The sequence below is a fragment of the Alnus glutinosa genome, chromosome 4 (genome assembly GCF_958979055.1).
Source record: "Alnus glutinosa chromosome 4, dhAlnGlut1.1, whole genome shotgun sequence".
Taxonomy (NCBI): domain Eukaryota; kingdom Viridiplantae; phylum Streptophyta; class Magnoliopsida; order Fagales; family Betulaceae; genus Alnus; species Alnus glutinosa.
The window spans coordinates 4,019,069-4,089,643 of NC_084889.1; the positions used below are offsets into that span (position 1 = coordinate 4,019,069).

Below are 70,575 nucleotides of genomic sequence, written 5' to 3' on the forward strand. Positions count from 1 at the left end.
TTGTTCTTCTTTTTTCTTTGTGGGGGGGGGGGGGGGGTGGTTAATGGTATACGCAAGAATAAGTTCACTAGAAGCCGTCTCTTCAGTCCATTTAGTTAGCCCAAGTAGACCCATTTTTTATAAGCTCTACGGGTTGATTAAATCCTGTCAGAATGACCCCAACACTAAATTTCAATAAGATATTTTGTGCGTGACCATCTTTGTTATTTGTAGGTTTTTTCCGTTTAGGATTTGATGTGCGATCAACTGATTTTTAAGTTAAAATAGGTGATTAACCAAAGGAAGGAGATAGAGATAGAGACCATATGTCACATGATCCTGGTCAAGTTAAGTAATTTTATTAGTATATTAAGTGTCTTTAAAAAAAATGATGTAACTTTTAAAATTCTCATTGAACTTTTAAAAAATGAGGTGGCTATTAAACCTGCTTCCTCCTTAAAATCTAATTCTTAACTCTTAAGTATGCTTGTAATTAGAAAGAAAAAAAAAAAAAAAAAAAATTTATGTTTGTAAAGAAAATAAGGAAGACGACGGTTAATGCTATAATCACTTCACGTAAAGTAGGTGAGGTTTTCATAGAAGCACCCATGTTATTTTAAAGCCATTATCTCCAAGCATCAATTTATATACAGACGTGAGACATGCATATAGCTAGCGCGCGTTATGCTGAATATTCCTTGATTATTTCCTTTAATTATTTTCTTTTATAGCAATTACTGTATGGATTAGCTTAATTACTTCATTTATGACCCTGTGGTGCTTTGGATTAAATAAGTGACTGAGAATATTAAAAAGAAAAAAAAATAATAATATAAAGAAAGTAAACAAGAAAAGAGGAAGTCATGTGTTGACATGCATAATCATCTGAGTTAGACAATGTCACTAAGTTTTCATCACTTTTTTTTTTCTTTTTTTTCTTTTTTTAAAAAAAAAAATCTTCAGAAAAAATCCCATATTTAATAGCGCTTACCAGAAAAAAAAAAAAAAAAAAAAAAATCGTTTTAGAAAGCGTTCCCATCAACTCACTTTTGCACTTATTCATTTGATACCCCGATAATAATTAGAGACGTGTGTTACTCCAGCTTGCGTCTTGTGTCCACAACTGCATGACACATGCCAAACCCGCTCTCAAAATGCAAAATAACCCTTAATTGAACAAGGGATGTTTTAGCTTTCCGCCACGTCCTAAAGCGATTGAATTAAACTCTCTTGCATAATTAAGAAAGTGGAACAAATAATTTATATATATATATACACCATTATGCGACCTAACCCAACCAATAGCTATATGGATGAAGAACTTTTAGCAACTTAATTTAAAACCTTATAATAAAAGATAGTGGAGTAGGACTCTTAAACAATTATTTATAAATTGTTTATTGCTTTCTAGGCCCTATGTTTTAGGGCCAGAAAGGAAGAGCTAGAGTCTTCCAAACTTTGGAGCATGCAAGCAATGCGGTCCGAATCTGACGCACTAGGCGAGAAATTAAAATGAATGCAATAGGTAAATTGACAGGAGTTGGGGGTAGAGTTTTGGATAATCAAATTGCTTCTCAATTTCATTATGCCTAAAACCGAATTCCTTTTTCAAGAATCTTCTTGAAAATTAATATGCTCTTAATTGGATGTGAAATAGTAGCAAGTCGGTGCTTAATGGGGGTTGCATATCTGCAAAGGTAGCCAAAGATTTGCCACTTCTACGTACGTCTACACTAAACAAGTAGTATATTTATTTATTTATTTTCAGGTTGAGGTTGAGGTGGATTGGCAAATCATAGTAGAAAAGGACTCAAGTGATGCCTGTTAAAAGATTTAGAATTACTTCCTGTCATGTTTACTTAAGAAGATCAAAAAACCGAATAACAAAAGGATGAATTAATATCTTAGAAGAGAGGTTTCTTCTAACGTACGTACTTATGCTTACTAATGCCTTATAGATGGAATAAACATGCTCTGTATTTATAAGTTAAATCATAAACTTTCAATTAAAACTTGTTCTTGATTATTTCTCTCATCTAGAAATAAAATAAACAAATAATTCTTTATTTAAAATAAACTACCGAACCCATTTTATTTATATCTAATTAAACGTATGTGGCATGTGGGCCACATTTTAATAATTAAGAGATTCCTGATAAGGTCATCGATCTATTCTTGGAGGTGGTTGACATTGTTGTTAATCAAGTTGGGGAAGAAAAGCTGACATTCCTCTATCAGGCTATCCATGGAGGTAGATCTAATTCAACTAGAACTAGTAGCACAAAAATGATGCCGACATTAGATTTGGGGGAATCATAATCTCTAGAAATGGGTCTGCATCTGGATAAACATAACCTATAATAATTCTCTGTCACCTAAATTTGTGTAGCCCATTAATTGATCGTTAAATTTCCTCGTCAACGAACTGCATGCATGTTATGTACTTTTATCCGCATTGGGTCACAAAATATTTCTTCAATTCAGTCACTCTATTAAATTGATATATGTTCTTAGCACTTGTATTCATGACTCAGGCTATATGCTCTCTTTAATTACGATTCTCACATGTGTTTTTAATAGGATTAACATAGCATGTGGCATCTAAAAATAGACAGATATCAATTTAATACACTAATTTTTTTATTTTTTATTTTTTTAAAAAAACAATTTGAAGAAAAATTGTCCATCATGTACAATTTGGGTAGATGCTGTAGATCAGATACGCATCATGTGTGATAACCATCCGTTAGATGCGACTTTCTTTTTATGATGCCAATATAAGATTGGGGAGGCAGCAACCCCATTAATTAAGGCTATGAATCTTTTGCTTTAAATCAAAATGAGGTACCCTTATTACATCGTTAGATTCATATGATCGATCAGGTAGATAACAGCTTTGAGACGACCTAGAAAGAGAATAGATTCATGTCTCATTATACTGATATATATGCTTGGCTCACAACGCCAAGAATGTTCCAAGGAGTGACATGATCGAGATGAATCATGAATCCTTCCCACCATCTCAACTACATCCATTTACATACAAATTATGTTATTTTTGTTGAGTATAATTAAAAAAAAAAAACTACGATTAATTTTATTACAAATCATTCTGATGACTACTTTTCTAATTTTTATTGTAATAACAAAAAGGAAAAAAAAAAAAAAAAAAAAAAAAAAAAAAAAAAAAAAAAAAACTCTAAAAGGAAAGAGGTGATTAAGGGATTTTTCAAGCCAAGCCATTCTTCCTTTTCATATCATTTCCATTTTTTATCAATATAAATTTTTTAATAGTTATTGCTGATACAACAGTTCACGTGGCATTTGTTATCATATTAGTCACTAAAATGTGAACCGTCACGACTCACTTGGCTGTTCACACTTTACATAGCACTTCATTTACAAATTATGTGGTGGTCTACGTGGCATTTACTACATCAACCATTAGAATATGTACTACTGACACGTGAGTTTGTAAGAAAATTATAATAAAAGCTATATTACTCCTAACATTTTCCTATTGCTATTTTCAATTCATCAAGTCTGACCAACAAACTTAATGCTATATTATGGTTTCACATGCTGTTTCACTTTCACTTGGTAGTGATATATATATATATATATATATGGTAATCAATAGAATCTAGTTAAATTTGACTAAACTCAATGTCCAAGTTTAGTTCAAAATTATAAACATATTTATATTAAGACTTACAATTACAATAATTTAACTTTATATATATATATATATCATATTAAGAAAATAATTCATTTTTATCTTTTAAAATACTTTAGATCGATATTTTCATTACAAAATTAAAATGATACTATAAAAAAACGATAAAATGAAGTTATACGAGTTTATAAGAGTTTATCTCATTTAATAAGCAAACCTAAATTTCTGCTCAAGCTCACCAAATTTAATAAACGAACGAAACTCGAGTCAAGCTCGAATTGTTTACAAACAGCTAGCTCATTTCATTTTACAACCCTACGAGCAATTATGTTGATTACCATCAATTTTCCAATATACAAACGAGAGTTCAGTTCCCCCTTTACCAAGGATCAAACAAAATTTCACAAAATGTCCTCTTTCAAATATAATTAATATTAATCATGCATGCAACTTGACTGATTTTCTCTTTCACTTTTTGGCTTTTCTAATATGCATGCTGCGATCATTCAGTTGAATATTTGACTGCAATAAGCTCGATCTAGGGGAAAACCCATTTTCCATAGCAGGAAGAATAGCTGTAAAGCTACTGCATAGAAAGCCAAATAGAGAATGAATTTGCAAAATGGTTGGACGGGAATGGCGATGGCCAGCCCTTTATCTTTTCTTTCTTCAGTTGCAGAACTTTTTCGAAATATTAGTGGATACGTAGGGCTAACTTCTTATATTATAACGTTACAATGTGGAACTGAAGCTCCATTAGCCCATGTGTGAGGAAAAGATGCCTTTATTGACTACTGAGAAATATTGCAAAAGCTTTAACCAAAATATCTCCTTTCATTAATATCAAAACAGCACCTGGTTATTAATTGGCTTTTTTTTTTTTTTTTTTCTGTAATTCAACACTAAAAAGCATAATAGACAAGGAAGCCATGACAGACAGCTCCTAGTGGCTGATTCATTTAACATAAAGGCATCCCACCTAGTGGAATCTACCTTGAATCTTTGACTGGAAGAAGCTGATCAGTAAAATGACATCACGGACTCAATCATGGAGAGTTTGCCAAAGGTAACGACAATGGACGAATGATAATGGTGGAGAAGAAAGCTAGCAATATTTCTAGGTGGAAAGAGTCTGACAAATATGTACCACACAACTTTTCATGGCTGAAAGGGGGAGCTTAAAGAAGATAAAATGAAACTCTAGGAGTTCAAAATGATGAAGCAATCACTAGCCGTTACGTCTTTAAATTTTTTTATACATGTTGGGTTACGGTACTAGCTCTTTCTTCTTCAATCAATAATTCAATTTTCAGGATTGAGTTGGATGTTACAAGAATTTTGTCAAAAGTGTGTTAAGATCACGTTTTGATACCTTAATTAGCTCACCTTATACTTAAGTGTACGTTTGGTTTAACGACTTTAAAACGTCCGATTTAAAAAGTAATAATTTCAAAACGCTGTCAAACTTTAGAGAAAATCACGATTTGGCCTTTCTCCTTGTTTGAAAATATAGACTTTTCCATGTTTTCAAACAGCTATTTGTTTCAAAAGTATTCTTAAACGGGACACTTTTTACAATTTTTTTTAAAATGTACGTTTAGCCTGCGAAATCAACTTGAAAGCAACAATCGAAAAATAGAGTTGTCTAATTATTTGTTTTGATCTCGAACCATCTCATAAACTTGTAGGACATAGGGTTCATGTTTAGAGTATCTTAACTGGCCATACCATGTCAACTATAGAGTTCAGCCCTGACTTTTTGTAGTCCAGAATGGGTCCCCTGCCTTAAAACTAGGAGTTTTTGGGAAAGGCCTGGCCCAATTAACAAAGATACGACCCGAACAAGGGAAGCATGGAGGACCACAAACAAAAAGAGCTTTGGACTTTGGTGATAAAAGTCCATAAAACCATTAATTATAATTTTCTTCTTACTGGGCCTACTGTGCTCAAACAGTGTTGGTGATAAAAGTCCTGGTCGGTAAATGACATGCCAATTTTTAGGACCATTTTGCCCATGACTGAGTAAATGGAGTAATGCTACAAGTCCTTACATCATTCTTGTGTCTCTTAAAAAATGAAGTGTTTTTTAAAATTACTATTGATCTTGTAATTGATTACTATTTAATTTTGATTAAATGATGATTTTAAAAGCCACTTCATTTGTAGATGACGAGTGACACGTGTTTTTTGTCCATTTTTTTTGACTTTTTTTTTCGGCTAGAAAAACAAACTATATGATAGATAACACGAGGATTTGGTGTAATTTAAAATGAAAATGCTTAAAGTAATATATGAGTATCAGGTAAATTGACACGCCAGTTTGTAAATATAACGTAAACTGTCACATAAGAGTTCACTATTAAACATAATAAGTGTAACGTGTATTGCTATGGCTTTAACCCTTACAACACTCTAATTAAAAATGCATGTAGTAAATTTTTTCCAACGTTTAATTTCTCTGTTCGACTAAAACAATAACTAAAAAAAGAAAAACGAAAAAGAAAGTGCGCGTGCAAACATCCAATTGATTGTTCTTCTCTTGCGTACGTGAATCACCCTTTGTGGACTCAATCATGACAACCGACGCCTAGGTGGAAGTGGCGGTGGATACGAAGGCCGTGAGTATTTAGGAGAGGATGGAGGACTAGGCGGCGGGGGTGAGTAGAAGTAGAACCATGCTGGTGGCCGGGGAGGTCGCGGAACTACATGGGGCATAAAATGCGGAGGTGGCGGCTTAAACTCTGACACAAGTGGTGGTGGGTGTGGTGGTGCCGGCGGTCGTCTTGGTGGAATCGACGGCTGTAAATGGCGAGGAGAGTATGGAGGAGTACTAGGAGGTGGGGGCGAGTAGAAGTAGAACCATTCTGGTGAGAGTGGCTGCGGTGGACTCCTTTGGTGGCGGTGGCGATTGCCATTGTGTGGGGATTGAGGAGGAGAGATGTGGTGACATGGGCTGGGGCTGGGGCTGGGGTATGAATAGAGAAACTTGCATGAGTTGAAGAGAAACAGAAGTAGAAGTAACACAGTACTCATTGTATTTGGTAGTTGGGGCAATCGCTTTGAAAGCCAATTTATAGGCTAAGTGTATAAGAGGATGGAACTGAAGTGAGTTTATAGGGAAGTGTACAAGGCAGAAAGAAAGCAGAGACAGAGCCACATGGCACGTACAGTGTTTGGGTGTTTTGTCAACGGGAAGACAAACTTGTAGAAAAGGTTTCCAATTTTTTTAAAGATTCCTTCGAATCCAACCACCTCCAACTTTTTTGGTCCGCCTGTCTGGTTTCTTTCCTTTTGGCCTGGCGGGAATTAAGGCCATGTTCTGTCGGTCTATTTCTTTTTTATTGAGATAAAGGCTAATTTGTTTTTAAAAAAATTATTTTTAAAAATATTAGGGTGATTAGTTTTCTGGTGACCCTTGTCTTAATCAAAGTGACTGATTAGATCAGACTAGTCACACAACCAACCTTATGACGGTCAAAGTTTCTGCGCAATCATCTTAATGTTGTTAGAATAGCGTATGGCCGCCCCTCTACTCTATTGAAGATGGTCACACCAACATTTTTTTAAAAAAATTTAAATGGTTTTTAATAAGTAATGGTTTACACCAATTGCAATTTCTCAAAATAAACAAATGTAATATATATTTAAAAAAAAAAAAAAAAAAAAACCTACAAATACAACACACTCCCTGTAACACGTACTTAATTAGCATCGGATGTTCTACATTGACTTTATCAAATAAAGTTAGCATAAAGATGGATATACATACGGATGTGCTACTATCTTGTTTTTGTCGTTATACGAATGTCGTAGTAGCATTCTTTTTTCGTCGTTATAACAAAGCCATGTTAGCACCGAATGGTGATTGGAACGGGAGAATGTATGTTTGGGTAGGTACTACAATTTTTAATATATTTCTTTTATTATAAATTTATGACGATCTATAATTGATGAAATGATTAAGAGTAGATGGTTGATAAGTCGGCTATTAATTAACTAAATATTTGACAAGTTTAATTTTTTGCTTAATCATTTCGATCACCAATTATAAACTATCATATCAGTTTATAAAAAAACTTGTAGTACCCTTAAAAATAATCCAAATCTAAAGTCGTTATAAATTTTAACAGCGTTCAAACAATGAGTATAAAATCCAATTGTAACAATCTCAATTCTATGCTAGGGTAAACTATTGACTTAGCCCAAATAGATAGGCTTAGAGACCGTGGAGACCCATTTTGAGATATATTTATTCTAGTGAATGTATCAAAAAATAAATGAGCAATGTTCACACACACACACACTCTAATTCTCATACTTTTTAAAGTGGCTTTTAAAATCATCATTGGATCAAAATCAAATAGTGATTTATTCCAAATTTAATAATAATTTTAAAAGTTACATGGGAGTGGGAGCCTAATACCTAATCTATCTTCTTGCCCACTGGGAACCCCACAAGAGGAGCCTAGATGAAGAGAACCACAAGCACTCCCTTAAGTCCGATTGAGCCATAGCCTATCCCAACTCCATTAGGACATCAGCAAGATTCAAGACGACTAATACTAATCACGTTTGAAAATTCTCATTGTATGAGTCAAACCCTCACCCTACTACTTGCCCATCCACAAGAGAATTACCTTGAAGCCCCGCAACCACCACCACTAAAGATTAACCTAATCTATCATGAGTCCAACCCAAATAATGTAATCTATCCTTAGCCCCCACTCAAGATTGTGTGACTCACCAAAATAATGTTAGATCGATGGCAACTCATTATTTAAGGTATGGTTAATGCCTTAATGGATTGGTAGCTAAAAGCCTAAAAGCTGAAACCAAATTATAGGCCGAGAGGATGCATGGTCCCATTTACGGTGTTTTTTGTCAAGAAAAATAAAATAAAATAAAATTCTGGAAAAAAGGTGTTCTAATTTCAAAAGATGACACTGCTCTCTCCCACTGCAACAAACTCAACCTCCAACTTTTTGGGCGTGCAGTACTGCAGCGTGCTTTTAAACTCAATTTTCTATTTTCTTTTCTTTTTGCTTGGCGGGAATTAATTCAAAATAACTCTTTGGGGTATAAAAATTGGCTGAAAACCATTTTTCATGGTAAGCAAAAATGATAAATAGCCATAAAACCTGATTTTACATTTTCTTTAGTACTTGGCTTTTTTAGGGTCTAATTTAACTCTAATCTATGAAGTTAGCATAGGAGGTGCGGGCTAAGTTGTCTTCTAAATCAGATTGGAATAATTTTCTCTAATTTAGTCTATTAAAATAACAAATATTTTAAACACATATCAGTTCAACGGGCATTGAAATTGTATTCACATTAGACCCGTAATGGAGCATCTACTCTTCCCCTTGTAAGAAAGTCATCTTTAGCACAAAATGAAGATTGGAGAGTGGCTTATGCTTTTCTGATAGTAATGCACCATGCTGCAATAAATTTTCAACTGAAAGTTTAAATTTTATTTTGTTACATTTAACCGTACATGACCTCATCACATTATTTAAAAAAAATAAATGACGTGAATATACCGTTAAATGCAATAAAATAATAGAGACGAGTTTGTTTTTTTTTTCTGTTTTGAGCGATAAAAAAGGGGAAATTATTATTATTAGAAGATGATGGATCCATCGGAACTTGCTTTCAATTTAGGCTATTTAGCCCTTTGACCGGTGGGAACAACGACCCTGTAATGAGGAATTTGACCTTACTTTTCTTACCCGTTTCTGTTTTTATATTTCTATTATTTTACCCATTGGGATGTAGAAGAGGCATGGGTCCGTCCGATAGATCAATAAAACTTAAATAAGCGGGTCCCATTTTTATGCTAAAAAATCTCCCAATATTGACTTTCAGGATGGTATTGAATAAGATGGATCTTATCTTACCCTACAACGCAAAGCAAGCAAGTGCAGCATCACGTTAAATTCTGTCCGGTATGCGTCCCTTCTCAACAACCCATCCAAACTTGCCAGGACAATAATAATATAATCAGTCACATGGATAAAGTTTTTCTTTAAATTAAATTAAAAAAAGTATAAAGTATATTAAATTAATATTTATCTTTAAAGTATGTAATTCTAACAACAGCTTAAAATTCCTCCAATTCAATTTAAAAATAACTTTGTTTTTCAATTTTATTTTATTTTATTTTACTTTTTAACTTAAACTTCAAATTTAAATATAACATTGTTCTTCAATTATTAACTTACGATTAGATGTAGTATACAAAATCGCTATTCCATTAGAAAAATAAATAATTTTTATTAAAAAAATTAAAATAAAATAGTCATTCCCTTATATGCGATAGAAATGGTTATTCATAAACTTTAATACCAAAACTTCTATTCCGCATTCTTTCACTTTTTTGATAAAAGCGATTCTTTTTTTTTAAAAAAAAAAAAAGTGTCGTTCCACGTACCAAACATAACCTAATTAACATGCATATAATCCCCAGTAGACAATACCTAAAGAGATTTTGAGGGCATAGTAGCAACAATGTGGAAATCATGAGATATGGACATGGCTCAATCGCATTGAGCCATAAATTCCATTAATCGCACAGGGAAAACAGAAAACGAGACCATGTGTTGGGATCCGGATTTTCAGCAATTTGTTGTAGCACCACGTGGATAGAAACTCCCAGCAATTTTACTGCTCAAGTTGCTAACAATTCAAACAACTGTGAGAGCACCCCTGCATAGAGCTCACCTGCCCAAGTAGCTAATGAAATCTCATGGGGCTCCTAATGGTGGAAGAAATTCAAATTCACCACCACTTCGAATCACCAATTAAAGGATGCAAATTAATAACAAATATATACATTTTAAAACCCCACTTCCTCAAGTCAGGAATACATTCAACCAAGTTTGGAAAGAAAGCCACAAGGGACTTTCTTTAGAGAGGTCTGGTCACGAGCTTACATATATCTACATAACTACACTACCAAAAAGTAAGAACCTCTATAAAGTAATACTAACCTAGTAACCGAAGACGATAGACATAAACAAGCCACAGATAAATATGTTACAGACATCATTGCAGAGGGAAGTGGACATTTTAGGTACCAGTATCGGTTAGCATAGACAACCAAGTTCAATGATCTCTCCATTTCTCTCCAGATCATTTGCACACAGTCTTCAATCTCTTTGCAGCCTGAACAAACCCCAAAATGACCTGCAACTCGTCCATTTGCTTCACCAACAGAAAAAAAAAAAAAAAAAAAAAAAAAAAAAAAAAAAAAAAAAAAAAAGGATTTTTCATTTTTCATAACAGAATAATGCTATCTAGTGTTAAAAAGCTGCTGACCCTAACAATGTAAGTGCAACACCTAGTAAACCAATATGTTAGTACACAAAAAAGGGAGCGGCAACCAGTTTTGCAAGTACCTGCGACATGAAATGCCTCTGAACAACATCAACCAGTTGCTCTTTTGATGGGTTGGGGATAGCATCCACCTAGCAATCCAATATGTTAGTACACCGGGAAAAAAAAAAAAAAAAGGTGACTGAATAGTGGCAAAAGATCAATAATTAACTTTCTCCTGTAGTCCTATTAGACAAACTCACAAGGTTAAAGTGTCGCCAATATCTCCACAAAGCAGCCATCTCCAGTTTGCTTAAGTCAACCTTCTGCAAAGAAGATGTTTTAGTAGAGAACTAAACAGTAAATAAGTTTAATAATAAACCCCAAAAACATTTTTCACCTTTTACCGCATGAAAGCTAGATAGCCTTAAGAGAGTAGGAAAGGGTAAACATAAAACAGTAAAGGTTACATACCAAGGACCCACGAGGAGTAGAAACAGACCCCTTAGACTGCGAGTCACAAGAGAGAGATCTGCTCATAGTCCTATGAGATGACACGGATGATTTGTGCATTCTATGCCTCGATCTGTGGGACTTTTGGGTGTCATCAGATCCTGGGAAATCAGAAATAGCAGTACCACAATCAAAAAGTGTTGAGGGTCCAATAAAAAGATAAAGAAATAAGACAACAAAGCTTTAGGAAATAGTAAAAGTAAAAGTCGAAGACAGAATGGATCCTATGTACCAACCTCAAATCACTTTCCTCTAGAAAACATTCTGTTCCAAACCCAAAATTACAGAGGCCCAAGCAAATAATCAAGTAGAACATAAAAGATCAGGGTTCCCCCCTACCCAAGGTCACAGGCATGATGGATTCAACATGGGCAGTGGCATTCACTACTTGGTTATTACAACCAGTAAAATATAGCTTCACATGATCATGAATCTATATTCAGACTGCCATTCAAAAGAAATTATCCTTCAGATTCCAGATCAACACATGAAGAAGAAAATCATGGTTTTGCAAAACCCATGTTCTCATAATCTCTGTAGCTTTCCAAACAATTCTCAAGTGTCGTGTTACAAAATTTGGTGACAACAGCACACTTATCACATAGAATTCATTAACGAAACTCACCCATATCTGAACCATTCCATGGAATATGCTCAAATTCAAGGTCATCATCTTCCTCGTTACCAGTAGGAGCTTCAATCACACTCAGGGCATTCCTCTGAAGCTTTACTTCTATGCCATTTGTGAGAACCTGCAAATTGCACAATCAAGTACCATTGTCAAGGCTTAGAACATAAAACAAAGAAAAGCACCATTGTCAAGACCAAAATAAATGCCTCATGTCATAATGTATGACAAGAACAAAAAAGAAACCCAGAAAACTTGCAGTGCACAGGAAGAAAATAAAAGGTGCAAGAAAGGATCAAATCCAATTCAAATCAAATTATTAAAAATAAATAAATAAATAGAAGAAGAAGCATTTGAATTACAGATTTTTTTTTTTTTTTTTTAAGATATTTGAATTACAGAATTAATAAGGCTTAAAAGCACTCCGTGAATTTCATCCATAGAAAAATTATGTACCTTTTAATACTTAATTAAAGCCATTTAAACTAAAAGCTGAAATCTAAATCCTTCTCTGCAAATACTTCCATCAAATTAACCATCAATTAATTTCTATCCTGGTACTCTGGCAAAGCCCACCTTATTTCAAAACCTTTTCAATTTTAGGATTAAATAAAGTAAAACAGTGTTCAAGAAAAGAATTGAAGAACTTAAAATAAGAGCTTATAAATATTGAAGACAAGAATAAAAATGGGAGAAGAAAGGAGATGATAACATGCGAAACAAATTTAACCACAGCAATCCAAAATACTTTCTCATTTTAACCCGGGCACAGTAAAATCAACAGCGGATTCAAAGTAATTAGAAACAAGAAAATCCAATTAAAATTACATATCCCAGACGAAAAGGAACACAGAACTTCAGTTCACAACAACACAATAGCGCTTAAAAATGACATTATCCACTAAATATAGAAGTAAATAAGAAAACAACCGGACTATCTTTCCAAAAATAAAAAAATAAACATACAATTATTTCCAGGATAAGCAAGTTCAAGATTATTTAAATTTTAATAATTGCTGAGCATATGAAGCTCAAGCATAAACACACAATTATTTCAAGCAATTCAATCACGCAGTCAAAAGTAAATACCAACATCCAAGAAAAGAAAAAATAAACCGTTAAGTGCTAACCATTTTCAGTCCAAGCAATCCTAACAATCCGAGAAAGATCCTTACCCATAAGCCAATCATGCAAAACTGCTAATCAACCCAAATTTAACGGAAAAATCCCAATGCTTGCACTATAAAAATGGAAATTAAAATCTAAGAAATATACACCCAAAAAATTACAAAGCCATGCCAATAAGGCAATTCGAAACCACACGTATGGAAAACCTATCAGATCAGCAGATCCATTGATAAAACCAAGCATGCAATCAAACCCTTATCCAAAAGTTAACATTTTAAACTTTGTATCCTCATATATCATCTTAATACTCACCAAAATTATACATAGAGCACCAAAATTTGAAATTTTGTATAAAAAACTACATGCTGGAACAAACAAAAAATGTACTAATATCTGCACAATGGTGAATTCAAACTTGAAGACTATCAATGAACAGAGTCAATGAGGCATACAAGTAACCAACATTACCAAAAAACGTTGTAAAAAATCAAATTGACCCACATTGCTGTAACAATTCCAATCAAACGTCCCAACACACAAAATTCAAATCCCAAATTTGCAAACAAACACATTACAAACCAAAATTTATCCCGGAAAACCCAAAACAAACCCAACCCATTTCCCCAAACTCAAATTGACCAAGCCAATTACCAGCCAATGCCACCCGCCTAGGCCAACGGCCTTCTTGACCACACCTTGAAGACCCACAAGCACCGATTTGGTCCGGTTATTCCCAGTCACCACGACCTTGGTGTGACGAGGCAGCACTGAGAGCTCCTCTTCGCTACTGTCCCCACAGCTCTGCAACTGCGAAAACCCGCCATTGATCGAACTCTCAACCGCCTCGAGCATTTCTGGTCGGATTCAGTGAGTTTCGCGAGCGACAAACTCCGTGAAAACTCAGGAATCAGAGCTCGAAACCACACATAGTAGAAAGATCATGCAATGCTCATCACGTATTCGTGGGTTTCGGAGGCAAAAGCGAGAGAAATGGAAGAGAAATTTGGGCTTCTCCGGAGAGGAAAAACACAGAGTTAGAGAGAGAAAGCAGAGTGTGTTTTGTGTGTGTGTGTGTGTGTGTGAGAGAGAGAGAGAGGGGGGAGAGAGAGAGAGGGGGAGAGGGTGAGAGTGACTCGTATTGTTTATTGGTGTGTTGCTATGAATCCCGGAGACGCGAAACAGGCTAATGGGAGAGCGCCACGTATCTAACAAAAGAGGGCTCGTTAATCATGCACTTCGAGGGCGCTTAGGTTGCGGCATGACTCTACATACCACTAGCGGTTTGGGCCTTTAGGGGCTCTTACTGGGGGTTGACCGTTTGACTAGTTGTAATGGGGCATAGTGGGCGAAATGACCACTATGCCATCGTCTTTGTTTTCAAATGCAAATACTCAAATAGGCAAACCTCCAACGAGTGGTTTCAAAAAATTTGGAAATTTTAATAAACAATTCAAATTAAAATTAATAGAAATTTTAATAAACAATTCAAATTAAAAACAAAAAAACTCTTTAAAATATAAAAATATTTTTTCCTTTATATTATATAAAAAAAAAAATTAAAAAAAAAACATCTTCAAAACACATTAACAAATATAAAAAAAAAAAAAAAAGAAGTTAATGTGATTCTTTACACTTATTTATCATATTAACTAATAAAACTTATTTTAAGTGATTTTTATTTTTATTTTTTCAAGTAGCTAAAATGAAAAATCTTTTAAAATATGTCATTTTGACTAATGCATGACTTGAGTGTGAAAAATAAAATTACTCATAAAAAATAATGTATTTGGGATGCATAAAAAAATGTGAAACTTTTTAATTAAATTATCAAGTTGAGTTGCTGCGTTTTTCTAATGTTTGTCATTTAAATAATGTGGAATTGCTGCGTTTTTCTAACCTTAACACGTGAATTTCTTAATTAAACTATTCAAGTTGAAGTTAAAATAGTGTTTTGAATTATTATTTTTTTGTTGAGGCTTATTGAATATATCTTCTTCTTTTTTCTTTTTTCTTTATTATTTGGTAAGTAAATTGAATATATCTTATAAACAATGGGAGGGGTCTTCTTCTCGGATAAAGATCCCTTGCATAAAATTACAGAGACCCACAAATTACAATTCTCCTAATCCTAACCCTTTTTTGTTAATTAAGAAAATAAATCAGATTTATGAATAATATTATTGCAAAAATTTGTCATGACTGAAACCTTATGTCAATGTTTGAAAGGAAAATTTGTGAGAATTGTAGGAGATTTTCAATCCTTTTTTCTCTCTCTAAAACCTAAATAGCATTTGATTACAGAATTCTTGGGTTACGATATTAGGCTTTATGTTTGAAGTCGAAAGCTTTTAAATTTTATATTAAAAAAATTTATGATAAAACAAAATGAGGCCCAAAAAAATCTAGTAACGCTAGTTTGGTACGTCAAAAAATATGATCAATTGTGAATTATATGATTGGTTTTTACTTTACTTTTTTCAAAATAAAAATCAACATATAGTCACTAGCGGACAAAGACTTCATATGCTTAAGAAATACATGACATTTTGTTAGACGTGCTCATCCAATCAATTTTAGAAGAAAATTTTGTCCGTCACTAAAAATAAGCTTTTAAATACGATTTTGTTTTCACATATAAATTCCCATATAAACTATCTATAAAGTCGACATTTTCAAATACATATTTCAACAAAAGAAAAAAAAGGTCATTTCCAAATTTGCTTAATTATTTATTTTTTTAATAATTTTTTTTTTTTTTGTTTAAAAAAAAATCTCTAATAGTTTCAAAGAAAAATTAGTTGGACTCCGCTTGTTAAAATTTTTGCCTGAGAAAATCACGGCATTGAGAACATATGGCCTAGTTATGACATATAGAAAAAACTCCTACATAATAGTTGTACATCAATCAGCTTTCTATGATATAATATTTTAAAGATGTTTTTATCAGGATTGGTAAGCCTGTTGTCTAGACCTGATTGGGCATGACTTGCCTATAGTATTGCTAATGAGACTGGCATTATTATATCAACCTTGAGTTTGAGAGCCCATTACCTTGAAATTGAAATTTATTCTCGAGCACACCTTACCTTGTATAGAATTAAAATAATTTTATACACTATACTCTCATCATATTTAATTGATATGATCGAGTCTATCGGCCATTAAATATGTTATTATTAAAAGAAAAACAAAATTAAGGACCGATACTCACAAAGACATCAATCAATTAAAATAAGGATGAGATGGACTATTCTATAATATGCATTATTTCTTTTTCTCTAAATCTTAAATTAGAGAAATAATATTTTATCATCCAAAGACATAATTATTGTCTTTTTTTTTAATTTTTAAATAAAAAACATAAAATCATATCCCAACCCATTAACATGATTTTGTGAATTTTTGTTGAATAAATTTTTAATTTTTAATTTTTTTTTTTTTAAAAAAAAGCCATATCATGGAGTGAGAAAAAATCGTATCTCCTTAACTTAATCTTAAAGTTAACAGCATGGTGCACATATCTTGTTTTGATTAGTTAACACATAAATAAAAACAAAACACTGAAGAGAAGTGGCTGGTTGGTAATTTAGCTCGGGAATGCACAAAAAAACAAATTAAGGAAAGTGTAAAGTAACGTAGAGGGGGAACGTAACGGACACCCGAAATTCATCCAAGGGCCCCACGTGTAGTGAGGCTCTACCTGCCGTCGGTGTTGTCTTATCCAACATGGGATACCCCGTACCCCCCAAAAAAAAACAAAAATCTTTAATTAAATTTTTTTCACGCACAATTTTTTCCCGCCACACCCGAGCAACACGAGCCGTGGATCTGGGCTGAGCAGCATGACTGCCGTTAAATCATTCTGGCGACAGCGTAGCCGTTGGATTCTGGATATCCTCAGCAGCAACAGTGGTCGTAGGAAAAGCAGACATGTTCACGCAACATGTGTAATGATCATAAAGTTGAAAGAGGGGGAGAGGGGGGGGGGGGGGGGGGGGGTGGAACTTTAAAACCTTTTGGACTCCTCGGCATAAAGCGAAAGGATAGGGACGAAAAGAGAAATTAAAAAAAAACAAAAACAAAAGAATAGTGGGAGTGTATCTGGTGGACAGCACAGGAAGATGATGTTCATCCACCAGTTCATCTCAGCCGTAGATCAATCAATAATTTTTCATAGGCAGCGGTGCGAGTGATCTGAAACGTGGACCACCCACCCTACTCTATGGAGCAGCGCAGCAGTGTTACATGGGCTATAAAAGTAAGGAAAAAGTATGAATAATGCATTTAATCAAACAGTATTATTTGATGTTTGTAGCCTAAGTTTGACTAAAGTCTGCAGTTTGTTGCTATTCTAGGCTTGTTTTTTCGGCTAATTAATTTGTATATCTCCTTTCACCGTCTTTGTCTTTGTCTTTATATGGGGATTAGTGAAAGAGGACCTTAGTCCTCGATTCCTTGTGAATTACGTTACTGCCTTGATAGCGAATTTCATCATTTTTGTTGTCCCAAGTAATTTAGACAATAAATACGGTAGTTCCAATTAGGGAATTCCGTAAGAACTTTTACATTTATTGCATAACAATTCCAACAACTAAAAGCAATCTAAGCGGATTCGTTACTTTCTCCATTTAGCTATAATAGCGTAAGAAATAAGAAAAGCTCACCTCCATCGACTTATCTTCTTAAAACTTATTTTAGTTTTCTTTTCCACTTGTGCACATTGTAACTCCACATTTGACGTTACATTATGCACAAATAGGTTGATATTTTAATCTTTCTTTCTCTCACTCTCTCAGAGTTTCTTCCCTCTCTCTCTCTCTCTCTCTCGCTCGCTCAGAGTTCATCTTCTCCGGCGTTCTCTCTCTCAGTCGGTCTTGCTTGGAGGATGGGTATGGTGGCGACCGAGAAGAGGACCCCCAACGTCGAATCGCTCGTCGTCAACGAAGCTTGGCTTCCCCAACCTAGCCCCACCGGCGACAAAGACACAAGCACCAACTTCAACGACAAGGATCTAAGCCACCACTCGACACGTGGCGAGAGATCGTCGAAGGACTTGGCAGTCCAACAAGTGAAGAAACCCGTGGGTCACCGTGTTCAGAGTCTTCGCCAAGAACTTCGTCCTCCTCATGGTCCTCGCCAGCCTGGTCCAATTGATCCGCAGACTCGTCGTGAAACCCAGCGACGTCATGGACTGCAAGATTGGGATTTGGAATGATGGGTACGGGTTGTCGATTTTATGGAAGTTTATGAGTTTGGACGTACGGGTTTGGGTTGCCAATCTTCTGAAGGTTTCTAGTGCGGTGGTGATAGTTGCCGGTTGTGTAGAAGTTTCTAGGAGGGTGATGTATTTTATTTGGTGTTTTTGATAAAGATGAGTAGGGTTGGGCATCGGTTCGGTAGGCGATTAAGGCGGTTAATTTGGTCGATTAACCGACTTTTGTCGGAATGCAGCCGGTGAATTTATTTTGGTTAAGCGGTTAATAGGCGGTCGATTAACATGGGTAATGAAACAACGTCGTTTTAATTTTTAAAAAAAATTGAGGGGAAAAAAAAAAAGAAAGAAGAAGAAGAAGAAAGAAAGAAAGAAAAAAAAAAAAAAAAAACGTTTCGTTCTTACTAAAACGACGTCGTTTCGTTTTTTGTTGGTTCAGTTAATCGGTTTGAATAAAAGGCGGTTTAGTTTAGTTACCGTTTAAAAGGCGGTTCGATTACCGAACCAGCTTTCGGAACAAAATTTTATACCGACTATCGAACCGAAATTAGTCGGTAGGCGGTTGATGGCGATTCGGTTCGGTAAGCGGTCGGCATTCGGCTTGTAGACTGCAAGATTGGGATTTTGAATGATGGGAACGGGTTGTCGATTTTATGGAAGTTTATGAGTTTGGGAGTATGGGTTTGGGTTGCCGATCTTCTGAATGTTTCTGGTGCGGTGGTGATGGTTGTCGGTTGTGTAGAAGTTTCTAGGAGGGTGATGTATTTTATTTGGTGTTTTTGGTAAAGATGAGTAGGGGTGGGCATCGGTTCGGTAGGCAATTAAGGCGGTTAATTCGGTCGATTAACCGACTTTTGTCGGAATGCAGCCGGTGAATTTATTTTGGTTAAGCGGTTAATAGGCGGTCGGTTAAATCGGTTAACATGGGTAATGAAACAATGTCGTTTTGATTTTTTTTGTTTCAAATGGAGGGGAAAAAAAAAAAAAGAAGAAGAAGAAATAAATAAAAAAACGTTTCATTTTTACTAAAACGACGTCGTTTCGTTTTATGTTGGTTCAGTTAATCGGTTAGAATAAAAGGCGGTTTAGTTCAGTTACCGCTTAAAAGGCAGTTCGATTACCGAACCAGCTTTCGGAACACAATTTTATACCGACTATCGAACCGAAATTAGTCGGTAGGCGATCAATGGTGGTTCGGTTCGGTTCGGTTCGATAAGCGGTCGGCATTCGGCTTGTGGACTGCAAGATTGGGATTTGGAATGATGGGTACGGGTTGTCGATTTTATGGAAGTTTATGAGTTTGGGAGTATGGGTTTGGGTTGCCGATCTTCTGAAGGTTTCTGGTGCGGTGGTGATGGTTGCCGGTTGTGTAGAAGTTTATAGGAGGGTGATGTATTTTATTTGGTGTTTTTGGTAAAGATGAGTAGGGGTGAGCATCGGTTCGGTAGGCAATTAAGGCGGTTAATTCGGTCGATTAACCGACTTTTGTCGGAATGCAGCCGGTAAAATTATTTTGGTTAAGTAGTTAATAGGCGGTCAGTTAAATCGGTTAGCATAGGTAATGAAACAACGTCGTTTTGATTTTTTTTGTTTCAAATGGAGGGAAAAAGAAGAAGAAGAAGAAATAAATAAATAAATAAAAAACATTTCGTTCTTACTAAAACGACGTCGTTTCGTTTTATGTTGGTTCAGTTAATCGGTTTGAATAAAAGGCGGTTTAGTTCAGTTACCGCTTAAAAGGCAGTTCGATTACCGAACCAGCTTTTGGAACAAAATTTTATACCGACTATCGAACCGAAATTAGTCGGTAGGCGGTCGATGGCGGTTCGGTAAGCGGTCGGCATTCGGTTCGTGGACTGCAATATTGGGATTTGGAATGATGGGTACAGGTTGTTGATTTTATGGAAGTTTATGAGTTTGGGCGTATGGGTTTGGGTTGCCGATCTTCTGAAGGTTTCTGGTGCGGTGGTGATGGTTGCCGGTTGTGTCGAAGTTTTCTAGGAGGGTGATGTATTTTATTTGGTGTTTTTGGTAAAGATGAGTAGGGGTGGGCATTGGTTCGGTAGGCAATTAAGGCCGTTAATTCAGTCGATTAACCGACTTTTATCAGAATGCAACCAGTGAATTTATTTTGGTTAAGCGGTTAATAGGCGGTCGGTTAAATCGGTTAACATGGGTAATGAAACAACGTCGTTTTGATTTTTTTTTTTTGTTTCAAATGGAGAAAAAAAAAAAAAAAAAAAAAGAAGAAGAAGAAGAAGAAAGAAATAAAATAAAATAAAAATAAATAAATAAATAAAAGGTTTCGTTCTTACTAAAACGACATCGTTTCGTTTTATGTTGGTTCAGTTAATCGGTTGGAATAAAAGGCGGTTTAGTTCAGTTACCGCTTAAATGGAAGTTCGGTTACCGAACCAGCTTTCGGAACAAAGTTTTATACCGACTATCGAACCGAAATTAGGCGGTCGATGACGCTTCGGTTCGGTAAGCGGTCGGCATGCGGTAGGTGGATAATTTGCCCACCCCTAAATATGAGATTTTAATTAAAATGAATAAAAATAAAAATTGATTATTTTAATAAATAGAGAAGAAATTTAGATAAGTTTATAGAGGAAGGTGTTGAGAAGTGGTTAACTAAACTAGCAAAAGTGGATTTTCATTAGCTATTGTAGATAAAAATTTACAAAATTCATTGTGAGTGCTCTAAGGGCTGAAAATCCGAACCTATTGCCTTTACTATGTCGTTTTATATTGCACACAATTTTTGTTTATTAGACTGATATCTAATTTAATTTTTACCTGCACTTCTAATTCTAATTTCCATTTTAAATAGAGAATGTGACATGAATCTTATAATAAAAAAAAAAATCTAACAAATTTTTTTTAATTTTTAAGGAAAGTTAAACTTTCATAAAACATTTAACAACAATAACAAATCACCAGCCACCGGTGAACACAGAAACAATACCATTAAGGTGTAAATCCAACACTGAGCCAAGCTCATATTAAAACAACAACAAACAAGAAAACACCCAAAACGAAGCTGCATCCAGAAGAAGACCGCCTCCCAAACACCCCACCAAACATCAACCACCAAAAGTCACCGGAAGCCACTGAGCCACGACAAAAGGAACGGAGCGTAGCTCTCACGCGCGACTCAGAAGGATAATGAAACCTGGCACGTGAGGGCTACGCGCCGCACACTAACCATATTTCCGGCCGTCAAAACCAGCAGCAAGACCAAAAGACCCGGGCGACTGAAGTTGAGGGGCGCGTGCCGATTCGAGGACAGCAAATTAAACAGATCTGGCCTCGCGACATGCTTAAGACGATGAAGAACAACCCACGCTGCCACCGACGGCACTAGAAGAACTCAACTCCTCATTCAACAGCTCCCCAAGCGTTTCCCTGTCAACAACAACGAAAAACAAACAAAACAAAACCTTCAAAGTCCAAAAGGACTAGAAGGGGCGCAACCACTACCGGATCTAAACCGGGGGGACAAAAACACCACACAACCCTAACGGTTGGGGGACTTCTAGCCTCCACTGGAAAACTAGGGAGGAAACAAAACCCCTTAGCCCAACAAGACTAAGAGGAAGACAACAGAAACCGGGAGGGAGGCATAAAGCCTCCCCCGACGAGAAAGATCAACAACGAAGAAGACTTTTCTTAGAGAGAGAAGCTCTGTTTTGTCAGTTTCATAAATGTAATTAAAAAAAAAAAAAAATACAATATAAAAGAAACGTAGGTTGTTTTATATTTGTGGACGCCCGTGTTTGTGCTGAAAATGAGTATAAATACAAATACTAGTGTGGATGCCGTGCAATCCAAGACACAGAATCTTGGAGTGAATTAAGTACGAGCGCCTGAAATGGAGTTGGTTGCTAAAGCAAACAAGGCATGGGGCTCCACCATGCAACCACTTTGTCCCTCTCACTTATTCTGTTTGTTATTGTATTTTGGGTGTTTTTCTTTCTTCTTCTTCTTTTTTTTTTTTTTTTTTTCTCAGGTTTTAAAAAGTGTTATGATATAATATAAAGGTAAACAAATTATATTTTGTATGATATTTTTTGTTGTTTTTTTTTAAAAAAATGTTATACCTGACATAAATGTGATAACAAAATGTTTAATATTTTAGTTTTTTTTTTTTTTTTTTAAAAAAAATGTAATAATATTTTTAAGAGTTTTTTTAATATTTTTTTTTAAAAAAAAATTTAACAAACGGAGTACTAATTCCTCTGGATTATATTAACTTGTAGCCCTTGCTAGAATTTGCCAAAGCCCAAAAATGTAAACATAAGAACCCTATTCCATGCAACATTAGAAGTACCACACCATTAACTCCATTGCCATTGGGCACTGTTATTTATGATGTTTGGTCTAGGTCAAATGAATAATGTACGAAGATTTGCTTTTGTTTCACCAATTCTTCTTCTTCCTTCAATTATTTATTTACTAGCTTTGGTGGATGGCATGATAGTCAGGTGGGTGGGTTCTTGATTCGGATTAAGTGGACATTTTAATTGAAACAAACTAGTTGTGTTGGGAGTAAGTTTGGAAGTGATCTAGCAACACCAACGAGCTCCAATATATACTAAGAATAAGAAATTTAGAAATGATAGATTATGATCATCGAGTGTATGTCCATTCAACATTGATGGATCAGTATTTACTTTTAGATACTCATTTTTGTTGTCTCTACGAGTCGACACCCCTACCTCCTTTTATCAACGCAGGCAGTTTAAGTTTGTGAATTTTATAAAGAAAATTTTACTTATAACTTTTGAATTTTTACTGTTTAAAAAAAAAAAGATATTTAAACTTTAAAACGTCTTAATTTAGAGTATTTATTTTTTAGAAAGTTTTAATCTCAGTCATCTGATAGAATTTTATGTTAAATTTTATCAAAATTTTCAAAATACTCTAGTTTTTTTTTTTTTTTTTTTTTTTTTCATTTTAGTTTAAAAAATATGTTTTGATGTAATATAAAAGTGAGAAATATGGAGTCGACATTTAGAGGGTGTTTTGGGTTATGAATATAGATTTTGTTATTTAGTAAGAGGAGCAGAAGAAAAACTAGACGAAGAATATCAGTACAACTGTTAAACAGTTATAGAACATGAATAAATAAAATAACAAGTGACCTTTTGTGTTTTCGTTAAGCTTATAATTAAACAAGTGATTTTGTAATAATTTAACACTCAACTCTTATCTTCTTCTTCTTTTTTATAACCTAATTGCTTCACCTAACCTCTTATTAACTCAAAGAAAATTCAACCAACTAACATTTCCATGCCATGAATGGCTATAGCTAAGCTAGCTATAAAAAGGTAACTCGGTCATCAAGAAAAGATGGCTTTGTTTGTCAATGTGCTTGGTATATATATATATATATTTTGAAAAAATATTTTATGAATGTTTTATATATATATTTTTTTGTTATTTGTTATATATATATATATATTTTATTCTTACAAAAAAAAAAAAAAAAAAAAAAAAAAAAAAAAACCAGACAAAACGTATATCCCCTAGGAGAAATGCTTGGTTGTACACTCTCATTCCACTTCTATCCCACTCTTGTCTACTTGGACCAATAATGTAAGAGATAGTGGAGAGAGTGTAGTGGGACCCATTTTTTTTAACAATATTATTGGTCCAAATAGACAAAGGTGGGATAAGAGTGAGATGAAAGTGTACAATCAAGCATTTCTCTATCCCCTAGTGTATTGTTGGGCCCATAAAGGGGTACGTCAATTGAATATTAATATCATCGAATCAGTCTTTATTTTGGCGGGAGAGACATGATCCTTGTGGGGGCCACGAAGCGGAGGAAAATCCTGAGTTCTGTATGTGGACCATGGTGTGCTGCTCATTATGTAATACAAAAAAGTATTCAGACCAATTTGCTCATCCCTCTCTTCTCGGCCTTTTCTTTTTCATTTTTCATTTTTTTTTTTCAAATTGGATTGAAAGAATTTATTTAAATTAAATTGACATATTTTTAGACCATTTAATTTTTATGTATATTTTTAATAGAGTAATGATTCACTACCACCTAAATATACAACTTTTCACCACCTTGTCTATGTGGCAAGGTGGTCCCCCACCTTAATTTATTTTTAAAAAATAAAAAAACTCAAAAAGTAGTGGGGGACCACCTTGCCACATAGGCAAGGTAGTGAAAAATTGTATATTTGGGTGGCATTGAATCATTATTCTTTTTAATATGATCAACAAAACTGTCAAAACATTATTAGAGATATGTTAGCTGCACAACTTTTATACAACAATGTTGACATGTAAGTGCATTTTCTCCTCCCCTAATGTTATCCAACATTTTTTTAAAAACAATAAAAAAATAAAAATCCACTTACACATAAGTATTGTTGTGCAATTGTTATGTAAAAGTTATGCAGCTAATATTTCTCTATTTTTATATACATTTTTCACATGAAAAATGCTATTTGCACTTCAGGTGCATAACAGGGGTACAACACCCCCTCACATGGGGGTGGAACCCACACACTGAGACCCACCCCCATGTGAGGGGGTGTTGTGTCCCTGTTGTGCACTTGAAGTGCAAATAACAAGCATTTATTCAAAGTAGGAAGGAAATCTGGGTGTGTTCGATAACGCGTTTTACAAAGGACTTTTTGTGTTTTGATTGAAAAAAGTATTTTGATGTGATGTAAATATGAAAATAATTTTGAATTATTTGTGTTAAAAGTTGTTTGTTAATGTTTTTATATTTTTTTTTAATATAAAGAAAAAAGAAAGATATAAATTTTATTAATGTTTTATTTATCTTTTATTTTATTTTTTGGATTGGTTTTCTTTGTAATTGACAATTTATAATTTGCAGCGTCTCCTCTATCTGCAGTTGGCGCAAGAACAACATGGATCACTCGTTTCAATCATAATTTTTCAAACAATGATTCGTTATCGGGTAAGGAACAAACAAACCAACATATTAATGTAGCCTTAGTTTGATTTGACTTAAAAGTAATAATTAGTACTGTATAACTAAAATCTAAAAGATCGACTAATGAAAATTAGCCAAAAAAATTGGCCCGACCCAATTGAAGTGGCAATCTAAGGACGAAACTACATGTAAGAACACTAACTGCAATTTCAAGCAAACTTGAAAACCGTTGTAGGGGAGAAGATCGAGCATTAGAATCAACTAGATTGGAGCAGCACAGTGATATCTAGCAAGAGAGTACCCGGCGACAGAGGCCTATAGGACACCGCATCTGGAACTGTAATTGGATCTAGAGATCTTCATTGACAAATAATAGAGACTATGAAGATCCGAGCTTGATGAAGTAGGTGAGCCATGCATCTATTGTGAAAAGAGTAAAAATATATGGGTAAGTTGGACATTTATGTTAAGCATGTTAGATGCATGTCTCCAGAATTAAGCAATGAGCTTGACTTGACTTCCATAGCAAAAGTTAGGCAAATCACATTAGACCAAGGATTAATTAGGTCAACTATCACTTATGTTCTTATTATTTTCTAAGTGAGTGCTGTTAGTTGGGTATTTAATATATATATATCTATGAGAAAGAGAGGAATGGTAAACATATCCGTTGAGCTAAAATTGAGAACACTTTTTTCTTCTGGATCTAAAATTAAGATAACTTTTTTTTTTTCTTTTGGAGAACGACAGTTTTATTACAACTTTCTTGTAAATAATTCACGTTCGAATGACTGACGTAGCAATTCTTACATCAATTTATAAACAGTAAATATCATGTGAACTATAACCTGACAATTCATATTTTAGTGATTGACGTGATAAATGTTACACAAACTACTGTAATATCAATTTATAAAGAACTTATCATAAAAGTTGTGTACCCTCATCATCTAGCTCTCTTTTAGTTTTATTTTTTTGGGGTTTTTTTTTATAAAACCAAAAAGTAGAAACATTAAAATTTAACAATATTGAGAAATCAGAGAGCCTTTAAAGTTCCAATCCTAAGATTGGCTCTTTTTTGTGCGTATTTTTATAATACAAAAAATTAGAAACATTAACGACATTTAGAAATCATAGAGCCTTTAAATAGTAAGATTGGCTACCTATTTCATAGGATAAAAAGGCAGGTCTCAAAAATCAATTTTCTGAAGGGGGTGCTTTTAGAAGGTGACTAATCCCGTTTTAGATGCCTCTGTCTGTGTCTGTGTGTTTTTTTTTTTTTTTTTTTTTTTTTGAAATCAGAAGAACAAAAAATAAAATAAAAAAATAATCCGTCAGATAAAAAGACCTCATAAAATTTGGCCCAGTGGGCCTCATTTTCTAATCATTCAAAGCCCTTTCTTATCTTTTTCTCCCCAGGCATTGCTGACATTTCTTACGTTATTCTTGTGTTTGTTTTAATTGTAAGACATTTTATTATCATATTTTTCATCATTTTAAATGTTTAGTGTGAATAGAAAATTACCAATAGAAAATGTTTCCAGGAAAATTAACACAATTAAGGACACGAAAATGATATCATCATCCTTTAATCAACTGTGATCTAAGGACGAGACACCAATGACCAATTGATCGATCATTCAACATATCCTACATAGATATATAGGATATTGCTTACCTAACTTATTTTATCAATGTCTTAATTTAGAGACTTAATTAGTATTTATCACAAATAGAATTAGGGGGCTTATGGGGACTTTTGATACCATAATTCACCTATAGTAAGCACTAAGCACATGAGAAATCTCATGAGTAAAAAAGCAAACATTTCCAAACTAATTGAAAAATATACACCAATACCGCCTATATATCTTCAATACATTTTCATACCACTAAGTTTTAAATTCAATGGCAGATTTAAAAGTAAAATATATAGGTATATAGGAGGTGTAGATATATGATTTCTCTATGATATTTATATATATTTTTTTTAAGTATATGATAGTAGTGATGCATGATACATATAGAGCTATGTGGGTGAACCAAATTAACTTTGGGGCCCCAATGCATAACCTAGGTCCACTCCTAAGTATTATGGTAAGTAAGAAGGTTTATCAAAATCTTTATTCAATGGAAAGTTATTTAGAGCCTATTTAAAATTGCATTAGGGAGCTGAAAAAGTATTTTTGGAAGATAAAAAGTTGTGCCATGCAAAAATAAATTTGTTTGGTAAAAGACATTAAAGCACTTTTTTTACTCCAAAAAAAAATCCAAAATTGTGTTTACTATAGACAAACGCTCTATTTTTCAACGCAATTTCAATCAGGCTCTTAGAGGTGTAACATTGACACACACAAAAAAAAAAATAAAAAAAATCTTCTTACAATTTGAGCCCAAATCTAATTTAGAATCTAGTATTGTTATACAGCACTAAATAGGAGGAAAAAAAGAAGCAGCGAAAAGCAATGTAATAAATATAGTTCAAGAAGAAATACAGGCAGCTCAACAGCCAGAAAAACGGCTGAAAAAGCACCTACTCTTCCTGCCTCTGATATCAGTCTCCTACCTTCTGTTTTCCTTAAATTAGTCTCCTACTCTTCCTGCCTCTGATACCACCCTACATGTATATCTTACACCTACCAGCTAAACCGGAAAACAGACCAATTGATTTAATTACATATGCAAATTTCTTTTTCTTTTTCTCTTTTTTTTTTTTTTTTTCTTCTTTCTTTTCTTTCTTTCTTTCTTTCTTTCTTTTTTCTTTTTTCTTTTTTTTTTTTTTTTTTTTTTTTTTTTTCTCTTTTTTCTTTTTATGGACATATGCAAATTACATTCCTATTAAGTGTAAGGAGGATCTAAAATGACATAAAGCACAGAAACTTCATGAAGTTTTTCGTTCTGCCTATGTTTTTACCATCTGTGGCTGCTATAGGGGTATCTGATGATGGACCTTCATTCCTGAAGTTTGGATTCTGATTTCTGCTGGCAAGCTTGAGGGCATTTTTTGACCTGCTTGTTTTGAGGATTTCTTCAGGTGGCAACACGTCCGTTATACTGCCTATAGGAGCTGCAGAGCAGACATCAAATAAATTGACTGATGAATATGTGCATCGAAATTCAAGAGAGAAACAATGGTCCATATTAGATTTCACAAATTTAATAGTGTATATGTTGTAATGTCATTTAAAAGCTTAAATAACGTGACACCATGTATAACGTTAAATACAACATAAAATAAATCATTTTCATTTCACTTGAAATTTAGAGGATCCTATTCCTATCAGGTTGAGGGTAGGAGCATTTGCTGTTTATGGCAATAAAGTAAAACCGAACAAAAGCACAGATGAGAGCATGGGTGGCAATGAGGCAAGAGTAGTGTTACAATTATAGAACAAGAGAATTTCAGCACTTAGTAAAATAAGATTTGAACTGCAATAGACCACACACCCACTCAGCATATCTAAAAGAAAGCAACTGACGGAATTTAAAAATCGCAATAAGATACCAATTATATAGCAGAATATTAACATGCTAGGAAAACTAGAGTTCATCTGGTCTTACTTGACAGTTCAATAAGATACCAATAACATACCTATAGCAGAATATTGACATGCCAACAAACAGCTGTCACAATGAAAACCAATTGGTGTCTAGTGAGGGAAGCCAAAGCTTTTACGGCATTTAAAATCGCACCCTGCAAGGCATGTTTTAAGAGCCGTCCACGTGAGCAGAGCGGCACTGTTGCACCCCAACAATCCCTCCCTCAACGTGACACTCCCGCGACTCGAACCCATGACCTTGGCTTTGATACCATTTGTTGGATTAAGCCTTTGACCATCTCATATGAAAACCAATTGGTGTCCAGTAAGAGAAGCCAAAGCTTTTATGGTATTTGAAATAACACCATGCAATGCATGTTTTAATAGCTGTCCACGTGAGCAGAGCGACACTGTTACACCCCAACATACAAGAAACAGCTCAAATGGGCCTAAGGAAGCCTAATTGTTTCACGAATAAAATTTTGAACTTAAAGAGTACTAAACCTCAGCTGTTACATAGTACTTGCACTAGAATTTCCAAATATATGGCACTCTTATCTTTATCTACAAGTTAAGGAGCTTCGAAATAAGAGGGTATTTTTTCTCTTCAAGATATATCAAGAAAGATAAGAGTCTGCCATCTAGCTTGATAAGGTAATTCTTGCATCTTTGAGTTTCATTGAATCAAGACCATAAATCTCATGTGGCTGCTCAGCTTAAGCTAAAAATGGCATAGAAGTAACCAAGTTCTCTTTGACAAACACCATAATCACATACTTTTCTATTAGTACCTTAAATTTCCTCGAGTTAAAGGATATATGTTTTCAAGAGAGATGACAGTAATAACAATAATAATAAATAACAGCTATGAATGTGAAGCAAGGGACAGTATAAAATGTTGGCAGACCTGAAGTGGATGGAAGCACGACCACCTCGTTTGGTCTGTGAGATGCACAGACACTGAACTTGCAACCTGCATCCTTCTGGCTATTTTCAGTCTCTAGGTCTTGCAACAAAGCCAATGAATCAAAACATTCACCTGATGATCTGCTCACACAACTGGAATTTTCTGAACTTGAAGAAGACAATGCTGGATTATCAAGATAAGGTGATAGTGGCTTATCAAGATCCGATAATTCCAAGTAATCATCTCTGGAAAAGTAATCTAGCCGATGATCTGGAGCTCTCTCTGTCAAAGCCAATACACCTGTGCTGTCATCCTCACTTACCTACAAAACAAAATTACACTTCTAACATATAGAGAGAACCTCTTCCCCAAACCCAATCCAACAAAAAACTAATAAACCAATCCCCACAGGAACTGAAGAAGGGGTACAATGTTCTACTTAAGTCCCACTAACAACCAACAGATAAAAGTACCTAGACAAATTCTCTATATGTCAAGGAATGCTTAATGTTCTCAATATGTTATCATCCAGAATTCTCCTTGTCATGAAGACCTTGTAGAGAAATATCCTCATTAAGTCGACACTTGGCAATAAAGAATATTTCATATGGTAATAAACTTTTAGGTTGTGGCAAACCCAAAATGAAATCCAGAACTTCTCCCAGTTTACTAATAGAGTTATATCTGACCAATAATTTCATTGCTTCATTGGTTAAAGGCAGTTCTTGTTCTGAGTAATCTCAGAAGCGCATTCATGGCCATATGAAGGCAAATAGGCAAACAGGAAAACTATTGAACCCCCTATAGAAGGCAATTACTCAGAAAATTATTTGAAAAAAAATAATAATTAAATCTTGTGCAAAAGCAGCTTCTCATTAACTAGTGTCAAACGAAGACATGAATATTGACACTTTCCTATCAGGTAATAAAGTTGCAAAATCCAACCCAAGCCGCACATGAATACCAGGAAGCTGAGGCTGACAAACCTGAGGCCTGCTTGTGGAACTTTGTCCAATATCAGCATCTGGAACATTTGACTGACTAGGGCGAATGTTGTTTTCCCTTGCAATGTCAGTGCTAGCCAGTTTCTGCAGCATTTGATGGGTTTTGCTTTGTTCACGGTCATGGAAGACTCTGCATAGTGATCTCGCTTCCTGCAAATCATCCAACCAAACTGGCAGTTGAATGGCAGGATGGGATGATAACAAAAAGAAAACAACAATAGTTCTAACAAATTCCATACAATACCTTAGCGTTGGTGCCTTCAGACAGTCCTCTCTGAGATATCCTATATTCTTGCATCACCCAATCAGTTTTACACCCATGAGGTGCTTGGCCTACATAGAATTCTAAAGTACTTCTCCAACCAGAGATCTCAGAACTTGAGAATATTTTACGGGGTTCACCTTTGGTCTTCCAGAACCCATCTTTGTTATCCTTGTTCTCGTTAGAGTGCATGAGAAACCAAATGCCATCTGCATAAACCAAATTACCAACTTCATAAGCTTCTTTCATTATTGAGTCTAGGTGACCTGGCATGCTATTGTTTGCATAGAAGAGAAGATCAGCATTCCCAAAAGAAAGACCAGCAGCATACTACATACACTGGGTTGAAGAAAAGTAACTTGCTCAAGCCAGATTGCAGTCTGTCACCTAAAAGAGTTTACTTGACACAGGGGTCATACTACATTGAAGATCATTATCGCAACCAAGCCAAGGCATGACGACGCTTAAATAGTTTAAAGCATTAAAGGAGAAGCCAGAAATATTAATAAGAGCAACTGTCACTCAAAGATCAACACTAAATTGAGCATACGCACAAGAGAAGAAAACTAACATTTTTCGTGTTATAAAAGTATTATTCTATTCTCTAAATATAACTGGAAATTCTACTTGTTAAATAAGACATGCTTACTAATAGGTATAGCTCTTAACATCCCACTTAGTAGCAGATTGTTACATAAACATTTTTCAAAAAAGAAAAAGGAAACTCATTTTATGTCTTACATACAGTATGAATAAATTTGAGGACAAGCTCTCATCCGTAACATTAAATTCAAAAGCCCTTTATGGTATTTCACTTATGTACTTTAGAAATCTTTTACCGCTGCAAAACATATACATGCAACACCAGCATTTATGAAGAACTTTTGCCAACAGAATTAAGCTACTTAGCTACAGAACCTAGGAACGTTTACAAGACTATATTCTTTGCGATTAAATGATAGAACTTTGGAAGTAAAGATAAATAACGTTAATATTGAAATACAAATTATGTCTACGTATACCTCAGTTCATTAAAATTTAATTAATGACTAAAACGAGAGTTCAAATAGGTCTTAAACAATGGGTGAGACTTTGGGAGAAGAGATAAGGGCATGTAGATTTGAGGACTGAGGTATGATTATCTTAAACAAATAGGTCTTAAATAGTTTAAGAAGCCGAAAGCTTACAAATCATCAATATATGATAATCTGAAAAACATGACACTTACCAGGAAGATTTGAGGGCATGAAAATGAAAGGATTTATCTCTAACACATTGTCTGGGGGAGGGGCTCCAGGGATCACTTTGTCCAGAGTCGAAATGGCCTCCACATCTGTAGGATTTGATCTTATATGTTCGGGTGTGAAAGCTGCTGGAGGATACATGGTAAGACAATTCAAAGGGAAACCAAACTGTGACCGAATACTCTCTCTGGGTAGACTGTCAAAAAAAGGCTCGTCAAGCTGTCAAGGAGAACAACAATTTAGATGAGGTCGTCAGATACCAAGTTGCCAATTATAGAGTCAAAAAAGAAAAAGAACAGAATTATTTGAGAACTAAGAAATGATTTGTTATTTTCAGCATGCAGGTAGGCCTCAATTTCATTGAAGAAAACCATGTGGAATCCTTGGACATCCGCTTGGAAATCAATATTGAATGAAACAGAAAAAAGAAAAACTAAAAAAAAAAAAGCATTATAGGCATTTGGCATTCAGGCAACAATCCCATAGAGGTCATAAACACATGGTCTAGAACAAAAACCAATCACTAATATGCATAGTGCATAAACCCAACATGATTTTCATTCATATAATAATCAGTACCCAGATTACTTGTCTCCGGAAATCTAACATGATTGCTCAACACTGTGCTTAACCCAAAGGATTTAAGCCAAAAAGTCTAAGCCACGAAAATTCTTAACTTGAAAAAAAAAACTCGCTACCTTGCAATGAAATAATTTAGAGCAATTTCATTAAATTCAAATACAGGTTAGACGAAAATTAATTCTAATCAGAAGAACAGGGCGTCATAAGAAAATTAATTTTTCAACATCTACCAAACACAGACCAAAATCTCCACTAAGCCAAAAATAGAACCAAAAACATGAGAACTAGTTAATATGGGCTTTCCTTTCCATGAAACATAAAGGAGAAGCCCAAAAAAGTTCCTCTGCATTTTTCCTTTATTTTTCTTCCACTTTCTCGTCAAACAAACGGATAGCTCCGATTAAGCAAACGAACAACGATTAACGGAATCGTGACTCTAATAAATAAATTACGGAAAATTAGGAGGTAAGATAAGATTATTCGTAATTAATCAAGTTTTCTTTTTCTTCCACGTTTTCGTCAAACAAACGGCGAAAAAAGAAAAAAGAAAAGCAACGGATAACGAATACTGGAATCGCGTTTCTATACAGAAAATTGGGAATAAACCATAATCAAAAGTTCCGTTGTTTCTTCAACTTTCTCATCAAACAAACAGCGAAACAAGGGCCCCAAAAAAAAGGCAACGGATAACGAAAAACGAAATCGCGGTTCTAATCAATAAATTACGGGGAAAAAAAATTCATAAGTTCATAACTATAGTCCCGTCGCACTTTCCTTTTCTTTTTCCCCCACTTCCTCGCGAAACAAACGGCGAAACAAAAAAAAAAATGCAACGGATAACGAATAACGGAATCCCATTTCTGTACTAAAAATTAGGAATAAATCATAATTAGAGGTTCCGCCGTTTCTTCCACTTTCTCAGTAAACAAACGGCAAAAAAAAATAAAGAAAGACGAAAAAAAAAATGAAAAAGAAAGCAACCAATAACGAATGGTGAATGTTGAATCGCGATCGTAATCAAGAAACTACGGATAATTAGATAGTACGATAAGATCAATCGGAATCAATGAGTTGATCAGTGAATTCAAACCTGTGAGACGACTAGAGACGACTGAGAAGTGGACTTAGTGACCCTGCTGCAGCCTGGATTCCTTCGTCACTACTCTAAAACCGGAAGTGAGATGCGGCCATGAGGTCTATTTATAGGAGGCTGTGTGACTAGACCATGGTTTAATTATAACCGCGCACGCAGTTTGCCTATTGGATTACGTCAGGTTTCATTCATTGGCTGAGCTCATGCAATCCCGGTGCCTCTGTGGTGGCACTGGTGGGACTCCACAACGGCCGACCTTACAAGGAGGTAGGAACTAGGAACCTTCCTTCTCTCTCAGACTCGCGATATTTTTACGCTGTCTCGGCCACCGATATGCTAGGCTAGGCTGTGGCACGTGGGCATATTATAGTTTGTCTTTGTCGATTGTCAATATTCTTGTAACAGACACTACGGAATTGTTTTTTTTTTTTTTTAAGGAAAAGATAAATTTTTCATTAATTAAAATAATGGTACATGACAAATCACCATATAGATATACATAAGACAACTCCAAACATGTGTATACTCCTCCTGAATTAAAAGACTTAGACTATTACAGATAAAAATGCTATAAATAAGACTTAACCAAACAAAATGATGCATCTACGATGACATAATATTTACTTGAAGAGAGAGTCGGTCACACATTCTAAACGAAAAGTAATGATTAGGTTGATCCAACGTCAATTAATTCTTCTCTTTACGGCAATAAATAAATGGTAATGTTTGTTTGGTTAGGAGATTGATCAGGAAGGATTTATTGAAGTAATCCAATCAAAACAAAATGAATTTATAAAGTAATCTTTTTAAAAATAAAACAACCTTAAAGCTTGGGATTTATGAGGTAAAAATAAATAAGTAAAACTAAAAGAGCTAAAAAGCAATTAACGAAAGAATCATGAATAACGGACCTTAGAGAAAAATTACTTTATATTTAACCCAAAACATAATTCCGGAAATAATTGACCCGAAACTGAGACCGACGACTTATTCAACATATCTAAGCGTCATACACCTTTTGTACCTTCACGTTGAATAAATTAAGTTAAATCGATACTAATACATGGGAGTTGGAACATTCCAATATTGATACATTCATTAATATTTTGAAATCATGCCACACTATATCACTCTTGTCATCATATGGCATGCGGACAAATTTGAATAATTCTTACAGTTGCTGGTATACGTAACCTACGTACGCATAGCAATAATGAGCATGAATGCATGATTCGATGTTTCAGGAAAACATTTGTTCATAAAGAGTAATATAATATATCATATTTTTTTTCTTCACAAATATCTCGTAATATTAATATGTTAATCTCAATTAATCTTTATTTTTTTAAAAAAAAAATAGATTAATTTAAAAATTGATTGAAGTTGTCACAACAATATTACAAAATAATTATAAAATAAAAATGTAAGATGTTGAGAATAATTCCCCTTGGCCCGACCCACATCAGGAACTACAAACCTCTAAATGCACATTAGCCCACGTGGAAATATGGGTTCGAGGCCAATTAAATGTTGACCCATAGGAGTAAATACTCAAAAGTCCTGGGAAGGTATTTTCATGGGACTAGCACAGTGAATTGCATGTGGATCTAATCATACGTAATCTCGGATATTTCGAAATTACATATGGTTCTTGAAAATTCGGGATTAACGCTAATCATGAATTTGTTGTCGTGAATCTTGCCTTAAGATTGTTAAGGAAATATCCTCGATAAGAGAAGGAACAAAACCCTAAGACGATGAGGTATTTATCACTCAACCTAGTTATTAATAGGTCAGGACGTCAAGTATGAAAATAAGACTGATTTTATTGCAATCAAATATTGACTTAGGCATCAAAAGAGGAACACCGGCCACTCCATGGTTTGTTCTCTTAACTTTGTTTGTTTCACAATAAATGTAGAATGTGAAAAATATCGCAGAGCATACTGTCGTACTATATTAAAGACTGTATTAATATAAAATTTGTTTAATAGTACTGTTTGGATTTGCATAAAAAGCATCAAGAAAACAACTTTATTTCTATTTTTATGTCACTTTTTAATATTTTACACCTACACCATCTGAAATCTGTCATCAAACGAACCTCAATTTGTAGCGTTACTCTTTTTCATGAATAGTTGGAAAGATGGATAGACAATTCGTTCCCGTCGCTTGTGCGTCCGATTTGTTAAGTACGAAAAATAAAGGAGCCAAAGAGTCAGGAAAGCGAACCCGGCGAGAAATTGAGTCGAGAAATCGAGTTGATAAGCAAGTAACGCAACACAATAGAATCCCTGTTAGCAGTTAGCACGGTGTTCTAGAATAAAAACATCACTCGCAGTGGCACCACGCTCGTTGAGTAAATATGTTTCTTGCCGTTCACGCAGACTGCACTCAGTGAATTAGTGGTATTAAGCTGGTTCAATTGTCGTTTTGTGCGGACTACACCCATGCCAGCCACTAGCCACTAGCCACTAGCCACTAGCTATCAATAATCAACACATGTATAAAATACAACCAGCGACGTGGATCAATTGAGATTCTTTATGCATTTGCGGCTGTAATTTTATAGATAATAAGTATAATTTTAAACTAAGTTACAGAACATAAATTGTTTGAAAATTGTATTTTTAAAAGTTACAATTTAAAAACGTAAAAAATCCACTTTTTCAAATCGTAGGTAAGATGATGTTTTTTTGAAAACGTAGAAGTTTAAAGATTAATTTGTGATTTTAAATGTTAAACTGTGATTTTACCAAACGCTTAACTGCGTTCTTAAAAATCACTTTTTTCAAATTGCACATTTTAAAATAGTGATTTTAAATCGCATTTTTTAAAATCACAAACCCAAACAAATCTTCGGTGATTCAATTTTACATGTTCTTTTAGGCCGTCTAAATTTCGCTTCAAAATAAAATAGGAAATCCTCGCACGACAAGGACAGTTCCACTGTAAAAATTATTTAGCTGCTTCTTTGCAGACATTCATATAGCTTATTGGACTCGTTTGCTTGAACATAAAAATATGGAAAAATGTTATTTGCACTCCACCAACACAACAGGGGCACGATATGGAAAATGTTAATTTGGTTGTTTTCTTCCCGTTCCTAATTGCCTAGATGTCCTTCATTTTAGTTATTATTATCTTTGTAACATGGCACCATAAGAAATTTTCAATTTTGGGGGGGAATTATTTTCTATGACATTTGGGTTTCTTAGAATACCCTATCAATTGTAAATCTGTAATGTAGAGAAGAATATATAAAAATGTCAGGTATCTTTTGGGCATGTAAAAAATACTCTTTTTTTTTTTTTTTTGGATTTAGCTTAAGTACGGTTAAATAAATAAAAAATCACATGTATTATAGTTTTTTTTTTTAACAATCTAGATTTAATTTCAATTTTTTTTATGAAAAATAAATAGATAATGAAACTAAATATGAACTATTAAAAAAAATAGAGCATTTTTAAGTTGTTAGCCCTAGTTTAGCACAATTGTTTGAGAAATCAAAGCAACAATCTACATGTTATTTTGAAAAATCCTTTGGCCTAGGATTTTATTTTATTTATTTATTTTTACCTAGCTTTGGCCTGGCTTAGTAGGAGAAAACAAGTTGTTAAGCTCGCTTTCTCCAGTTTCTGCAGCCAAACCAAGCATCACGTAAATCCATGAACATGTATTTTTAACCGATCAATTGACCGAATTAAGTAGAGCTAGACGTCCTTAATTAAATTTAGTGTCAGACATAGGGTGAGGAAAATAAGTAATGGTATTTAGTATATTATTTTACGGCCGTTATATAATTGAAAAAATGTAATTGTAAAGTAAAAAATCAGTCCTATTTTTTTTCAAGTGATAGCCTAATGATTAGTTTTTAATGTCACTTATCAAGTTGTATGAGATTTATCCCAATCATAAGAGGAAGAGCCAGCGGGGTTTCGTAGAACTCTCTCTCTCTCTCTCTCTCTCTCTTTTCCTTTTCTCCATAACCTTCTCCCTTACAGTGGTGTCCTTGGCCGGGGGAGGGAGGTTCCAATCCTCCCTCCTCCCGGTTTTTTCTTCTTCTTCTCTTAGCCCTTTTAAAGGGCTAAGAGAGGTTTTTGGTCTTTTCCTTTTCTCCAGAACCTTCTCCCTTACAGTGGTGTCCTTGGCCGGGGGAGGGAGGTTCCAATCCTCCCTCCTCCCGGTTTTTTTTTCTTCTTCTCTTAGCCCTTTTAAAGGGCTAAGAGAGGTTTTTGGTTCCTCCCTGGTTGTTCCAGTGGAGGCTAGAGTCTCCTAGTCACTAGGACTGAGGAGTTTTGAGTTCCCCAGGCTTTTCCGGTGGTGGTTTTTAGTCTTCCTAGTCCGGTTGGTCTATGGAAGTTTGTATAGTTTTCTAGTTTCTTTTAGTTGTTTGTTCGTGGCAGGAAAACACTCCAAAGGAGTTCCAGTGGAGGAGAGCTCGCCGCTCGTGTTCTGGTAGAGAGATTTGATTGTGCCTCAGTTTGTATCATTCTTTGAAGCTAGATTTGCGCTGATCCACCGCCTTTTAGTTGACACGCGCCCCCCAGCCATGCACGCCGTCGGCCTCTGGTTCAGCCGTTGTTCGCTGCGGACGGAATGCTCATTGGGAGTCGGCGCGTGGTCATCACGCGCTAGGGGGTTCTACACTTTGGGCCGCGCGTGATGGGCACGTTCTGCATCTTTTGCCGTTCCTGGTGGTGCACAGTGGTTCCTTGTGTTAGGCTGTTGTAGGGGAAGGGTTGGTGGCGGCGAGTGTAGCACACGCGCCGTCGCCGGTAGTGCTTTTTTCTGCCGGCAGCTTCTGTGTTGGGTGTTTTCTTGTATTTAGTCAGATTGTATTTGTCAGTGTGCTTTGGGTTGGATTTAGCCTAGTCATTGCTTTTAGCACAGATTGTTTGTGACCGACTCCATAGTGCAAGTAGGGGATCTTATGTCAACGCAGAGGCACCTTTCTGTTGGCTAGGCATATTTGTAGCAACTGTGGATATAATCTGTGTCATAGGGTAATTGTTATGGGGTGTTCTTCTCTGAGTCTCTGTAATGGTATTGAGTCAAGTTGTGACTCTGTATGTTGTTACCCTTTGGTGAATTAATGGAATGATTACATGTTCCCTTCAAAAAAAAAAAAAAAAAAAAGATTGTATGAGATTTGTATAAAAGTCTATTAAATAGTATTATTTTTTTTAAAAAAAATGTGCAGCCAGGACCAAAAGAAAAATTCGAGGGGCGATCTATAGTAGCCCCTTGAATTTTCACCAAAATAAAAATGCTCTGATGCTAACAATCATATATAGCAAAGTTCGGAAAACTAGACTATGTTAACGCTTGTTTTTGTTTTTTGTTATTTTTTTTTTTTTTTAAGATAAACGAATTAAGAGATAATTCAAAACATAAAATATTCTTATAAATATAAAAACAGTTTTCATATTTATATCACCTCAAAATGTCATTTTTATTTATTTTTTATTTTTAAAAAAAACATTACAAAACACATTAACAATTTAATGGTGTGTACATTATGTTATAGGGTATGAATATTATGTCGCGTTATTTAAAATTTTTAAATGAGTTAACATCGTGTGAACTATTAAATACAATAAAATAAAATAAAATATTAGTCATGAAATGATTCATCTTATGAAATGAAGCGTGTGAAGAGAATGGATTATTCACATTGAGTGATTGATTATAAAAGTATTTATAAATATTAAATTTCATATTAATTTTGTTTAGAGTGAAGGGTGAGTATGAACTTTATAAGTAATTTTATAAAACTCTAATTATAACGTAATTAATCATTTTAATTAAAACAATATCGTAAATGTGACTATATCTTTCTCTACTAGTTACATTTAACCTTTTTTTTATTATTATTATTATTTTAAACAAAGAAATAACAGTCATTATAATCTGAGACTCAAATGGCTAAAAGCGTAATTAGGGGTACAAAGACTCATAAAAACAAAGTATAGGATTACTTACTAACTTGTAGGGCAACTGCTTTACCAGAATGACACAAGAAAACACATTTCTTTTATAATAAGTTCCACTATGAGAAAATAAAAGAGCAATATCTGATCTAAAAACTAGATTTAAAGTCTACCATGGCAGGCTACAGAGATTAAACAATATAACCAAATAAAAAAAAGCTAAAAACATAAACTAAATAATATTGGCCGGCATAGAGCGTAGCAAGTCGTCGGTAGATCTGTATAAGGCTTATTCTAAACGAAAAAAAAAACCTGTTATGGAATAAGCTTATCCGCGTAATGGAATAAAACCCCACAAAAATCTACTAAAGAATAAGCCTATTCCCGTGCTGGAATAGAAGTAACCCAATTTGTGCACCCAAACATCAGTCTTCGTCTTCATCAAAACGCCGTCGACGCCCTGGAAAAGAAATACCCTAAATTGTGCAACCCATCATCATTCCTTCTTTCTCAAACGTTGCTGACGACCCTTGAAACAACACAAAAAGTGCAGATCTGAGAGAGAAAACTCATCTTCGTCCTCCACGCTCCCTGCACTAGTTCGAGCCTCACCAGAAACAGAAAACTGATATTTGCTCATAACTTTAAACATTCCAACCGTAGATCGAAAATTAACCACAAACTCCAAATCCTCAAAATGATTAGAGGAAAACACCTTTATCTCTTGGTTTTGTAGTGAGCCACCTAGAGGGAATAAATTCAACTGCCCATGACTCAGTGCTTGACCGAAAACAAAACCATAAAGCAGAAAGCAAGTAAACAAGACGGAAAAAACAAAGAGGGTACAAATATTGTACCTAGCTAATGATGATCAATGATCAATGTTTTATTACATTTAATAGTTCACATGATTTTAAATAATGGGAACATAATATATATTCACCCTATAACACAATGTACACCATTACATCTACCCATGATTTTGGTGTTAAAAGGGAAAACATGACTTCATAAATAGTTCGAGACAATAGAGACTTCGTTCACATTCTTGTGTCCAAATTTGTTAAGTATGTGTTTTTTCTTTTGTTTTTTTGTTGAGTGTTCTTGTTACAACTTAACCTAACCCAAATTGTTTGGGCTTCAGACTATTTCATTGTATTGGAGATCCTGTTTTTCGTTATTCTTTCTCTTGATTTATTTGGTTTTCTTAAAAGTTGAACTAGATCTAAGTTTTTATTTCTTAGTGTAACGACTAAAAAAAAACGGTAGTCAAATTTATACTATCACTTCAAAATGATTAGTTAATTTAATTTTTTTTTTATAATTTATTATAACATCTAGTTTAACCTAGTGACTAAAAAATATAAAACTTAACGCTTACAATTATTTTTTATAAATCACACACTTTAACCTGGTGACTAAAGATCTCAGTTTCTAAAAATTCTCTTACTCGTGATGGGTTTTATCCATCCTACTGAGCCGCAGCTTTAACATTCTGCATTCTCAAAAAAAATTTCAACTTTTTGAGTTTCCTTAAGGATTTGATCTGATGTGCTTGTAATTTATCTTGATTGGATTTTTGAGTCGTTAACTTATTTATTTTCTGTCTTTTCCGTGTTTTATTTCTGTAATTTGTATGCAGTATTTATAAAAAACAAATAAATTAGTCAAACTGCCAAAGAATCTGCGAAACGAACTTCGCGATAAATTCAGCAAAAATATCGACTTTTTTTGTCGTCTTTGATATGACTACGAATTACAGTTGGCATCCACCATCCATGGAAGAACGGTGTTCTAGAATAAAGAACACACAAATTCACCGTAACTCCTCGTCGTCGTTTCCAAATCACCCGCACCACGCTCGTTGGGCTATTACTTGCTGTTTAAGTATACATTAATCCAGCGCCAAGTGTCGTTTAATGCGGACTGTCACTATCAATTCAAGTGTAAGACAACTGTAAAACATACGGATAAGGATAGATTTAAATTCAAAATATATATCGAGAATGAATTTAATGCTGATGTCATCAACTTGACTTATTTAACGGATTATATAAGTAAAATTAAATTTGAGCAGTTTTTCAAATTATATATGAAAAAAAATAATTATAAATGTTTTACATGAGATCTTCAACCGACAATAACAGTTCACGAATTACAGTATTTAATGCTTTGTTTGTTTAGATGTTAAATATTTTCCGCAAAATATTTTTTGACGGTTGACCAATATTAACAAATATCAACGCCTTATGAAGATGAGGTTACTAGTTCAAAATTTCCTCTCCATTTTGTGTAGACATATTAAAAAAAAAAAAATACCAACGACGAAAAACTATTGGTGGCGAGATTCTGTCACTGGTCGGCAGAATTCCGAACATTTTTATCGGATTCTTGCTATTGTTGCTGAATTCCAGTGGCAATAGCCAAATTTCGACCAATTTTGCCTAGATTATGGCAAAATTGGCCGGAATATGGCACAAATGATCGGATTCTGATCGTACTGGCCAAATTTTAGCCAATTTAGACGGAATCTAGTTCGCCGAAATCCAGAGACAGTGGCCAAACTTCACTTCACTTCACCGGATTCCGGCGGCGGTTTGCTGAATTCCAGCGATGATTGCTGAAATCTAGCCAGTACTGCCGGATGCCAACAATCGTATACCGAAATTCAGGGATCTTTGGCGGTAGATTTGGACTACCAACAAACTCCAATGCATGATGATGGCGGATTCTCACAAATGTGTGTGTAATAATTAAGAGTTTAAATTTATAAAACGATAAATCGTTTTTTAAAATTAAAGAAGCTTTTACGGTTAAACTGAAAATGATTTTTATTGATTATCATTTTCAGTTGTACTAAACATTAAAAAATACAAAAAATATTTTACACCAAAATAAACATAGCACTAGCGGTTAAATTTATTTTTTACAATCTAATTTCATGAGATCTTCAACACAAAATAACAGTTCCACTATGAATAAATTTTGTGTCCATATTATGAACTTTATTCCATCCAACGCCAAACAATGATAAGTCAAGGATAGTGCAAAAATGAACCTACCACAAAACTCCTTTTACTTCTTAAATTGAATCTAGCCGTCTTTTTGGCCAAATTGAGGTGGCTCAATATTGGTAAAAAATTATGATTGTGACTTTAGTCTTTAACATCGTTGCTAAGCATCCAACATCTTATCTAATATTTAATTTGAAAAGAGTGATGCTACGAGCCTATGAACAAATCTGTGTCTTATTTAGAACGCAAGATATATATATATATATATATATATATCATTAGCTATCTCAGAAATTAAAGATGATTAAAAAATTTAATTTAATATTTAATTAATATTCTAACACTTATTTACGTGTCGACTTGAACACTTCATTAAAAATTAAGACCTAATATATGAAATATTTAATTAAAATTAAGTAAATTAAAAATTTAGTATTCAAATGCAGAATCTCTATTTTGACATCATGTTAAAATTACCACTGATCTCGAAATGATGACTTATACTTTTGATATATTTAACAATGATTATTATAATTTGATTAATGATGAAGATATATGTTTTTTTTTTACAATGAAAAGAAAAAAAATTGTTTGTAGGCCAGGCCTGCTGTTACGATCATAGGTACATGATTTGAGTGCAATTTTAATTAGGTTTTTAATTAGGTGTATATAAGTTTTTTTTGGCACATTCTCATTACAAACCAGTTTTTAATGTTGAGTTATATTCAATGTTTGTATCATTTAGTATCAGCGTTTGTTAAGGAAATTCCTACAGACACTATTCAAAACAGAGAAGAAAAGAATTAATAAATAAAAATTTAGGGCTGACTGACCGGTCCAAGATTGAGAGGGTAATTACTAGGGATAGGGACAAAAACATTAAATAAAAATATCACTTAATTTAAGAAAATCCTGATAATTAATGACCTTCCGTCATTAATCTTGGAGAGCAAGTACAATAGGGGAGGGATGACTGAATACTCGACCTCTGTCTCTCCCCAAATATAGGACAGAATGTCAAAGGCGACGTCGGATTTCCATCACCAACATAACTTAGTGGAAAAGAATTAATAAGGAAATAAAAACATCCAGATGTCATAAATGAATACGGAAATACAGGTGATATGTAATAAACATTTTTGTCAAGATAGACACACCATCTCTTTCTTTCTCTTTCTCAAAAGAGCTTTCAGAAACGATCCTCGCTAGCTTGACCGTCGGAGGAGGCGTCGCCGGGACACCCCTGACGCACCTTTGTTTTGCAGGTTCTCGAAGGAAGTTCAACCTAACGTCATCGTCATTCAAGACAACTTTCAAAGTCGACCCAATCCACAGCTAAGACGTCGTCATAAAAAATTCGACATCAACAAAGTTAATCATCACGTCGAGTATGAGATCAAAATAATTGCGTTTTTGTGAACGAGGAAGTCACGGATTGGGTAACCTATAGGCTATATATTGATATTATGTATGGGCATTGAATTACAATTAAACCGTACAAACTGCCAAACACAGAATTAGGTGAGATTGCTCCATTCTCCCGCCACTACAACTTGGTTTTTTGTGTTACAGTTCTCTCGCCGCTATAAACCTCCATAGAGACCGGCGAGTCAAACGAGCTCCCGAAGATGAGCGATAAGCGATCCACGTTTCTGGAATCTGGTATCTACCGGTTCGAAAATTCGAACGCAGTTTTTATCGATCCGGTTCGTGTCCTGAACCGCTATTACACCCGGTTCAGGGTTTCACCGTCTGCGTACTATCCTCGTTTCTTCGAATCCAAACAAGAATCTAGGGTTTCATCTTCTACTTCTAGAAAGCGAAAGCGGAAGGAGAAGAAGCCTCAGGCTCTCAACGACAGAGAAAAAGCCGCCGAACGACGACATCAGGTAACTATCGAATATTGCCGTTTGGTTCCCGAGAAAAGGTGGTCGGAAACCGTAATTTGTGTTACTTAGAGATGCGAATGGTCTGCTATTTTGTGAATTACACACAGAAACACTACATTAAGTAGTTGATGAGTTGGAAACGGGGTACGGGGTTTAGGGTTTTTAGACGGTTGTGGTGGCGATTGCGGGTTGTTAATTTGGTTGTGCGTGCGTTGCAGGAAGCGAGGCCTTTGTTGCTGAAGGCACATGAATGTTTGCTGAGGGCCACTGATCTTTTGGAGGTTATGAGCAATCTGCGGAGAGATTTTGATTCTTCGAGAGAATGTGGGGACTCCTCGTTGCCTGGTGTTCCACAACAATCTTTTGTTGAACTGGGACGAGTCTGGCAGACCCCTTTTTATGAAATTACTCTTAATTTCCATCAACATGCGAAGCCGAATATTGATGAAGGTCGGTTTCATGATTGTCACTCGTTGCTTGGTTTATGCTTCTTTCCATTTGCTAAGAAGATATGTAGGATAAATGTGGGAGTGAAAGATATTGAAATTTTTTGAATTATTTATGTGAATTGACCAAAAGGTCCAAAACCCAGAACAATGTGAAATATTAGCTTGAGAGATTTATTTCCTTGTGTTTGTCTTGATTTTCTCTGCAACCTAATGATAAGCTGGGATTCGTGGTTAAGATATGAATTTCTTACAGTTGATTATAAGATATCAGCAGCAGTTTTGGTTATGTAATTTCCAGTTAGGTTTTAACGATTAGAATTGATTCAATTGTCTTTGTTTTGCTCAGTTAGTGACTTCTTACCAGGGTGTCTGGTTGTAGTCTTGTAGAGTCAAGGGATAGATTTTTTTATTTTTTTTATTTTTTTATTTTTTTTACTTTTAGGAAGAATGTGAATTAGAATATTAGTGCGTAAAGCTAATGTATTTATGGTACTGGCACTCTCTGGACCTTGCTCCTATTGGGTGCGGTTGACAGATTAGGTTTTGAAATCTGTGCTCTCATTTTCATATATGAAATTGTTTCCCAGTTCCTGTCAACTTATGCTCTGTTGTTGATTTTCAGGTTCACCAATCATGCAATACAGGGAAGAAAGAGTGCTCCCCGTATTTAATAACTTGGTTCTCAATGAGACTAGTGATGATGTGGAGGCTGAATTTTTGGACAGTCCATATGTAATGCCTAGAGAGAGTTGCTTCTACATGGTATGTTGACTTATTATTCCTTTTTTTTTTTTATAATTTTTTTTTTTAAAAAAAATTATCATGAAGGAAAACTCCCAAAAAATTTATGTTCGTTTGGTTATTGAAATGTCCAAGTCTACAATTTTTATTTATTTTTTTGGTGAAAAAAGTTTTTAGTTTTTAGTTTCAACAATTAAGATGCAAACAGTTTACCATTTCACTTTCAATGAAAAAATAGCATTGTTTCAATAACCAATCATGCCCTTAGTTTCTAACTCACTATGCTTTTTCAAAGGCTTATGTGAAATATCTGATTAGTGTTATTATTCAGTTCAGTGTCTTACATGTCTTTATGTCTTGTTTTCTGTCATGTGGAAGTCTGATATCGGGCAAATTCACAACCTGATTCCTGGTAATTTGTTATATAAAGAAGTCAATTATTTTGTTGAGTCTATTTTGAATGTGCAAGCCGCTTAGATCTGTAGCATTCCAAGATAATTGCTGCTGAAATGCATCCATTTATCTTTTCTTCTAATTTTATTCTTCTTTGTGCCTAATTGACAAATTCCAAAAGTTTGATAATCACTTGAATTGAAAAACAATATGGAACTTATTGGCTAGTGGAAACCATCCTCAACTTGCTATCATATGCCCATGTGGACCTCTTGGCTACTGCTTTTCCCACCCTTTTAGTTATTGTCAGCTTATCACCATACCTTAAAATATAAGTTGGTATTTTCTTTATATTTTATCAGTCTTTTGGTAATTAAGTCAGAAAAGTCGTGCCAGTTCTACTTATTAAATTTTGGAGGATGTTTAATCAATCTTCTATGCAGCTGAGTCTGGTCGTGGATTCAATCTTATTGTGGTTGATCCACCATGGGAAAATGGGAGTGCCCGTCAGAAGTCAAGGTATAAGACATCCTTCAGCTGGAATACATGCTGTATAGCTTTACAAAATCTGCAAGCTTCTGAAAATTCGTCTATGAATCTCATGTCAATGCATTCTTGTATCTGGGGCATGTATAGCATAAAAAACTGTCTGAAAATAAGGTGGTTCTCTTCATATACTATATAGATAATTAACTTTGTCCATTGCATTACTTTGAAGGGAAATTACCTACAGAGAATGTAAGTTGTTAGAACAACACATCAGGTGGTAAAAAACCTCTTCATATTACTTTTAGATTTTTGTAGATCAATCTATGGAATAAAAAATGAAGGGGTAGATGACTGATGGAAATTTTTTGGCTTTTTAATCTGTACATGTTGAATCTTAGATAGCTTGTGATTTTAGTTATAGACAATGATAGCAGTTATAGATTTGTGTTAGTATGGTTTATGAGCTGCAAAGCATGGAACTGCTCTTTTCTGTGACTGAGTTTTCTAAAATCTGAGTTTAAAAGAGTTTTAAGGAACATTTTATAAGTTTTATGGTTTCATTGCCATTATAGGTACCCAACTTTGCCCAACCGTTATTTCTTATCTCTTCCTATCAAGCAACTTACTCACACAGATGGAGCATTTGTGGCATTGTGGGTGACCAATAGGGAGAAATTGCGTGATTTCGTTGAGAAAGAGCTATTTCCGACATGGGGAGTCAGATATGTGGCCACTTTTTATTGGTTGAAGGTGATCTCTCTCTCTCTCTCCCCTTTTTTTCCCCTTGGGAGATAACTAGTATGAATATGTGACTTATTGTGCCAAGATTATGGTTTTACTTGAGTCTTGCAGGTGAAAGCAGATGGGTCGTTGATTAATGATCTAGATCTCTTTCATCATAGGCCATATGAATGCCTTATATTGGGCTATTGTCATAGGGAGGTGAGCCTATATAGTTCAAGCAATCCCAGGTTTAATTGTTGATGCCTTCAGGGTGTAGGTTGTTTATTCTTATATATGTTTGCTACTTGAGCTGTTGATCCTTGCAGTCTGTGGATTCTGAATGCCTGCTAAAATTTAAACATGTACAAGATGGTCAGATCATTGTTAGCATCCCCGGAGATTACTCAAGGAAGCCCCCAATTGGAGGTACTGTTGTCTTTACATTAGATGAGTTAATAATAAGAAAATATATAATAGCCAAAACCTATTCATTGTGAAATTGTTTATTAAATCTCTAGTGAAATTATTTTGTTCTTGTTTGATCATTATCAGTCTCTGGCTCTATCCGTAGGAGGATAGGGTTATATATATCTATTTATTATAGAAAACATGTGCACATTGTTCTTAAATTCTGAAGTAGTGTTTGCCATTTAGTCATTGTATAACATCTATTAATCGTATTTTGTTTAGGGTTGCTTCTGGAGTATGTTCCAGGGTTCAATCCCACGCGATGTCTAGAACTATTTGCTAGAGAAATGATTCCTGGATGGACTTCTTGGGGGAATGAACCACTTCGCTTTCAGGAGTTGAGATATTTTATTAGGGATAGATGAATGGTACGTCTTATGGGGACCTCAAAGGTGAAACTAGCATAGTTCCTTTAGAACGATTAACAAATTAGGAACCAGTTGATTATCTTATTTAATTTGTCATTATTTGGTTAATGAAAACATATGCTCCTTTTTTGGGAGCTGAGAACAGGGCCTGAATGTCAGTGTTCCTTGGAGAAACTCATTCTTGTAGGGATCCTTACTCGAAAAAGAGTTTGGTGATAAGAAAACTCGAAAACAGGAAAGAGCTTTAAATGAACTGTACAATATACTAACCACCCTTTTACTTGATAAAAGTCCTTATAAAGTTTAAAGAGATGATTAGGGAATGAGATACCTAAGGTAATTATCATTGTCAAAGCGAAAATTGTGAAGCTCTTGTAGCAACTTTTTCTTGTTTAAAGTATTGGAATATTCTTCTTTGCTTGTTTACTCATTTTTTTAGGGGAGCTTTTATTTTTTTTAAAAATCTTTACATTTGGAATCTTTAGAAGGTTTTAACAATATCCTTGATTGCGTTAGAAGACCAGCGATGATTGCATTGTTATATTAGAAGACAGACGATCCTAAATTCTAATTTCCTTGGAGCTTGGGGACTTGAAACGTAGGCAAGTGACAAGACCTTCACCTAGCATTCTAGCATCTTAAAATAAAAGGTTGTACTCACTTTAAACGCAATAAAATTTAGTTCAATAAAAAAAGATATTTAACTATGAAAGCCGTATTGGGTAGTATAATTTTTTCTACAAATTTCTTATAAAATAACATGGTAGTCTATATGATGCTTATCGCATCAGTCACTAAACAATTAAATTTGATTATAGCTGATGTGACAGTGTTATGTAGACTGCAACACCAATTTGTAAATTCACGAGATATTTTTCAATCAGTTATTAAACAATTAAATTTGATTGTGGTTGACTTGACAGTGTTATATGGATTCCAATATTGGTTTGTAAGTCTGCATGATATTTATTAACTATTAAACAAGTAAATTTGATTGTGGTCGGTATAAGAATGCAATGTGAATTATCACATCAGAAAATTATAGGAAACACCATTGTCAAAGCTCTCCTACCTTACTACCTACCTAGGCAAGTGAAAAAAAGAAAAGAAAAAAGAAAAGAAAAGAAAAGAAAAAGGGGGGACAAAATATGTAGGACCGTGTATTTGGGTTGGGCCTGTTACCTTACAATGGCAAGGCCCATGGGCCCTATTAACTAAACAAAAGTTCCTAATAATACTTTAGGACCTTTTGGTACTTTTCGACAACAATCTTTGACCCTGAAAAAAGAAAAAAGAAAAATGGAAAGCAATAGCGTGGGCCCATCTTCTTCAATCAGTCGTTTTATGGCTGATCCTACGTACCTGAGGCCCCATCGGATCACTGATTGATCGTCTGCAACTTGTGGGTCCTACCAAGCCGTCTGGGCCCACTCCAGTAATAATTAGCAGGTCATCAGGATTCAGAAGGCAGTGACACAAACCCTCCACGCGGCGGTCTCAACTCTGTCACACACTTGTCAAAAACACTAGCGTGCACTCACGAACACAGTTTCTACTTTGTACCACCTTCTAATCCCAGTCCTATATTGTATCTGACCAATCCTGAAACAAGAACCTAAGAACTTAGCTGTACCCGCACGCACCTTAACATTACCAGAAATCAGCTTTATCTTTCGCTCAGACACATAGAGATTCTTCTATACGTCCAGCGTAGAAAGGCAAGCGTATTCCTCGTGAGCAACTGGGTTTAAATCTCCTGCGACGCACCACAAACAGAGATTTAGAAAGACGCAGAGGGAGGAGGGGACAGAGTCACAGTGGCCCAGTGGGGTTGCCGGAGAATGACGTCAGAAGGGGCGACGTCAGCGACGGTGACGAGGAGGAAGCCGTCGTGGAGGGAGAGGGAGAACAACCGGAGGCGAGAGAGGAGGAGGAGGGCCATTGCGGCGAAGATATACTCGGGGCTGAGAGCTCAGGGGAACTACAACTTGCCCAAACACTGCGACAACAACGAGGTCTTGAAGGCTCTCTGCAACGAGGCTGGCTGGACCGTCGAAGAGGACGGCACCACCTTTCGCAAGGTTTTGCTTCACTTTTACTTTCTCTTTTTTTCTTCTTGTTGGCCCAGAATTCCATGTGTGTCGGTGTGTGGTCTTGTGGAGCATGTTTTGTTTTGTCTTGGAATCTTTAGATTAGATCTATAGGCAATGCTATGCGTTTGGGTTATGTGGGTTTATGAGTAGATCATGATTTTGGAAGAAATGGGTTGTTTTAGTTGGATCCCAAATTTTTTCTAATTTGACTATACTTTCTGGGATGAGTTGTGATTTTTCAACTAGGGTGAATCTGCAATGTTGAATTTAGCTGTTAATTTTCAGATTTTTTTTTTTTTTGGGGGGGTGGGTGGGTTAAGTCCAGTTTTTCAGCTTAGCTCTAAGCTAATTGTTCTTTTATTTATTGGAGGGAGGTGATTCTAAGTGCTAGACAGGTGACAGAATTTATGGTACATCAGTTTACAGCTTGTAGAGTGCAATCAAAGAAGCAATTAATAGCATTTTTTTTTTTAATTTTTTATTGGGGGGGTGGGGGTGTCTTGGTAGCCAGATCTCTCAAAAAGAATTTATGAAAGAATTCTATTCATTTTTCGATCAGCTTTTTGTGCTGCTCAATTTGTAAACATTGCTTCAGCATTGCCTTTGTAACCATATATCTAACATAAGCTAGTAATGTATCAGCTTTGGTATTTGTACAGGGATGCAAGCCGCCCCCAAATGATATGGCAGGCACTTCCACCAGAATCACCCCATACTCTTCTCAGAATCCCAGTCCTCTATCTTCCTCCTTTCCAAGCCCAATTCCATCTTACCAAGCCAGTCCCTCCTCCTCTTCCTTCCCCAGCCCGTCGCGCAACGATGCCAACAATTCATCTATTCTTTTTCCCTTTCTCCACAATGCCATTCCTTCGTCTCTCCCTCCTCTTCGGATCTCTAATAGCGCCCCTGTAACCCCTCCTCTATCATCACCAACTTCAAGAAATGCTAAGCCAATCCCCAATTGGGAGTCCATTGCCAAACAATCCATGGCATCCTTTAATTACCCATTTGGTGCTATTTCTGCCCCGGCAAGCCCAACTCATCGTCAGCTTCATACTCCGGCTACTATACCCGAATGCGATGAGTCTGACTCATCCACCATTGATTCTTGCCAATGGATTAACTTCCAAGCATTTACGTTCTCTACGGCGGCAATGACAACCTCTCCGACCTTTAACATTGTGAAACCCCTTGCTCAGCAAATTATACCCAATGTAGCTAATGAGAGGGGGAGAGGTACTGAGTTCAACTTTGGAGGTGGGCAGGTTAAGCCATGGGTTGGAGAGAGGATTCATGAGGTAGGATTGGGTGATCTGGAGCTCACACTTGGAAGTGGGAAGGCTAAGATTTAGTGTACTAGTGGAATGCTTAGACTGGGTTATGGAAAGGCAGAAGAATAGAGATCACTCTGCTGGTTCATGGTTCACTCAGCTTGGTATTATTATTCAACTGCATTTTGCAGTGGTGACTCAATTCTTTTCACTGTGAATTGCACATCTTTGAACCAAACTTGTCGTGTGGGATTATCATTCCAGGTTTGAGTCATTCCTTCATATATAGTGATAAAAACTTAATATGTTTGTTTGGGATATGCTTTAGCAAGTAATACCTATAGATATTCTGCGCTATTTCTGATTGGATTTACCAATTACTGACACCTCTATAGACTCCTGAGATAAACTGACAAAATTATTCCATTTATTGTATTTATTATAAATGGTCTACTTCAGTGTTCAAGTTTTAATAAATTATTAAATTAATACAGCACACACACGCACACAAACAGGCAAGTTTAATGCTGCTCATATGTTTGCTGGAAGTTCATATTTTGGATGCCTTCCAACTCTCTAATCATAAACGTATTAAAAAATTAATAATTTAAAACAAGATATCATTTTATTATGGAGGACCTTGTAATGACAGGACCGACAAATCCCTGTTCATGCTATATATGTCGTGTGAGAATATTAAAATAAAAGATTAAAAAGTTGCGAGTTCCAAATTATGAAGGGCTGTTGCGTAGCAAGGCCATCTTCTGCTGTCTCTGACGAAGGTCTTCGTTGTCACTTGGCGCATGTGGCCGCCTCATGGCATGCCCTTTTCTTAGTGGGGATGAATTGGTTTCAAATCATGGCATGCTTTATTTTTTTTCAAGTTATGATACGTTATGATCCACCAATAACAACACGCTCCATACATTTATCAATGCCTTTAAGCAATCTACTGATGGATCGAAATTGGTTGCAATTTGTGAACGAGTTTTGAATTACAGGCTTACAGCTTGTCTGACCCTTGCACGAGAGAAGGTTCGATGAAGCTCACATGCTTGGACAAGAGTTTGGACAGCCCGAAACCTATTCGGGCGGATCTTTTCTCAATTGCCTGCATGATCATATATCAAACCCAAAAAACCACAAAACTAAATCAAATCGCATGGGATTTACTATAGTAATGGAACCTAGATTACACAAGGCCCAAATGACAAGAACCACACAAGTTTAAGGCACCCCTCCTAACCCCATAAAGATGAGCAAAACATGCGTGGAATTTTACATGGAGCATTTACTGTCAAAAAGCAAGAACATATACTTTTAAGGTTTACGGTTAGGTTAAACGACACACAAGCAGATGAAGAAAGCATGCTACAAGACCATATAGATGTAGTAAAAACGTAAAACAACAGTTGCTGCGGACCTTCGCTCTTCACCCCCTTACAACAAACTTCCTACTTAATTTGATTTGTGTGATTAGTAAGAAACAAACTCTGGCTCACTTAGGATGATCCGGATCTCCAACAATTTGCTGCCCAAATGGCAAAAAAATTGGTGGGATCTCTATCCGGCTTAGGCAATTCATTCCCGAGATAAGCATGTACTCTCCAGAGCTTCATTTATTTCCTTTGTCGCCTCAATCTTGGGATTCAAATCCTTTTCGAGATTTGTATTGCACTCCTGGTATCTGAAGCATGTCAAGAGATGATCGTTGACGATTCCAGCCACTTGCATGAATGAATAAACAACAGTCGGCCCAACACAACGGAAGCCTCTGTGCATCAAATCCTTGCTTATGACTTCCGCTTTAGGTGTCTTGGCCGGTACTTGACGTGCGTAACGAAATCCATTTCTTATTGGCTTGTGGTTCACAAAGCTCCAGCAATAGTTACTGAAGGAACCGAACTCCTGCTGAACCTGTTTTGATAGAAAATGATAAATTTAATTATTTAATTAATATTTTAACAATATATCAAGTAGAAATGTTATGTTCTCAGAACCAGTTTGATTCACGTCAGAGGAAACTACACTTACCCCATAAACTTTCACTTCAATTGTAATGTCCCCCAAACTAAAAAAGAAGTTGCAATTGCTCCTTCAAGGACAAATATTTCCTTCAAACTATTTAACCCTTTTCACTTAACCTCCTACCCGTTAGGATTTTCTGTTAACTTGGACGACAATCAAGTGAAATATCCATTATAACCCCGGTGAGATGTGTGAAAATACTAAAATGCTCCTAGTGAGATGCCTCTGGAATTTTTTTTAAAAATAAAATTTAAGGATGGGGTATTATCGTCATTTTCTGTTTGATTTAACGGAAAATTATAATAAAAAAGGCTAAGTGAAAGGAGCTAATAATTTGAGACGTCAATTGCAAGCTTTTTTAGTTTGTAAGACATTGTAATTGAGGTAAAAGTTCAGTGGTAAGTGTAGTTTCCCTAAATTGTTCTGGGTTTTTGTTTACAATTTTGACCTTATAAAGCTCCAATGACTTTGAAGCACAATTTCTTAGAACCGAATGGGTCTCAAGACAAAAATTCAAACCTTATATCGGGAAAATCAAGATTTTTTTTTTTCATTTTTAACTCGATTGTTGTGCGTGCATGCAATCTAAAAGTCAGAACAATTGTTGTTATTATTATTATGGAAAACAGAACAATTTTTATTTTATTATGGAGTTTGGGGAAACTGAAAAGCTGACTCTTAAATCCAAAAGCCATCAAGTAGGTAGGAATGTGAGGTGGGACATCAAATGCATTATTATACCTTGACCTGATTTATTGATTACCTTAAGCACTTGTTTAGCATTCTCTACAACCGCACGGAGCTTTGGTTCAGACAGCAACGGGCTGCCATTTACTTTCAGGGACATCAACTTCTTCTCAGTAAACTGTGCAATGGCTGATGGGTCAAAACTGTCAAAAAGTTTCCTGCCAAATGGATCAAAAACAAACATCAAGTTCTATGTCTTTTCTCTGTTGAAGCTTAAGTGAGTAGAGGGAGTAGAAACAAAAAACCTGAATATGTCTCTCTTATTAAGAATTGCTGGCCAGCTTAGTTCTGCTAACGCTTGTGAAAAGACAAGTAGCTCAAACAACTTCCTGTCCTCGTAAACTGGAACCCCCCATTCCTCATCATGGAAAATAGTATAACTTGGGTCTGTTCCAAAAACAAAAAATACCAACCAGGTGAATCACATTGAATTAGATTATAAATAAGACAAGTAGTCATTGGAGATATGGTGGGCATTGACAGCGAGAGGATCGCCGACGACCAGCCTAAAGGAGTCGACCATGTGGTGGAACTGATTGTGGGCAGCGGAGGACGGGCCGGCAGCTTAAGCCTAGGCAAGGTACAAGCCGTTGGAGAACATGCCGTGGATGCCGGATGGTGGTGATGAGAGCCATGCCGCAAACGGCTTGGACCTTGTCTGGGCCTAAGCTGCCGGCTCCTCTTCTGCCACCCTCAATCGGCTCTACCACGTGGTTGATTCCTTCAGGCCGGTAGTTGCCACACTCTTCTCAGTTCCAATGCCCACTATCAATGCCAGTTTTTTGGCTGTGAATGGCCATGATCTTAGGAATTATATGCCCCCTATAATACCTTAGGTAGTATTGCAGGGACCACACATCCATGACAACGCTTGGTGTTGCTGTCCATGTCAATTTTGGTAGTGGTATTGACCAGTTCAGACAAAGTAGTCATGCCACCATTTCTTAATCAAAATTAACCAGTACTACATTATGTCTGTCAAATCAAACGGCCATTGCTCACTCCAACTATCTGGATAGGCAATAAATATGCTACGCTGCTATTCCAACCTACCGCGAGTTTAAGAAGTGAACCCTGTCACTACCATTATGACTAGGACGTCTAGTTCAGGCCTTGCTTGGTTTCTAGAACTTTGCAGCTTGTTATTTAGGCTTTGAAGAAGTATCTAAAACATTAAAAGTATATATCTAGCATAGCTTTATTAACTCCGATTTTCAAGCGTAAATAACATATAAACCCCTAATTGGCTAAATCCTATTTAACTTGGTAACCTGTTTTTTTTTTTTTTTTTTTTTTTTTTGAACGATGAGGAACCTCAACCGGCCCAACCTCTCATCGAGTACAAGGTCATTGAGTAAACCCCGAATACCCGACGCCGCCTACCCTTAACCTGGATATCGATTTAGTCACAAGGTGTTGTGAGGAATCGGAACTAAAGACCTCCTACTCCCAGCTTAAAGATGTTACCCCTGACCATTTTGGTAAACAAATCTGGCTGACTTTGTCAACTGTTCATCCATCTTGCTAAAAAAGGAAAGTGCAAAGAATTAAAGCAGATTCATAGCAACCGACAGAAATATCTGGGCTAGTTTGGCAACTCATTTTCATTCTCCTTCTATTTCTTTTCGCTTCTTTTAAAAATATCAAATCAAAAACATTCTAACTTTTTTACACTTTTTATATTACATCAACTATATTTTATTATTATTCAAATAAAAAAATCCACTGCAAAACAAAACTTTTTCACTTTTTTATAAAAACATTCTTAAATTTTATATCACCTCAATCACTTCTTATTCTACAACACACAAATATTCCACAATACAATTACTTACCAACCAAGCACAGAGCCGGTTTGAAACAGAGAGAATTAATTGTTGGTGAAAAGCAACAACTTCATAATTTATTGGCTAGCGTGACAAGTTCTATACTTTTAAAAAAAAAAAAATGTAACATGTGTTACGTGAACTGCCGTATCAATTTATAGACGTGATAAGTAACATGTGACGGTCCATACACACGTGAAAATATCCTAACTAAAAAATTTAGGAAAAAATTAAATAAATAAATTATTTTCCTGATTTCTTTTTTTATTAAAGATATATATATATATATATATTTTTAAGGGAAGGGGGCGTTGCAATCCCAATGTTAATTCGGGGAGACATTCCAACAAGATTCGAAAATTGATTAGAAATTGTTTGATAGTAGATAGATAAATGTACTTTTCCCCGATAAATTATTTGTTGTCCGTAAACGAATAGAACAAAAAATTTGAACCCTGAAAACAAAAAAAGCTTTAACAAGCATAGCAGAACTTACTCACCAGAGTGAGGAGTTATCCAATCACACCGTTTTGGCGGACCCGAAATCTTCGGCGAAGACAACGCCACGGCCTCGGCGCCGTCCGGGACGACCTTCACGGGCCCAAACCCGTTGCGCCTCACCGTCGGAGAATTCACCGTTTTCTTCGCCGAGGAACCGCTAGAAGAAGAATCCGAAGAGCACGAGCTGTCGATTGAGACATTGTTCCGCACGGCCGGTGCAGGAATTTCGGAGGCACGATTTCTCTGACGCTGTGGCTTTTTCGGGTTCTCGGCCTTCCGTTTCAGTTCTTCGGAAACCCTAACTCTGTTCCCCGCCAGACCCAGAATGGCTCGGGGCTCCGAAACCGGTTTAGCGGATAATTGAAGCTTAGTGGCCACAGACATTGCTGAACAAAGTTTTAACACTTCAAAAACCCCGCTGTTCTAGCCTTGCGTGTTTGATTGGAGCTCTAAAACGACGACGGTCAAGCCGAAGTTCTGTTTTACAATGGACTCATTACTTAATATGGGCCAATGTTTTCTGGATTTCTGTGGTGAGAGAGGAAATCAGGGAAAGAATAGAGGGCAAAAAGGCTTGGTGAGAATAGGAAGGAAATGGGGTTAAGGAGCTGAGAGGAGAGAAACAGAGGAGGGCGTGGAACGGAGACAGTGGACTGAGCAGAGAAGGACGGGTTTTTGGAGGTTTTAAAAACGGCAAGTTGAAATGGGTTAAGGTACCGGTAGCAGCCGGTGACAGTGCTGGCGTGCGGGTGACCGTTTACCGCTTTGGCTTTTTAAAGAGATGGAAAATTTGGGCCGAATGCCTAATTTACCCCTGTTTGGTGGCTATGAACTGCACTGGTGCCATGCCATATCTTTGACTATGAATAGCCATTTATGTCGGTAAATAGATGATTAAGAAATAATTGCTATTGTGTTAAGCATTGCTTTTAGTACAAATCAACCTAATTAATGATTGAAATGATTATACGTGTGGGATCACACCGATTTGGTATTGTGTAAGGGCACCTCTCTCATTGCCATCATAATATAGCACATTTTGGGACGCTCCGCTATCTTTATTTTAAATTGTTAATATTTGTGCAAATGAATTATTCCGTTACAAAAACATATCACAAAGATTTATAAGTTTTTTTCAAAATCAAAGAGTCTATTTGTAATAATCGAAGAGTAATATTAAAAGCTATATTTTTATCTCATTATTATTTTATTTTGATGATGTGACAATGTCAGTCAGTCATTGAATTTTTCTTTTTCAAGAACTAATTCAAAGATTAAGTAACATCGTCACTATAACAAAATGAATTAGTAATAAAATAAACGTGTGATTGCTAACATTAATCGGTATTAAATAGGTGGTGAGTAATTGGGAAGAAGCAAAAAGGGTACCTATGGTATTTCGTTCTCAGAGTATACCAGCAAAGCAAGTGAACCTTAGGCAATGCGTCGCATTCGGTTGGTAATGTAAAATGGGTGCCGTGTGGTATATAGATTGGTGGGGAAGTTCCTTTACCGTTAACAAAAAGGATCCAAAGTTCCTCACCAAGAGGGGGGGGACAATAGTGGGTAGCCAACGGCTATAAGACCTGGTCGATCGCGAAAATTCTAAAGATGGGCCGGGCCATATGCACCTTGACAGAGATCGAGAAAGTTAGGCTGCAAAGATGGAAAGCTGCTTTAACTCAAGGCCCATTGTGTCCATGAGATATAGATTAGTGGATTAATAATGGGCTTTGATTGCTGCACTACAGCAACATAACATCAGTACAACGTCCCCTCACATGAGGGTGGAGCCCAGAGTTTTTGGGCCCCAACCTCATGTAAGGGGGGTGTTGTGCTGTTGTAGTAAAACTAACATTTCCCATTAATAATACTATATACTACACGAATATCTAATTATACTGATGTGGCAGTGTCATGTCAGTTTCTTCTTGAATCAACCATTGTTAAAAAAAAATGAAAAATTTAATAGTGAATTGATGCTAATGCATTAGTATAGTAAGATGCTTTTGAGATATTATTACTCTTTGAAGAAAACGCATGGGCCAAGTTGTTTTTACTATTATCTAAGAGCATCGATCTCCAACAAAAAAGTCAAACGGCTCATAATAATCAAATTTAACTATTATGAGTTTTTTTTTTTCTCCAGCAGAATATGCAGAATATAAATCTTCATTTTAGTGTGAATAGTAAGGTTTTCTGCTGATTCATTATTTACATTATAAAGAGTTTTTTACTATTTTGTCTCTCTCCTTCTCCATCTTTCACTCTCTCTCTCTCTCTCCTCTTTTTTTCATACTCTTTTCCACATAAAATATAATTTAAAGAAAATAAATAATAAAATATAGAATCTGTTAAAGATTGCATAGAAAAATGAGTAGTTAAAATATAAATTTGTACTTTTTCAATAGTTATTTTGACTATTTTTGTTGAAGATATTTTAAGTTGGTTGACTCAGTAGTTTAGGAATAGACGGTTTTTTTTTTAAAAAAAAAAAAAAAAATTAAGTTTATTAAAAATATATGTAAGAATTGCATATTATAAAAACATATGTAAATTTAATAGATTGATTATAAAATAATTCATTTAATTCGGTTCGATCGACAAAAAGAAAAAGAAAAAGTAATGCACCAACCTCAATGTTGACTTGATTGGGTTTTGTATGTTGCTTTGGCGGGAAACAAAGAGAAAGGCCATATCCAGGTGTTGGAGGTCGAAGAGCCGTAGGTTAAATGGGTATGTCATTGTTGTAACCTCGATAGGCTAATTGACGCATAGATAGCATGCAAGAAGACTTGCATTCTGCTATTTAGGAAAGACTAATTCTATATGCACTACGCTTTTTATTATATTTTTATATAATTTTATTGATGTGGGCATTATCAATCAGTTATTGGATTTTTCACTTTTATTTTATTTTATTTTTTTGAAGAGTTGTTTCATGAGCGGATGAGTAATGTCACATCAGTAAAATGGGATAAAACAGAGTAAACGTATGGTGTAAGCATAAAAATTTAAAGTAATGTTAGATACTACTTTTTTATCATACAATTAATAATACACAATGTTGATGTAGCAAGTTCAAATAGACTTTGGATATTTATTTTTATTCTATTTTATTTTAATAATGACTAATCTAACACTTCAAGCTATAACACTTATAGTTTATAAGAATAACCTTGCTAAACTCCCGATACTTTCTAGAGAGAGAGAGAGCATTGATAGATTTTGTGGCGAGGGGGGAGGGAGGTTTTTACGCCTCTCTCCTCCCCATGCTGTCTTTTTTTGTGACCTTCTAAAAGGTCTTTTGTCTTCCCCATAGTTAGATTCATGGGTGTTTTGCCTCCTAACTTTTAGGGTTATGGAGTGGTTTTCCTCTCTGGTTTGTAGAACCAGTAAAGTGTGTTTTTTTTTAGTGTTTGGTTGTGTTTTTGTATTTGTATTTCTGGCAGGAATGACAAGCAGGATGGATCGTTTGGGGTGAGAATTTCTAGCCGAGTTCACTATTTTCTTCGCTTTCGTCGCTAGATCTACACGCCCATCCGCCGGGCTTTTCGAGACACGCGCCTCTTAGTGGAGTTCGCTGTCGCTCTCCGGCCCTAACCCCTTCAGCCACGGCCATGTGGGTTTACGGTGGTTGGTGCGTGGCCTGCACACGCTAAGGCTTTCATTATCTGTTTCTGTGAGTGTGGGTCACGGGTCTCTTTTCTTGGCCTCAGCCAGTAGTGGGGAGGGTTTCCGGCGGTCGGCTGTCACTGGGGTGGTGTTCGTATACGGTGTGTGTACAACACGCGCTAGCACCGGCGAGATTTTTCGACGACCGCTTGTTTGATGTTTCTGTTTGTGGATTTGTTTGTTGTTTTGTGTTCCTTGTATTTTTTTTTCTTCTTCAAGTTTGTCTATGGGTATTCAGATATTATTGGTTTGCTTTAGGGCTTGTTTTGCCCGAATCAGCATTCTCATCTTTAGAAATGGTGCTTACATGTAGAAAATGGCTCAAATGTCTGATCTTGTAATATTTGTTTATTTGTAAGCAACACCCAAGTCAAATCTTCTCGCTTAGTGGGTAGCATGTGTTTGTATTTCTACTCACTGTGATGTGTCCTCGGGCTTGTTGGATTTTAAGGCAAGGAGCCTTGAGCTCACTGTTTCAAAAAAAAAAAAAAAAACAATGACTAATCTAAGGGTTAGTTGGGAGTACTACATCAACATTATAGAATAAAAATATAATTTATAGCATTACTCTAAAATTGGAGCTGAATGCGTGTGACTAAAAATAAGGAAAAAATGAAAAATCAAACCTTATAGATTACTTGATTTACAATTAGCTTCCTGTTGTGTCAAAATGAACTTAGACTATGCCAAAAAAGCAAATCACACCCTCCAATCAAATTCTGTCAAAACACTTAATAAATTCCGTTAGTGTGCCACGTCAGCACCAACAAAATGAGAACACGTGTCACTCTTAATAAAAAAAAAAAAAATATATAAATATATAAAACTATAAAAATTAAATAAATTAAAAACTAGGAATTATTATTCCAATTTTTTTTTTAAAAAAAGAAAATAAAAGAAAATAAAATGAATGAAAGTGGGTAGCTCATCAATCACCTCCTTTGGTTGGGGTGGCTCGTGGGCCACCCCATAGGAAACTGGGGTGGTGCGCGCCACCCCAAAGCTATCGCTGGCTGGCTCATGGGAGTGGTTGCGTGCCACCCACGACTACATCTTGGGTGGCCTTCGAGCCACACCCAGCCACCACCAGGGTGGCTCGAAAACCACCCCCAACACTTAGGTGGCCCGTGAGCCACTCATTTTTTGTTTTGTTTTTTTTTTTAAAAAAAAAATACAATAGTTTTAATATGTATATATATATATATATATATATTAAGAGGTACACATGTTATTTTATTGATGCTAACACGGAACACTAACATAATTTGATTGCATTTTATTTTTATTTTTGATGTATACTCCATGAACCTCAAAGTTTAGCTTGATACTACAACGAATTAATTTTATTATTTTATATCAAGTAAATCACGAAATTTTGCATTTTTTTTCATCAACATAATGCATCACACTACACATAAGAGCAACTTCGACAGAGTAACCAAATAATTCATAATAATCAAATTTTGTTATTACAAACGTTTTTCATCTTTAACAATTTTTTTTTTTTAACAGAAAAACCGACCTCCATTGATATATAAAACGCCTGAAGGCAAATACAGTGAATAGAGGTACAAAACTCCCTACACACTAACCCATAATTTTTTTTGACTTAGGCGTTGCCTATAAATACCAAATATTACAGGAATAGACATATGAGCCCCTTTTTAACAATAAAGCTCCTCAACAAAAGAAAAATGGTTGATCTAACTATCAAGCCATTAAAAGTCCAATAATATCTGAAAATTTAACAGACAAACTTGTAAAAACCACATTAAAACATCGAAAAACCAAAACAGAAAACACCAAATCATAGATCCGGCGTCGGGGGAGACTGCCGTCGCCGGAGACGCCGCGTGTAGACCACATGTCGTCCCTATGAACCCCACTGCAGTAGGCGGCCGCTAGGAACCACCGGTCACGACATGGAAGACGGAACGTGGCTGCCCAAGGAGGAGATCCTTGGCGCGTGCTGGCCACACACCGGGCACTGAAGTCCGACGAGGCTGTGGCTTGAGGTGCCAGAACCAGAGGAGGCTGTTAAACACTATAGAAGGGCGCGTGTCATGTTGGCTCTGGCGGATAGACACAAATTTGACCTCAACAGTAGATGGAGAAAAAAGAAAGCCCCGCTAGTTATTGCCGATGACATGCCGGTGCTGCTTCTTGATGCCTTGCTGCCTAAAAAAATTGAATAGAAAAAACAAACAATAACATCATTGCCCTTGAAGGACTAGGAAAAGCTCTAACTCCACTAAATCTATCTAGGGAGAAACAAAAACTCCATACCCTAAAACGGATTAGGAGATAACCAAAACAAGAAACCTAAACCACCATGGGAGGAGGGAAGCATGGCGCCTCCCTCCTCCTCGAACATCGATCTCGCCCTCCTTTCTCTCTCTCTCTGAGCGCCATGCTAATCAGTGTGTTAAATATTATATATTTTTTTCCTCTTGTGCGAAGAATTATTAAAGAGGATATTTACTTTAGACGTTAGAATATTTTATTTTTATTATTATTATAATTATTATTATTATTCGAAGAGCAAGATCAACGAGCAGCCCAGCTCCTCCGGCAATTGAGTGTGACAAGTGTCATCACATGTACTCAGAGAAGGAGAGGGGATCAAGATCTAAGAAATGAAAAATGTTAGATTTACAACACCAATATAATAACCGCACAACAATCCCTCATATGATGGTGGGCCCTAGTATGTGGGACCTACCCTCATGTGAGGGGTTGTTGTGCAGTTGTGATGGTGTAGTACAATAATCAAATCCCCTAAGAAATTGCCGTGGACAGCAAGTTTGACAAACAAGACTAAGATCATGCCACGTAAACCCCTATTAAATTTTACTTTTTAAATCAAAATTTACTCCTTTTTTTTTTTTTTTCTTATCTTTTTTTCTTATAAGGGATAAACACATTTTTGGTAGGTATGGTTTAAAGTTTTTAGTCTTTAATTTTTAGAGCTCTTTATTTTATTTTTTAACTTTTTTACATTATGACAATTGTCTACTCTCAAGAGTTGACACGTGGACAACCTTTAGTTTTTGGATGAAAAAATTAACATAGGTACCATCTTTGTTTTTTTTCCTAAAACTCAAATACATATGTGATACGAATTAAAATACAAAAAGTAAAAAATAAAGACTTTAAACCACGGATACCAATACCTTATTTAACCCTTATTTTTATTCCATTTCTCCCCCACTTTTCTACATCTTATTCTTCTTAATTTCTCCTCTCTACCCCATTTTAAACAAGGCTAAGAACATACCATGTAAACCCCTTATTAAATTTTAATTTTAAAAAATGATTGATGTGGTATCTTTTTAGGATATGGTGTGTTTGGGATTGCGATTTTGTAAATAAAAAATACGATTTTAAACCAAATCACAGAAAATGAATCGTTTGAGAATTGCGTTTTTAAGAAATTGCGAATTGAAAACGCAGAAAACTGTTTTTTCAAATCTTAGGCAATGGATATTTTTTGAAAACGTAAAATTTTAAAGTTAATTTGTAATTTTAAAAGTCAATGTACGATTTTGTCAAATACTTTATTACGTTTTCATAAATCACCTTTAAAAATCGTTATTTTTAAATTATATTTTTTAAAATCATAAATTCCAATGTACCCTGATACGTCATAATTGCCGTGAATCTTGACAAGGAGAAGCCGGTCGTTTATATTTGAAGCCAAAAAATTAAATAATTGTTAAGGGCAAAATTATTTAAAAAAAATTAAATAACAATTTCACCGGCCGTTTCCGTATCTCGCATGTCACGGACAGCTTCTATCCGTGGTGTGATGATCACAAGTGGGTCATTTTTTTATTTTTTATTTTATAGATTACAAGTGGGTCATTTATGTACGTGGCAACTGGCAAACATTTAAGATCCACGACGTCCAAATGTGTAGCGGTCAGATAACTCAGATCAATAATATGTTGTCTGTCCCCTGAAGTCCACTCGGCACGTCAGCAATGCTCTCGAACGTTCATCTATTGCTCTTTGTTCTATCTGTCATCTATGATTATTGATCAAGTCGTTAACTTGTTTGGTAAATAATTGTGGAATAAAATATTTATTTAAATAATTATAAAAAGTGGTTGATGTAATATAAAATTTGTGAATATTTTATGAAAAAGTGATAAAGTTTTATTTTATAGTAAGTTTTTTTATTTGAATAATAATAAAAAATTATTGATGTGATGTAAAAAATGTAAAAAAGTTAGAATATTTTTTATTTGATTTTTTTATGAGAATTGAAAATTTAAGAATGGGTTGCCAAACAGCTAACGTAGTTTCAAATCAATTTTTAAGAAACTTCTCTCCATTATAAAAAGATTTATTAAAAATTAGAGTGCTGTTACGGCACTACAATTTATATTATAAATTCTTTATAAATTAATGGGTTAATCATAAAATCATTAAGTAAAAAATTTAATTTAACAATTAAATTAAATAATGACTGACTTATTATTTATATGCTCCTTGAATCATTTCTTGTGTTATGGACGTCATGAGAAAATTGTGGTAAAAATTATAATAAACTTATTTTTTTAAAAAAATAATAAATAATTCGAAGGTGACGGTGAAATCCAACAAACAACTGTCCCAGTTGATGGGGGCCCTTGTATCACTTACGGGCCAATTTATGGCATTCCGAACATGGCATATATGCATAGGAAGAGAAGATGAGAATATTTCATAACAAAAGCAAAAAATAATACGAATGGGGTGCTTATTCTTCATCAACAATTAAGTATAAGGCATAAGGTTCTTAATTGAACAAGTTTTAAAAAAAGGCAGATGCTAAGTTTGAATTTCAGCTGCCACACATTAGTCGTTACGTTCATTTTATCCAAAAAGTTATTTGGAGTAACACAGTTTTTATTATAAATTTTTTACAAATTCACGTAAGGGTCTATGTTTTATATATCAAAATGAGCGAAATGTGAATGGTCATGTGTCGGTCCACATTTTAGTAGTTAATGTATTAAGTTATGTGGACTGTTATGTTAGTTTGTAAACATGGTAAGTGTAATGTGGACTACTACGTGGCGGTCGACATTTTGGTGACTGACATAATAAGTGTTACGTAAACTACTATGCTAGTTTGTGAGGAAATTATATTAAAAACTATAATACTCCTAACAATATTCTTTTAAAAATTTATCTGTTGCTTATTTCTTACAAAATAGATGCCTAATAAATAATACTAAAGTCTTTCGAAAAAAAAAAAAAAAACAGAAAAAACGGATGGATCACTATCTAATTGAAAACTTTAAGTTGGTTTTGAGTATAATGGTAGTTTATTTAATTTTTATTCCACATTATAAGAATTTATTAATTTGGAAGTAAAATTGATGCATGTGTATGTTTATCTAACGAGAGGAATTAAGCATATATAAATACAAGTGTTTGTGTAGAGAATAATGTTACACATACACATACACAAATACATATATTTCATCTCATTGAATCCTCTTTTAACTTTTCAGTTTAGAATCAATAATAGAAATGATATATATAAAAGGCACACTAAAAAGAAATTGTTATTATTATTATTATTATTTTTTGTCGCTAAAAATACTGAAGTTAAAGTTAGTAACATCAAACCCTTCTCCAATCTCCACATGCGGCGGAAAGTACAAGCATTGGGATTTGGGAGGCCATGTCTCCCCCCGATGATCTGAGCATTAATTGCTCATTTGGACTGCATGCATGCATTTCAACGTCACCAGACAAGTCCGCCATGTGGCCCTTCTGAAGGGTACTGATCACGTCAGAAGCAACCCATGCACGAGGCATGGGTCACTTGGTTTTTTCATTGATCGAGGTTCCTTATAATTATTTGAAATGATAGAGTTTACTGTTTGTTCAAAATGAAGAGCCTTCAGATCGGTCGCCTACTACCCCTTCACCCTTTGATAGTAGGCACCACTAAAGAGTGTTCACGTCTAGAGTGTCCAAGCGGTCAATTAATCGTTGAATAACCACTAATTATTATAACAAATGTACGCTTCTATTCACTCTTGTTCTACCTTTATATACGTGGATTAATAATATAAAAAAATAATAGAGAAAGTATAATAAGGCTTTATTTTTTTAATAACATTATTAATTTACATAAACAAAGATAAAATAAGAGTGGGATGAGTGTCACTACCAAAAAAAAAAAAAAAAAGTCATTTATGGGCGATTTTTTTCTAGACAGCGGCAGGCGGTTTTTTCAAAATCGTCTGTAAAAAATTTATTATGGACGGTTTGATTAAACCTAGGATGGCCGGACCCACCTCTGGGTGTGGCTCGCACGCCCACCCCTCCACCTCCTCCAGTAGCCACCCCCTTTTCTTTTCTTTTTTTTTCTTTTTTTTAAATATTAGTTTCAATATTTTTTATTAATAAATTTAAACCAAATTAATAAACCATTTTTTTTTTTTATCAATTGAGGGCATTTTTGTATTTTAATGAAAATTAACGTCCAAAATTGGCATATTATGTCCATGTTAACGAGTTTGACTGACGGAAGGGGGCAAAATGGGTAAAGTTGGTAGTTAAATGCTCTTTTTTGGTCGAGTTGATAGTTCATGGGGGCATCGCGCATTTTTTGGTAGTTTATGGGGGAAAAGGTATTTACTATAATATTTTCGCACTTTAGATGTCCGGTGCTGTACAAATTTTATTGTTCACATATTCCAACATGTTTTGTGGAATTGAAGGGGCATGTCTAGGTAGCATTTTATTTTTGAATATTCTTTAAAAACATGTTTGGGTAGGTTTTTTAAATTCAAATTATACTCAAGTTTTATCAAACTCTTATTAATTTTGTCTCAGATTCTCTAAACCATCTAAATATAATTTTAAAAAATACTTTTTTGGGTATTCGTAATTTTAAATATAGTAAAAAATAATAGAATATAATACAAATTTTTAAAAATATGACATTTAGAATAAGACAAATATTAAAAAATATGACCATTAAGAAAAGACAAACATTCAAAAAAGATTAAATAGAGAAAGAATAAATAAATTCAACAAAATATTATTTAAATAGAATAGTAATAATGAATAGTTAAAATGGTGAGGTTGTTGGAGTTGTATTAAAAAAGTGGCTCACCATATATATATATATATATATATATATATATATATATATATATATATATATATATATTACTATTTTAATTAATAAAATTTAGCTAAAAAAAAAAATACTCTAAGTGGCGTAAGACCACTTGCCGGATTCTTATTGTATTCTTAAGAAAGATAATTAATTTCTGTTCTATTCATAGAGATTACTGTTTTCAATTGAAAAAGGTTACATATAGAGAAGCGGTTTTCAACCACTTGTGCAACATTTTTAATTATTATATGTTAGGCATAAACTTTTCCAGGAATTTCCGACACAATTAGAGGAAATCTTTATCCTCTTGGAAAAGGAAGGTCACATCCATATTATTGTAACATATTTTATAATTAAAGGAATTTTTTCTCCTTTTGTAAAAGGAAGGTCGGATCCATTTTATTGTACATATTTTTTACTATCGACGTGATATGCATGCGAGTCAAGTGTATGGAGATAAAATTTGTTGCTTTTTAATATCACATTAATTAGGGTGATGAAATGGTAGGTTTGATAATTTTTGACACGACTCGCGAATTCAATACGAACACGACACGAAAAAACAGAGTTTGAATTTGGCATTATCGGGTTCGGGTCATAATCGAGTCAACCCGATTATGACACGGTAAAAAATAAAAAAATTGAATTTAGTGATGTAGGTCGAGGAGGAGTTATGCTGCGCCTAAATCCGGGTCGAAGAGGAGTTATGCTGAAGTCTTGAGGTCTTCTCTGCCGAAGATGGAGGAGCCTTTTGGTCCTTCCAATTGTCAGTTAGCTAGGGTTCCAAGGTGACTCTCTTCTCCTGTGTTAGCAGGAACATCGAAGACCAATTTGAAGACAACGTTGACCTCCTCTGCCACGGAGAAAGTCTTTGAGGCCCAGGCGACTCTTCCGGCAAAGGGTCTCCGTGCTCAGGCGAAAATTACAGCCAAGACCACAACGACAAAGATAGCTTTGGCGAAGTCCAATCTTCTGGTGAAGGCAGTTTCGGCGAAGTCCAATCCTCCAGTGAAGCCAGTTTCGACGAAGGCAGCTCGACTGAAGACATCTTTGGCGTTCTCCGGCGTTTCTCTCTACTATGTCGAGAAGGGCGTCTGACTCAGGCCTAGGGGGAAGGGCGGCTGTCTCAAGCACCCCCTCGTTGTCCTCTGCAACACGCAAGTCCTATTTTCAAGCCCGTGTCTGAAACTCTGAAATCTGAATCTTGGATTCTTGTCTCTTGATGGTAGTAGCGAGTTAGTGACGAAGACGGAAGACCTAGCAGCTGAATCAGTGAATTGTGTTTATGGGGTCGTGTTCGTGTTACCCAATTGACAATCGGGTCATGTTCGGGTTACAGATTTCAATCCGATTACTAGTCGAGTCGGGTTCGTGTCATACCCATTTACATAATCGGGTCAGTCGGGTTGACACGAACCCGATCCGTGAACCCGAATTGCCAAGCCTACGAAATGGGTATGAATAATAAGTAGATTTATTTTCTATAAATAGGGAGTTTGTTTCAGAAGCCATATTCAGCATCCTTCCACCGAACTTTTCTTCCCCGTGACACCCCTTAACCAGCTCTCACACTACATTACCACCTGGCCAGTAGGAGGACTCGACTCTCCGACTCCGACTCCGACCACATTTCATAGACAAAGAAGCATGGTGGTTGCAGAGTCTGAAACCATGAAACCCCACGTTGCAGTCCTCCCAAGCCCCGGGATGGGCCACGTCATACCCCTCCTTGAGCTGGCCAAGTGCCTGGTCATCCACCACGACATCCATGTCAGCTTTCTCAACATCACCACCGAAGCCTCCGCCGCCCAAAAGCAGCTCCTCCACTCACCCACACTTCCTCAAGGCCTCCACGTCATTGACCTTCCACCTGCTGACATTTCCACCCTCGTCAACGAAGAAACTCTGGTCCTTACCCGGCTATGTATCAACGTGGAGGAGAGCCTCAAGCCTTTAAAGTCGGTCCTCATGGAGCTAGGCAAGCTACAAGCTCTCGTCATCGATTTATTCTGTACCCAAGCTTTCGAAATCTGCAACGACCTTTCCATTCCTACGTACACCTTCTTCACTCCCTCAACTGCTTTCCTTGCTTTCTCCTTGTACCTTCCTACACTGGACCGTGAGGTGGAGTGCGAGTTCGTTGACCTTCCTGCACCGGTTCAGGTCCCGGGTTGCACGCCGGTGCGAACTGAGGACTTGCTGGACCAAGTTCGAAACCGGAAGATTGACGAGTGCAAGTGGTTCTTGCTCCACGTCAGCCGGCTGCCCATGGCCGCAGGGATTTTCTTGAACTCGTGGGAGGATCTTGAACCAGTCTCGCATAAAGCAGTAACAGCGCACCCGTTCTACCAGAATATACCCACACCACCGGTTCACCAAATCGGGCCGCTCATCAAACAGGACGAAGCGCCGGAAACTGAATCGGACGCAGAGTGTCTAGCGTGGCTAGACAAACAACCGTCTAAATCGGTTCTCTTCGTGGCGCTGGGTAGTGGAGGGACTCTGACCGGTGCACAGCTCACCGAGCTGGCTTGGGGTCTGGAAATGAGTCGGCAAAAGTTCATATTGGTGGCACGTAAGCCAACCGATGCTAGCGCCTCGGCTACGTTCTTCAACGTGGGTGGAGATGTTTCTGATCCCAAGGCATATTTGCCGGAGGGTTTCTTGGAGAGGACGAAAGGGGTGGGGCTGGTGGTGCCGTCTTGGGCGCCGCAGATACTGGTGCTCCGCCACCCATCAACCGGTGGGTTTTTATCTCACTGTGGGTGGAACTCCACACTGGAGAGCATCACTCACGGTATACCAATGGTCGCATGGCCGCTTTACGCTGAG

At 35.6% G+C, this 70,575-nt stretch overlaps 7 protein-coding genes across 11 annotated transcripts in view; 3 read left to right on the top strand and 4 right to left on the bottom strand.

Annotated features, from left to right (window-relative positions):
* Positions 1 to 6,226: 6,226 nt before the first annotated feature.
* On the bottom strand, positions 6,227 to 6,688 carry LOC133865687 (sulfated surface glycoprotein 185-like). Its single transcript, XM_062302116.1, has one exon. The coding sequence runs from the start codon at positions 6,686 to 6,688 to the stop codon at positions 6,227 to 6,229; it is 462 nt and encodes a 153-aa protein (XP_062158100.1).
* Positions 6,689 to 10,455: 3,767 nt separating this feature from the next.
* On the bottom strand, positions 10,456 to 14,369 carry LOC133867072 (uncharacterized). Of its 2 annotated transcripts, none has more exons than XM_062303752.1 (6): positions 13,890 to 14,369; positions 12,108 to 12,234; positions 11,444 to 11,583; positions 11,233 to 11,292; positions 11,053 to 11,121; positions 10,456 to 10,858 (listed from the first exon to the last, which is right to left on the bottom strand). In XM_062303752.1, exons 1-6 carry the CDS (start codon positions 14,088 to 14,090, stop codon positions 10,787 to 10,789), a joined length of 669 nt encoding a protein of 222 aa, XP_062159736.1. In that variant the 5' UTR covers positions 14,091 to 14,369; the 3' UTR covers positions 10,456 to 10,786. The 2 variants fall into 2 exon arrangements, with proteins under 2 accessions (XP_062159736.1, XP_062159735.1); XM_062303751.1 differs by having other exon boundaries at positions 11,233 to 11,295; positions 13,890 to 14,368.
* A 13,789-nt stretch (positions 14,370 to 28,158) lies between these two features.
* Positions 28,159 to 34,132, bottom strand: LOC133866758 (NAC domain-containing protein 96-like). Its single transcript, XM_062303389.1, has 6 exons — positions 34,004 to 34,132; positions 32,316 to 32,550; positions 31,070 to 31,296; positions 30,808 to 30,975; positions 29,822 to 30,143; positions 28,159 to 28,442 (listed from the first exon to the last, which is right to left on the bottom strand). Exons 2-6 carry the CDS (start codon positions 32,470 to 32,472, stop codon positions 28,231 to 28,233), a joined length of 1,086 nt encoding a protein of 361 aa, XP_062159373.1. The 5' UTR covers positions 32,473 to 32,550; positions 34,004 to 34,132; the 3' UTR covers positions 28,159 to 28,230.
* Positions 34,133 to 44,458: 10,326 nt separating this feature from the next.
* Positions 44,459 to 48,899, top strand: LOC133865784 (methyltransferase-like protein 2). 4 transcript variants are annotated; one of them, XM_062302253.1, is made up of 9 exons: positions 44,459 to 44,842; positions 45,061 to 45,292; positions 45,914 to 46,053; positions 46,411 to 46,444; positions 46,869 to 46,944; positions 47,487 to 47,664; positions 47,767 to 47,856; positions 47,964 to 48,063; positions 48,328 to 48,899. In XM_062302253.1, exons 1-9 carry the CDS (start codon positions 44,582 to 44,584, stop codon positions 48,468 to 48,470), a joined length of 1,254 nt encoding a protein of 417 aa, XP_062158237.1. In that variant the 5' UTR covers positions 44,459 to 44,581; the 3' UTR covers positions 48,471 to 48,899. The 4 variants fall into 4 exon arrangements, with proteins under 4 accessions (XP_062158237.1, XP_062158239.1, XP_062158238.1 ...); XM_062302255.1 differs by having other exon boundaries at positions 48,007 to 48,063; XM_062302254.1 differs by having other exon boundaries at positions 47,583 to 47,664.
* A 1,262-nt stretch (positions 48,900 to 50,161) lies between these two features.
* Positions 50,162 to 52,146, top strand: LOC133865785 (protein BRASSINAZOLE-RESISTANT 1-like). Its single transcript, XM_062302258.1, has 2 exons — positions 50,162 to 50,554; positions 51,226 to 52,146. The coding sequence occupies exons 1-2, from the start codon at positions 50,315 to 50,317 to the stop codon at positions 51,916 to 51,918; spliced, it is 933 nt and encodes a 310-aa protein (XP_062158242.1). The 5' UTR covers positions 50,162 to 50,314; the 3' UTR covers positions 51,919 to 52,146.
* Positions 52,147 to 52,986: 840 nt separating this feature from the next.
* LOC133865409 (uncharacterized) lies at positions 52,987 to 57,606 on the bottom strand. Its single transcript, XM_062301814.1, has 4 exons — positions 56,939 to 57,606; positions 54,858 to 54,999; positions 54,629 to 54,770; positions 52,987 to 53,754 (listed from the first exon to the last, which is right to left on the bottom strand). The coding sequence occupies exons 1-4, from the start codon at positions 57,321 to 57,323 to the stop codon at positions 53,419 to 53,421; spliced, it is 1,005 nt and encodes a 334-aa protein (XP_062157798.1). The 5' UTR covers positions 57,324 to 57,606; the 3' UTR covers positions 52,987 to 53,418.
* Positions 57,607 to 69,248: 11,642 nt separating this feature from the next.
* LOC133866677 (anthocyanidin 3-O-glucosyltransferase 5-like) overlaps positions 69,249 to 70,575 on the top strand; it is a 2,779-nt gene continuing 1,452 nt past the window's right edge. The window contains exon 1 of the mRNA XM_062303284.1: positions 69,249 to 70,575. This exon is cut by the window's right edge and continues 1,452 nt beyond it. Coding sequence (XP_062159268.1) covers positions 69,391 to 70,575 — 1,185 coding nt within the window. The 5' untranslated portion in view covers positions 69,249 to 69,390.

What these genes read in the sequence shown, in the direction of transcription:
- LOC133866758 (XM_062303389.1), bottom strand. Translation starts at nt 32,472, where the DNA reads ATGTATCCTCCAGCAGCTTTCACACCCGAACATATAAGATCAAATCCT. An exon ending in CATGCCCTCAAATCTTCCTG is followed by an intron (nt 31,297 to 32,315) that starts GTAAGTGTCATG and finishes TGGTTTATGCAG; the next exon opens with ATGGCATTTGGTTTCTCATG. An exon ending in GTTCCACAAGCAGGCCTCAG is followed by an intron (nt 30,144 to 30,807) that starts GTTTGTCAGCCT and finishes TTTGTTTTGTAG; the next exon opens with GTAAGTGAGGATGACAGCAC.
- LOC133865409 (XM_062301814.1), bottom strand. Translation starts at nt 57,323, where the DNA reads ATGTCTGTGGCCACTAAGCTTCAATTATCCGCTAAACCGGTTTCGGAG. An exon ending in AATAAGAGAGACATATTCAG is followed by an intron (nt 54,771 to 54,857) that starts GTTTTTTGTTTC and finishes TCCATTTGGCAG; the next exon opens with GAAACTTTTTGACAGTTTTG. An exon ending in ATGCTAAACAAGTGCTTAAG is followed by an intron (nt 53,755 to 54,628) that starts GTAATCAATAAA and finishes CTATCAAAACAG; the next exon opens with GTTCAGCAGGAGTTCGGTTC.
- LOC133865784 (XM_062302253.1), top strand. Translation starts at nt 44,582, where the DNA reads ATGAGCGATAAGCGATCCACGTTTCTGGAATCTGGTATCTACCGGTTC. An exon ending in GAAGCCGAATATTGATGAAG is followed by an intron (nt 45,293 to 45,913) that starts GTCGGTTTCATG and finishes GTTGATTTTCAG; the next exon opens with GTTCACCAATCATGCAATAC. An exon ending in TGGGCTATTGTCATAGGGAG is followed by an intron (nt 47,857 to 47,963) that starts GTGAGCCTATAT and finishes TGATCCTTGCAG; the next exon opens with TCTGTGGATTCTGAATGCCT.
- LOC133865785 (XM_062302258.1), top strand. Translation starts at nt 50,315, where the DNA reads ATGACGTCAGAAGGGGCGACGTCAGCGACGGTGACGAGGAGGAAGCCG. An exon ending in ACGGCACCACCTTTCGCAAG is followed by an intron (nt 50,555 to 51,225) that starts GTTTTGCTTCAC and finishes GTATTTGTACAG; the next exon opens with GGATGCAAGCCGCCCCCAAA.
- LOC133867072 (XM_062303751.1), bottom strand. Translation starts at nt 14,090, where the DNA reads ATGCTCGAGGCGGTTGAGAGTTCGATCAATGGCGGGTTTTCGCAGTTG. An exon ending in TAGGCGGGTGGCATTGGCTG is followed by an intron (nt 12,235 to 13,889) that starts GTAATTGGCTTG and finishes TGCAATTTGCAG; the next exon opens with GTTCTCACAAATGGCATAGA. An exon ending in ATGGAATGGTTCAGATATGG is followed by an intron (nt 11,584 to 12,107) that starts GTGAGTTTCGTT and finishes CTGATTTCCCAG; the next exon opens with GATCTGATGACACCCAAAAG.
- LOC133865687 (XM_062302116.1), bottom strand. Translation starts at nt 6,688, where the DNA reads ATGAGTACTGTGTTACTTCTACTTCTGTTTCTCTTCAACTCATGCAAG.